This window comes from Cornus florida, unplaced genomic scaffold, assembly GCF_030987335.1.
Source record: "Cornus florida cultivar Cherokee Brave unplaced genomic scaffold, ASM3098733v1 CherokeeBrave_3.0.0_Hap2_Chr04, whole genome shotgun sequence".
Taxonomy (NCBI): domain Eukaryota; kingdom Viridiplantae; phylum Streptophyta; class Magnoliopsida; order Cornales; family Cornaceae; genus Cornus; species Cornus florida.
This window is the reverse complement of record NW_026775574.1, coordinates 90749840-90821928: the sequence shown is the minus strand read 5'-3', so window position 1 is coordinate 90821928 and position 72089 is coordinate 90749840. Positions and strand designations below refer to the sequence as shown.

Sequence of the window (72089 nt, the reverse complement as noted above, 5' to 3'; positions counted from 1 at the left end):
ATTTTATATAAAGAAAAAATAAAATTGTTATTTAATAAAATTAGTTCAAGACGTGGGGGAAAAGAAAATACTAAAGGGATATTTTTAAATTTTATATAAATACCCAGGTTGCACCGCTTTATTTATGCTACATCGAACAGGATTCGCGTAATATAAGTTGGCAGATTGCATTGAATTCACTGCATGAAGAACCCTGAAGAAGATCCGCTAAAATTGTTGGGGTTTCTTATTTTTTTCCTTGTTTAAGCTTCAACGATTCGCCAGATCTTCCCTTTCTAGGTTAACCATTGAAACCCCATAACAACACCATATATATATATATATATATTATATGTGGATTATACTTTCAATCTTCTGATCTATAAGCTATAGAAATTTCTGCAATTGCTAATTGGTGTCTTTTTGCCATTTAAAAGCTGATTTTTTTTTTTTGGGTAACTGATACATGCTTTAGGGTGTGTTTGGATAATATTAATTACGATAAAAAAGAAAAGAAAAGAAAGGATAGTTTAGTGAGAAAAGAAAAGAAAAAAAACAAAGGATAATAATAATTTATATTTATGTTTGGATAGACAGGGGAGAAAAGAAAAGAAATGATAGTTATTTTTGTTTGGATAAGATAGAGGAGAAAAAAGAAAAGAAAGGATAATAGACAAATTACTTTTTTATCCTTTCATAACCACAGGACTTGAATGGAATAATAAATCTTTGTATTGATTTGTGGAGGCTAATTTTAGTATTATCAAAATATCACTAAAATCACTATCATTTCTCTGCCTATCTCTCCTTATTTTCTAAAAATTGAGGAGAAAACAAATGAAAAATAGTGAGAGATAACTATCCCTCCCTATCCCTCCGCTTAACTTACCCAAACACATACTACACTATCTTGTCTTTTCTTTTCTTTTCTCTCCCTGTCCCTCCCAATCAACCCTACCAAACACACCTAGAGATTTTTTTTGACGTAATTTCAATAGAACTAGTCCGCTGCGAGTCAGTGTGTGTGTGTGTGTGTTTTTTTGAGTCAATCTTGAATTTTTTTTTTCAAATAGGCACTTTCTGGTAATTGAATCGGAACTGGGTGTCACTATGTATGACCATGGTAGGGTGAGAAGCGATTCCAGGGGTGACTCAAGAAGTGAAAGCAGGAAGAGACGTAGTGACAGCAAAGAACAGAACCATGGAAGAGTATCACGTGGTCGGCATGAAAAAGAGTATAACGGAGAATATGGAAGAAGACAAAGTAGATCTGAAGGTTCGAGGAGGAGGACACCTGGTATGTGTTTCTTTTTGTCATTTTTGACATATTTGATCTTGTTTTCCAAGATGTTTTTTCTTAAAGATAAATCGTGGAAATATGCTCAGAAATTGTTGTTAGAAATTTTTATAAGAAAAAATCTTTAAAGTCTAGATTGTTTTGGCTGTATTAATCTGATTTGCTGGCTACATCAGTTTTTGGTTTTAAATAACAGTTTGATTGAGTTAAAATGCATTAGCAAAGAAACAACTAAAACATGATGAGGCACTGTTTGATTATATTTTGAAAGGTGCGTTTGGAGTCGAGATAATTTTTCTTTCTTTCTTGAGAACCTTTTCCTTCTTTTCCCATTTATTTATTTGGGGGTTGGGGGTTGGAGGAGGGTGATGTGTTGTAAGCATACAACATTCTTTGTACCAAAATTTTCTAATCTTAATAATTTTAGTTTGTTGTAATTATAAAAAGCAGCACGAATGGTCTGAACAAACATGACCTTACGAAATGCTTTAAATTAATTTTCCCATATTCCGCCCTTCCCTCCCTTTGCAAAATTCAGAATCAACAAGAACTGGTTCTCAGATCATTTTATTTTTAATTTTCTATTGATTTTAGAGCTCACAATTTCTGAAACTTTCTAATATACCCAAACAAGCCCCTTATTTTCACATCTTGTTCACTTAAATCATTGAACTTGTACTTGAAAGAATATGTTTTCATTCATTGTCCATAATTTTTATTGATTGCATATACTAAAATCTGCAAAACTTGCAGGCAGATCTGACTCGGATGATGGGAGATGGGAATGGGAAGATGCACCACGTCGGGATAGCGACTCTAATAATGCCAGCAGACGCCATCAACCTTCACCATCTCCAATGTTTGTTGGCGCCTCTCCTGACGCACGATTGGTATCTCCATGGTTGGGTGACCATACACCAAATTCTGATGGTATGTCAATGAATATGTGATATTTTTTTCAAGTTACATGTTTTTAAAATTGACTGGTTACTGTTTGTTCCTTTGTTTTTTTTAAAATTCTAATTTGTGGACATAATATTCTATACACTGTATATCAGCTCTTGCTGCTTTTCCCTGGGATAGCATCTCTCCTTCTCCAGTTCCGATACGGGCTTCTGGGTCCTCAGTTCTATCTTCAAGTTCTCGATATGGAGGAAGATCTCGTTCTCACAACCTTCATTTTTCTGCAGAAAGTTTGCAACCGTTGGAGGTACTTTATTTCCCACTTCGTTCAAATTATGTTTTCCTTAAAATTTTATGAAAAAATGAAGGTACACATCTTTTTTAGATTTGAGGCCAAGGTTGAACGTGGACTATCATGCTTGTGTTTATGTATCTCTATTTTATTTATTAGCGATCGACCAAGTCAATGTCTTTATTTTCCCTTTTTCTTTTTCATATATAGGATGGAGATGCTGATAAGAGCTATTCATCTAAAGATCACAATCAAGAGATCACTGAAAGTATACGCTTAGAGATGGAATACAATTCCGACCGTGCGTGGTAATTTTATTTAAAAATTGTCATCCAATACTGTTAATATATATATATATATATATATATATATTATAAGTATCCAATTTGTTAATATCAGTGCAAATTGTTCTTAATTGACAGGTTATAACTAATAAAAAAAATATTGACAGGCTATAACTGTTTGCAATTTACATGATGTCAATTATTTATGATGTACCTATTCAAGGGATGACTATGTTTTAAAATTTTCGTAGATAGAAAAGCCTAGATAGTATTAATTCCATAAGTCGTGGTATAATTACGTTGATTGTGCTCAATATGCAGTTTTTGCTCCTCTGTTTTTGGGTAATTTTCCCAAACTCCTTTTTGAGTTTGGTAAATGTTAACCGACATCAATTTTTTAACTCATCTCTCCATACTCCTTTGATTATCAGCTCCTGAGGCATTGTTGTGTTGTTGATCAGTATCCCCCTACTGGTGTATAATTGCATGAGAATATTTCTATCACAGAATTAGGTGCCTTTTCATTATTCTTTAAACAATATGACTGTCATTGTATAGGTATGATAGACAAGAAGGCAATACAATGTTTGATGCGGATAGCTCATCATTTTATCTTGGTGACGGGGCTTCATTCCAAAGGAAAGAGGCAGAATTGGCCAAAAGACTGGTATGTGTAGAAATGTTTATAATATTGTTTTCCTGTGGCAACATATTTACACCATAAGCACCATATGTAACTATTTATTGTGAGGATAATCCTGGTGGGTGCACATGTTGTGTTAATACTTGAGTATTGTGTTTTCTGTTTTGTTAAATTGTCATCATTGTGTCAAACTACACATTTTTCATTATTGATTTGAGTATTAAGGCTGTTTATTAGAGCATCCATGAGTTTTGTTAATGTGTCTATTTAAGTAGAGAAATTCTTGCTATTCCGGTCCTGTTAAGTAATACTTGTACTAATGATGTTTTAATAAAAGTAACCGATGATCTTGAATCTCTATGAACTTCCATGACTGATCATATAGGGAGGCCAAAGTTTGTAAAGGATGTGAAGTTCAGAAAATTCATTCCTTAATGAAAACAATTTTGTTTTGTGGATGATTGAGACTTGAAATGGTTACAAACTGTTCCTGGGACTTTATGGTCATGAACAAATTGACTATTTGACTACCCATAATGTGCAGTGTCTGCTTGTGCTTTGTCCTTGTAACCTACATTGCTGTTTGACCTGGAGAAGTAAACTTGGAAGTTTGGCTGAGCGTCCTAGTATCGAAGTCCTTTCAAAAGGCAATTTTTATAAGAAATTCCATCTAAAGGAATTTAATAGGGAAAAGATGTTTTTAGAGTAATTGTCACCTGACAATATTACCCATTAATAGTATATGGCACACTACAAAAGAAACCCAGTTTCAATACAACCAATATCTTTTTATGTTCTTTGTACCCAACCTGAACCTACTCTATGAAAATGTCACTAAAACTCACTTGTAACCATGAAAAATGAATTAAGTAAACACAAATTGTGCTAATAACATTGGACTTATGATCAATTATGTAAAATTCTTATCCTTTAACTTGTATCTTTACATACATAGTGACAAAAGAGGGGTAACACTACTAGCAGATGGGGGCACAATGGGTTACCCAAACATAAAAAGGGCATTACCTAGTTCTAGTCCCACCATGGCAGGGTTATGGGGAGGGAGGTCTTGAGACAGAGGTATACATAAATGGGTTATGTATGTATGTATACGCGCGTGTGTTCATGTATCAAAATATATTAATCTGAGAAAAAGTAAATTGCAGCTACCCACCCTATTAGTCCAGATACCAAAATAAGAACAACAAATGGACATTTTTTGCTCTCATTGTATGTTCCATGGATCTCTGTTATAGCATTAGGTGTAGACCAGAAAATTGAAAATCCTCATGATTGTTGATGATTTTAACCAACAGCGAGGATAAAACTTTTACAAATATCTATTGAAAATGTTATTTATGATGCTGACTAAGATAATCAAAGCTCTAGCAGATACAGTATGGGAATTGTGACCAGCATGGTAAACAGCGACATCCCTGCAACTGTGTAATCCGAACTTCACCAAGAACTGTATGAACTTCAACAATTTTAATGTTTGAGCCACAGGAGGAGGAGGAGGGGCGTTGGTAGTGGCTGGAGATAGTGTTCAAAGTGGCGGTCTTTGTCTCGATAGATGTGAGATTTCACAATTGCTTATGGAAAGAGAACGTTGGAAGAAAGTGCACAGAGAAATATAAGACTTGTAAGTAAAGAAATAAGGTTAATATGGCAAATGTACAAAAATACACAGGAAAAATTGTAACTTTTGTATTTTTTACTTAAACGAGTCTTGCTCCACCTGAAGCCGTTCAAGCAAATTTTAGCAGCTTTTACTGACTGACTTTAGACTTTGATCCATAGGAGAAGGAGGAGAGTTGGTAGAGGCTGGAGATAGTGTTCAAACCGGTGGAGTCTGTTCAGCAGAGCTAAGGTTCCACCGCTGCTTATAAAGAGAGAACGTCGATGAGAGTGTATAGAGAAATATAAAACCTGTAGATAAGAAAAGAAATAAGGTTAATATGGCAAAAGAAAAAAAATGCACGGACAAAATTGTAACTTGTCTTTGTTTCGTAAATGAGTCTTGCTCCACTTGAAGTTGTTCAAGAAGCAAGTTGCAATTGCTCTTCCTGAACGGATTTTTGAACCATTGGATTTTTCTAGATGGTTTTTTCCAACCAAACACTTGCTATTATTGGGGAAGGACTTCTTGAGCTTAGTTACTAGGTAAAATATTCAAGGATTAAATAATTACTTGCAACCATATTTTTATTATTTTATTTTTTTTCCTAGTTGGTACTCACACACACTTGTCTCTTTTGAGACTTGAACCCCCGACCTCCCTTTGGGAAGTAAGAGGCTGATACCGCTAGGCCATTGGCCTGTTGGTGATTACTTGCAACCATAGCAAAGGGGGATAATTGTTTTTCTTTATTTTTTTTTTCACCAGGGCCGGGGATGTTGTAATCTCAGTCTGCCCAATGTCGAACTCCTTAAAATTGTAATGTTCCCCATGTGCATTAAAGTATGCTCGGCGTTTGATGACCCAGTATTCCTATTAGAGGGTGTTATAAGAGGTGGCCTAAACATAAACGTAACCTTTGGCATTATTTGCGCAAAATGGCTGCTTTAAGATTTGCATCCTCATTCTCATGCTTGGCTGTCCAAACATTTCACTATTGCACCAAGCTATAGGCCTAACTAATGGAACCTTTTATAATATATAATGGTAGATAGCTATTATTAAATTTTTTTATCCCGCTAGAAGTATGTAATGATCCTTATCCCCTAAAAGATATATATAGGAATTAAATTTACACTGCATCCAACAATTTTATACCTCTTCAAACTTAAAACTTTTTACAATATAAGGATTAAATGCATTTTAAAAATATTTACTTCTCATAATAACAGAAGTTAAAATATGATACCGATATTTTGGGTGATTAATGGCATACATTCTATTTTTTTGGAAATATAAAAACTAGATATATTCGGTTGTTTTCTTTCTAAAAGTAACTCTGACCCTAATACATAAAAACTAGGATAACTCAATTCTTTTTTTGGTTAAGCAAAATTAATTCAATATTTTTCTTTTTGACATTAGAAAGTAAAATGAGAAAACAAATTTAAGGATATGACACCTTCATCATATCCTCAAAAGAAAATTAATTCAGTTTTGTAATATAATTTTTTTTTTTTAAAAGAAGAAGACAGTTTTGAGGTTAGCTACTTTGTTCAGGAAGGGGAAAAGGACACAGTACTGCATCCCAAGCCCTGCCCTTGTGGGATAGAAGTGTTTCTTCCTAGATCCACCATTGCCATGGGGCTTAATTGAAATTTTCTACTTTCTGCTAAAATATTAGAGAGTTTTTATATAAGCATTTAATGGAGTTGAAAATACAAACGGACTTTCTTTTTAAATCAGAATGTAGAATACTTACTCTTAGCTAATTTTGAAGGTACAAGTGGCAAATAGTGGTAGATATTGAGCATGTATTACGTTCTAATAAACTAGTTTTCCATCCATTCACCACATTTATTATGTTTATGCAGCAGGTGCTTATCACGTTTTCATCGTGGAACAGAATGTAGACTTGCATCTTGAAATTCATTAAGAAACACCTCCTCTGAAATATTTTTTGGAGTGTGTAAAGCTTTCTCAATCCTTGTAGTTAATTTAGCAAATAGGCCAAGGAAGGGGATTCACTATTTTGTTACATTGCATTTATGATTTATGTTTTATTGAGTGCTGACCTAGTAGCGTTGTATTTGGTTTTGATAAATCAAAACAGTTATGTCATAGCCTCAAACCTGTATAACTCTTAAATTTTGGAAAATAAAGTAGATGTGCTCTATGGACCACTGATTTTTTATCTCATCTAAATGTGAGCAGAATAAAAATGTGAGCAGTTATTCAAAATATCACATGCAATAAAAATTCATAGATTTGTACATATGAGTGCCTGTTTTGTTTTATAAGTACATTGATCTTTATGAGTATCTTAGTATGTTTTGGATTAATATTTTATTATTGTGATTTTTAGATAAAATTACACCGACATTTTTACACGGCAACTCTTCAACTAATTGTGGTTTCTGAACTACAGGTCCGAAGGGATGGAACCAAGATGACACTTGCTCAGAGCAAAAAGTTGTCACAGCTCACAGCCGATAATATTCAGTGGGAGAATCAGCAGCTTATGAGTTCTGGAGCTGTTCAAGGTACTGTGGTGCAGACTGAATTTGATGACGAGGAAGAACGGAAAGTTATTCTTCTTGTTCACAGTAAGTACACTAAAGAGAATCTTTCAAACAATTGACAGAAAATGATGCGATCTATCCCCCCTGCAAAGATTTTTGCGATTTTTTTTTACCTAACGTTTCCACGATGGTTTCTTTCCATAGATTTAAAACCTCCTTTTCTTGATGGGAGGGTTGTTTTCACAATGCAAGCGGAGTCAATAATGCCATTAATAGATCCCACATCGGATATGGCTATAATATCACGCAAAGGATCTGCCCTGGTTCGGGAAATTCATGAAAAGCAAAGTCAGAACAAATCTCGTCAACATTTTTGGGAGCTTGCTGGCTCAAAACTTGGTGATATCCTCGGGGTTGAGAAAACAGCAGAACAGGTACAATACCTTCACCATTTAATAGAATTTATATATTTATTTACTTGGTCTATATTTAATTACAAATGTGTGGATCTGAAGCTTTTCTTTTAAATATTGGTTTTAGATTGATGCAGACACTGCTGTAGTGGGTGAAGATGGCGAAGTTGATTTCAAGGAAGATGCTAAGTTTGCACAGCACGTGAAGAAGGGCGAAGCAGTGAGTGATTTTGCAAAGTCAAAGACATTAGCACAGCAACGGCAGTATTTGCCCATATATTCTGTACGGGATGAGTTGTTGCAGGTCTGACACTTGTTCGTTTGTGTGCTTTCCTTCTTTTTAATATGAAAGCCTACCAATTTGCTTTTTTATAACTTTGCTCGAGTAATTCCATCTAGGACATCCTCTTTGTAATATTGAGGAATTTGTGGATCATATTCAGTTGGTCTAGTCTCATTGTTTGATTACTAAAAAAATTGGTTAGCCTTCACAAGACTGATTATCAAGTTCTGGCTATCTAATTCTATCAATTGTTTAGTAATATATATTTTTTACTTCTTTTATTATGGGAGGTTTTGGGGAAGGGGGTGTTTTAATTTTGAAGATTGGATTGTTGGTATCAAATGGTTTGTCTGATCAGTTCTTTGATCTTGTGGGTGGGAGGCCAAAGACTAGGAGTCTTAAACTAAACCACAAGATGTAGACTATTGAATCATAAATTTTGCTGTCTTTCCTTTGCAGCTGTTTCTGTAGTCTAAAGTCTTTTTTTCTTTTGTCCAAAGCAATATGATTGTGATCCTTGATTATATTCATAGCTTTATATTGTCCTCCTTCGGTGCTTAGTCCTTACTAGATGTGTTGGTTTAAGAAGTGATGGCATCACCGACTGTTCCTTGACTTTTCCTTTTTTGTTCATTGGCTATGCTATTTGGACAGTTCAAACCTTCTCTTTGCTGTTATATTCTAATTCAATTCCAACTTTCCATGGAATAGGTAGTTCGTGAAAATCAGGTGGTGGTGGTAGTTGGAGAAACTGGCTCTGGGAAGACAACACAATTAACTCAGGTTTTGCTATACTTATAATATTTATGACCAAGTAATGAGGTAGTAAGTATGATATGATCTCTAGTCTCATTTTTTGAAATTGTTGGCAGTATTTACATGAAGATGGCTACACGATAAATGGTATTGTGGGCTGCACCCAACCAAGACGTGTGGCAGCTATGAGTGTTGCCAAAAGAGTTAGTGAAGAGATGGAAACTGAGCTCGGTGATAAAGTTGGTTATGCCATTCGTTTTGAGGATGTGACTGGACCGAAAACCGTAATCAAGGTAACTACTAACTAGTGGTTTTGTTGGTTGAAACCTCGTTTTCATCCTTAATTAGCCATGGATTAGCTTGTTCGGCATTTCTAATAAGTTGTTTTGTGGTATATGTTGTCTGTTGATGGTGTCATTGTAATTTATGAAACTAGAGAAGGTTAAATTAAGTTGGAGATACGTAAAAATAGTTTTATTCTATAATTTAATATTAATACAGACTATGACCAAAATATATGGAGTCTAACTTTGTAAATTAAAAGTAGAAGTGAAGGTAGTGAAACTTTATAGTCAAGAGGTGCATAGGCTTTTCAGATTTCTTGGACCTGTCGCCTACGAGTATTGAGACTTTGAGAGTTTATGAAGGATGTTGCCGTAGAATTAGAGTAAGATGGATGAAATGGAAAATCAATTTGGAGCTTTGTTGCCATAGAATTAGAAATTTTCTTTGACTGATACCAAACTATTTGTCCTGGTCCAGTTTTTTTGTAAAGTATTTCCTTTTCGTAATTCCAATAGTGAGAAATTTTTTGTTCAGTTAACTAGGAAAAAAAAAAAATTTGTTTGTTCAGATGCTATTTGACTAATATATGAGACTTCATTTTGTTTATTACTTTTTCCCAATACAGACATTTGTTACAATGAGTATTTACAATTATTTTTTTACAGTACATGACTGATGGTGTGCTACTGCGTGAAACACTGAAAGATTCTGATCTTGACAAGTATCGGTATGACATTTTCATTTTAGTTTTTAAAATTGGAATATTAAGGTTATATATATGTTCTGCCTAAACAGGCATTGTTTACCAATGATGCAGTGTCATTGTGATGGATGAAGCACATGAGAGATCACTAAGCACCGACGTGCTTTTTGGGATACTCAAGAAAGTCGTTGCTAGGCGTCGTGATTTTAAGCTTATTGTGACTTCTGCAACTCTAAATGCTCAGAAATTCTCAGACTTTTTTGGAAGGTAAATGTTATTATTTGAAATTTTGAACTATGCTATTATTCACTGCATCCATGCACTTCACATGAGTAAATATTGATTTTGTTGCAGTGTACCAATTTTTCACATCCCTGGAAGAACATTCCCGGTGCAGATCTTGTATAGTAAAACACCATGTGAAGATTATGTTGAAGCTGCAGTGAAGCAGGCCATGACTATCCACATTACAAGTGCTCCAGGTGACATACTCATCTTCATGACTGGCCAAGATGAGATTGAGGCAACCTGTTATGCCCTTTCAGAGCGCATGGAGCAGCTCGTCTCCTCCACAAAGCAAGCAGTCTCTAAACTTTTGATTCTTCCCATATACTCCCAGCTGCCAGCTGATTTGCAGGCAAAAATATTCCAGAAAGCTGAAGAAGGGGCCCGCAAGTGCATTGTGGCTACCAACATTGCTGAGACATCCTTGACCGTTGATGGAATATACTATGTCATTGACACTGGTTATGGTAAAATGAAGGTGTACAACTCAACAATGGGAATGGATGCTCTCCAGGTTTTCCCCATTAGCCGTGCTGCTGCTGACCAGCGTGCTGGACGTGCTGGTAGAACTGGACCCGGCACTTGTTATAGACTTTATACTGAGAGTGCATACGGGAATGAAATGTTGCAAAGTCCCGTGCCAGAAATCCAGAGGACAAATCTGGGCAATGTGGTTTTGTTGCTGAAGTCTCTCAAAATTGAGAACTTGTTAGATTTTGACTTCATGGACCGTCCTCCACAGGATAACATCCTTAATTCCATGGACCAATTGTGGGTCTTAGGTGCTCTTAACAATGTGGGAAACCTAACTGATGTTGGTTGGAAAATGGTGGAGTTCCCATTGGATCCACCACTTGCTAAGATGCTCTTGGCGGGAGAGCAACTAGGCTGCATAGATGAGGTTTTGACAATTGTATCAATGCTTTCAGTGCCATCAGTATTCTTTAGGCCTAAGGACAGGGCGGAGGAGAGTGATGCTGCAAGGGAAAAGTTCTTTGTACCAGAATCTGACCACCTCACGCTATTAAATGTTTACCAGCAATGGAAATCTAATCAATACCGGGGTGATTGGTGCAATGATCATTTTTTGCATGTAAAAGGGTTACGGAGAGCAAGAGAGGTGAGATCCCAGCTACTCGATATTCTGAAAACACTGAAAATCCCACTCAAATCCTGTGGTCCTGATTGGGATATTGTGAGGCAGGCTATCTGTTCTGCATACTTTCACAATTCAGCAAGGCTTAAAGGTGTAGGGGAGTATGCTAATTGCCGGAATGGGATACCATGCCACTTGCACCCAAGCAGTGCTCTGTATGGTTTAGGTTACACCCCAGATTATGTGATTTATCATGAGTTGATCTTGACGACAAAGGAGTACATGCAGTGCGCAACATCTGTAGAGCCCCAGTGGTTGGCTGAGCTGGGTCCCATGTACTTTAAAGTGAAGGACTCAGATACATCAATGTTGGAGCACAAAAAGAAGCAGAAGCAAGAGAAAACGGCCATGGAAGAGGAGATGGAAAATTTGAGGAAGGTCCAAGCAGAGCTAGAGAAAGAGGACGAGGAGAAGGAGAAGAGGGCTAAGCAGCAGCAACTAGTCTCAATGCCCGGCTTGCGTCAAGACTCTACCACTTACCCCAGACCTAAAAGGTTTGGCTTGTAATTGTAATCTATGTTGTATCAAACAGGTTAGCAAGATATTTTCTTTTTAGTAAATAACAATTCTGTTGATACCTTTACTTCGGAAAGAATTTGTCTATTTTGACAAGAGTGTACAGTATACAGGTTAAAAGATGAGATAATATACAGTGTGACATTTTAGATCTTGTATTTTGTGTCTGCTGCGGGTATTCTAGTTGTTAAAAAATCCATTTTCCTGTTAGGTCCTAGTTAATACATTCCATGAGAATATACTTACTAAAGCCAATGCAGGTTTCTTCTGACTAGTCTGATTTGTGAATTTTATTGTGTATGGTTACTGGAAAAATTCTCCACGTTGATTAGATCATTAGATGGAAGTGTTTAAGTGAAACTTTATAACACGTATTACTAAAGCCAATGCTGGTTTCTTCTGACTATTTCTTTGTTTCTGTCACAATGGTGAAGAACAAAGTTTTGCTCGAGGAGGTCGGGGGTCCTATAGTGTCAAGTCTTCGCTCATGTTAGGTACACCATCTTCAAGAACTGCCCTCCTCTTTTTGGGCGTGTGTTGCAGGAACTTGCAATGAAGTTAAGGACCGTCTTCAAGAAATGTCCTCCTCTTTTAGGGTTTGAGTTAGACCATCTTTAAGGAATTCCCTCCTCTTTCTGGGGTGTATGTTGCAGGAACTTTCTATGAAGTTAAGGGCCATCTTCAAGAAATGCCCTCTTTTTGGTTGCAAGTTAAGGACCTGTCTTCGTGAAATGCCCTTCTCTTTTTGGGGTGAATATTGCAGGAACTTGCAATGAAGTTTTAAGGCAGCAGTCATTGCTTTCTCTGGAGCATTTTTCAGTTTTACCTTGAACAATCCATATGCTCTGATTTTCATTGAAAGTTCTGTGATTTTGGGAATCTATATAATATTGTGGAAACTGATATTTGGCATTCAAAAGATTTGAGTCAATGAAGTAGATGAGAGAGAAAAAGGATAAGATGGAATGAAAAAGTGCGCTCTACTTTGAACCTGCAAGAGTAGTTTTGGGTGTCTGAACATGATGGCGTTTACTTTGAAATTATTTAGTCAAGTTCTCAGGGTTATATAATTACGTGGAAACTATATTATATAGTTATGAAATATGTATGCTAAAAGTTTATGTAAAAAAGTGTCCTCGCTAAACCATTAGGTAGTTTCGTCCATGTCCCAATTGTAGGACCATTTTAAGGAAATATGAAAAGATGTAGATTTTATTTAATTTTTTTTAAATCCAACTAATTTCATCCAGAGGAGGTGTAGCAAATTAGGTCCATTTTTGTATGATTTTCAAGTTTGGCAACATGATTTTTTTGGTTCGAATCCCTCCCCTCCTCTTTGAGATGGAGATGTTATATCATTGAACTAGATGTCCTTTGATAAAAATAAATAATATATATACACATTCGACTATTCTTTTTAATCGGAGCTACAACTTAAAAGTAAGATATTTACAATAACTCACAAGCCACCCTTAAAACTATATGAATTCAATTTAAACTTGATGGACCTAGATCTATGGAGTCTCTTTTCATTGGCAAAATTGGCTATATATATATATATGATTTTTATCGTAAACTCTTAATCGAATCTTGTACTATTTTATATAATCTCGTATTATTCTTTTATTGAAATTTAAACTCCTGCACCTTTTTCAAAGTTGAAGGCAGCACTTTAACTGACAATTATGTTAATTCTCACAATTTTTTTTAAATATATGTGGTGGTAGATAACACCAAGAACAACATATTAAAACACTCAAAAATATAATAATAAATAAAAAAATAAATATTTTATTTTTTATTGTCAAGAAACTTACAAACCCGTGTATCTCTACGTAGAGATAAACTCGAATCCTCACCAAAACAGAAGTTTGATTACCTGGGCCAAAGCTATGTTTCCAATTCTTAGTCTATACAAAACCCAAAACCAGGCCCATAACTTGTGGCTTCCTAGCAACTAGCAAGTCCACATTTTCAAGTGCTAACTAGATTTTATTAATAAAATAGATACATAACCATTATGTGACTGTCCCAAAACCTCAATCTAATATCGCGGATTTAAAATAATTAGAGCAAAGCTTTAGCGATACTGTTTTGTCTCGCAGATATGTGGTTGTGTGAGTATATTTTTTACTAAAGAAAAAAATAAATTTAAAAAAAACTAAAGTTGAACTAGTCTATTACAAAGTTTGTAGATCGTCGAGGACTATAGTGTTAGAGTATACTTCCTAATATTCCAGAGTGAAAGGAGCGAGGGTTTGCTTATTCCTGTGTTTATCAGTGGTGGTATACAACTGGTTTACACGCTAATGAAGATCTTTATACTGGAGCTCTTATTCTATTAATTCTTTCTACCATATCTTTAATGGCAGGTTGGTTACACCCAGTATTTTGCGGTTCAAAAATGTGGAATATTTTTTCGACCATCATTTGTCAGGACTCTTTCTTCAACTTGGATATGGTATATAGTTCATGTCATTATTCCTGCATCTAGAGGAGAGTACGTTCGATAGAATAATTTATCAGATGTATCACCGTATCCTCAAGAGTTAGAACCACGTTTTACAGCTAAGTGGAATCTTTATGTACAAAACTCCTTTTCAAGTAGTCATTTATTTCGTACCTCCCAAGGAGCGAAAGTTGTCATTCTAATCCGTTTCGAGAGATTTCATCCACAAACATAAAATTTATGTCTGATTGATATGGCGCATCGTCATTTAGCGAAAATAATTATAAAGACAAAAATGCTAATATTATGTTTGAAAACACCAAACCAAAACTTTGAATTTAAAATTAAAAGAAGTTCAAGTCTTGTAGGTTAAAAAGGCCATTATTATTGAATGCTCTAGACTCCCACATACACCCTACACAAAGAAAGAAAAAATAAATAAAATAAAACTAGTGTAGAAAGAGCTTGTGAACTAGTGGTCTTGAGTGAAAAAAAAAATAATAATAAAAAAAATAAAAAAACACTAGTGGTCTTAAGTAATAGTGTTGTTGTTTTGGTTGACATGAAAGTTTGAGATGTCACTAACCAACTTAAAAGAGTGACAATAATGCATTTTATTTTGCAAGTGTGGGGCCCATTCGAAACCGTAAAATTCATCTCTGCTAGTACTGTGTCAAATTGTCAATAATTGTTGATGAATACACCACAATTATCTCATTAAAGCAAAGCCTTTCTTTTACATTTTTTTATTTTTATTTTTTTTAATGAGAGTGACATCTAAAAGGATCTTATTTGATAAATTCAAATGACTAATGACGTATGTATTGGATATTGACATTCAAAAAATTGTAATACAAATCAAACCAATTCCTAAAGTTCTCTCAGGTTTGTGTGAGAGAGTCGATATAAATTATTAAATCTTCTATAACATTTATAGAGCATTTTAATATAAAATTCGAGAAAGTATTTAATATTCTGGTGTACTTTTATGTCGTACATTGACAGGTAAAAACTCTTTCATTATTTATTTATTTATTTAGAATAGAGAATTGAAGGGTTTTCATTTTTATAAGTATGCAGGTATTTAATGCTACATTTATATAAAATTTTGATAATATAGAACCATTTTTCTTATTTTTTTCTTAACTTTAAGACTGATAAATTAATACACATTTCAAAACAAAGATAAATTTGAATTTATTTAAGACAGAAATTTATACTTTGCACATTCAAGATAATATTCTACAGTTACAATTGATTATTATTTCACATTCCAGATAATTTATACTCATGTCTTTCACATGTCCATTCTAAAAATATTTGATTTTAACAATGCTTTAGATAAATATCACAAAATCCACTCTTTCATGAAATTCTTTAGTAAAAGTTTATCGTTTTTCAGCAACAATTCTCCAGTTTTGCTTTGTTCTACAAGCCTCTCAAATCTTTCTTTTCAAGTTTTGTAGCTTTTCTAAGATGGTTGCAAGTCAAGTGCAGTAAAATCATCCATGATATAAAAACTTATATATATATATATATATATATGATTTAATAAAGTAGTTCAAAAAACAACAATATTTATAAATAAATTAATAACATAGTTTAAGAAACATTACAACATCTCCATCTTCAAAGAGGTGAGGAGGGTTCAAGTATGGACATGGGTTAAGTGCATGTGAGGAACATATCATTGAGCATTTGCCTTAGTGGTATAATCTTTCCATTTTCAAAGAGAAAGGGGGAGTGATTCGAGTCTCGGTGTGGACTAATGACATTTAAATTTTTGATGAGAGTTAAGATTACAAGTAACGACTTTTTTTTTTGATAACATATGAACCATTTAAACTTGGTTATCTTCACTAATTCAAATTCTCCAATTTAGATAAGTTGACCCACAAAGGTGTATTATTAATAATTATATATATATATATATAAATCAAGGGCTTTGGCAGGACCATTTTAAAATTTTCAAATGCATAGAAAAATTCAAACTCAATCTTCATATGGGCCCATTAAGATAAACCCGCCATTTCAATGTACAGTATTTTGCAAAGTTTGGGACGCCATAGTCCATTCCTAGTTTTGACTTCTCCTACTAAATTAGCCCAACTTAATAACAATAATAACAAAACTTCTCCTACTAAATAAGCCCAACATAATAATAATAATACAAAGAGATTTCAAATCACATTTGCTTTCAAATCACATTACATATTTTGACAAATTCGTTAGTCTGTTGCACGATGACCGACCGTGAGAAATCTTGTTTAGATGTTTATAGGATCACACTGATGTGTGTATACGAACTCTAATTGTTCTTTAGGTTTATATAATTTGGCTGGGAAAGCCCTTTGGGCACCATTATGCTATGTTTGGTTGGAGGGAAGGATTGAGGAGGGAGGGATAAGAGGAGGGGTGGATGAAGCTTTTCATGTTTGGTTGGAGGGAATGAAAGGAAGGGATGAAGGAAAAAGGAATGCAGTGAATAACTACCTACAAATATACATTTTTCAATCCTTTTCAAAAAAAAAAAAAAAAAGTGTATGTTTATCTTTTATTATTTTGTACAGTGAAGGGATATTGGTAATATAAATATATAAATGCTATTTCCCTTCTTTCCAATGAAACAATATATATATTACCTCATGTATCATTCCTACTATCCATTTCATTCAACCACCCAAAAAATAGGGGAGACACCTTTCCTTTCTTAGGATTCCTCATCCATCCCTCTCCCTATCATTTCCTTCCATTTTTTCAACCCTCCAGCCAAACGAAGCATTAGAGTGTGAAACAAAATACTCTCTTTGCAATTAGGGTTTGAGTGTACTAATCATCAAGTACCTCCCACAAACTATATATTCAAAGTCATTCATGAAGGCTAGGGGTGGCAATTTGTGTTTGCGGGTTATAATCGTGTCATGTTGATCTAAGAATATTATACTAAATAGCCCAACCCGAACACGACCCGTTTAATAATTGGAAACTCTCAACACTAACCCGATCTGTTTATTAAACGGGTTACACGTGTAACCCGTATAATAACTTGTTTAATAAAATTAAATATTTTATTATTTAAATTATTAATAATACTTAATCAAACATTAAATATTAGAAAAATATAAATTTCAATCCAACCAAATTATTAAATAATCTTTAGGGTAAAGTACAACTACACCCCCTGAGGCTTGGCAAAAGGACACTAAGAGGAAACTTACTTGTTTTTTAGATAAAGACACTCCTTGAAAGTTTAAAAATAGACAAAGACACTCCTTTACATGAAAAATTGACCAAATTACCCTTTGACCATTTAGGAGACTTTTTTAACTTTACAATTTAATAAATTGGACCAATCTACCCTGATAAATAATTTATGCATAAAAAAAAAATGTAAAAAAACAACTTTATATTGTTCACTTTTTATTTATTTACTTACTTTATAAATGTACCAACTTCTTAAAAATGTAGACGTCTAAAATGGTTTTTTGATTCAATACATATATTTTAAATAAATTATATTTTGTTATTACTTCTTTTCTTTTTCTTTTTTATTTTTAAATTAAGATGCTTAATTCTTTCATATAAAAAAATTAAACGAATCTCTTTTTCTTAAAAATAAAAAATATGGTACCAGTATAACTTTATGCATCTTAAATTATATATAAAATATTATGTATTTCCCAACATAAAAGAAAATAGGTACCAGTATAACTTTATGCATGCCTTTGTTTGTTTGTTTTTTTTTTTTTTTTCCCTTTGTTTTATTATTATTATTATTTTCCTTTTATGTTGGGAAATGCATAATATTTGATATATAATTTAAGATGCATAAAGTTATATTGGTACTATACTTTTTATTTTTAAAGAAAAGAGATTACTTTAATTTTTTTAGATTAAAGAATTAAGCATCTTAATTTAAAAATAACAAAGAAAACGAAAAGAAGTAATAACAAAATATAATTTATTTGAAATATATGTATTGGATCAAAAAATTATTTTAGACGTCTACATTTTTAAGAAGTTGGGACATTTATAAAGTAAATAACAAAAAAAAAACAAAAAAAGTGTGAACAATATAAAGTTTTTTTTACTGCATAAATTGTTCATGAGGGTAAATTGGTCTAATTTATTAAATTGTAAAGTTAAAAAAGTCTCTTAAACGGTCAAATGGTAATTTGGTCAAATTTTCATGTAAAGGGTGTCTTTGTTCATTTTTGAACTTTCAGGGGGTGTTTTTGTCCAAAAAATAGGTAAATTTTCTCTGAGTGTCCTTCTGTCAAACCTTAGGGAGTATGGCTGTACTGTGATACCCCCCTAATTTTGGAACACGGATTGATCAAGTCCGCGCACAAAATCAAGGGATATCAAAACAATTTAAGTATTTAACAAGCACATAATACAAAGATGAATAATAAAGAATAAATAAACCGCTGAAGAAAACTAATAAATAAATATTACTTAATGATTCTCCAACAATTACAATTCGGAAATCCCATAACTCAAGGACCCCTTAAAACATTATCCAATAATCCAATACTATTTAAAAGTACACAAGATGAATAGACGAATGACAGTCTCCCAGCTGCGGATCCTCAACCTCGAGACTGGAACCTCTAATAACCTGAAAAATAAATCGTGGGTTAAACCCTACGAGCAAGTTCACTCTACCAGGCCTCTGAAAACCAATAAGCAGATCATCTCTGATCAAAACCAAACCTAATAAAGTTTTAACTTTAATAAAGCACGATATACATGTCTATATATAATTATATATACTATACTAATCACATCCATTAATAGGTTTATTAAATTTCCATACCTATTAAATAATTATTAAAATAATATTCATACCTAGACCAATCTACCATTTCATTTTATAAAAACTCCTTTGACCTTAATCCCATCCTAGTCAGTTGTCTAATCATTTAAACAACAAATTATAATAAAAGAAATACTCTATTTAATCCCAACCCGATAATGATTTTAATTGTTTAAATCACATATCCAAAATCCAAGTTTTGACAAATCATCCACGTCTTCCCCAATATTATTTTATTAATGTAAAATAATACACTAACCAGTAAGTACTAAACTATTCTCATTTAAGAATATCTAACCCTAATCCAATCCATACATACAACAACCATAGATGATATTTTAATCATCTAACACATAATAACGTAATTATGCTTTGGCAAATCAACCATGCCGTTACAAATATTTTTATTTATATATTGGCAATTCAACCATGCCTCCATAAGTATATTTATTTATACATTGGCAATTCAACCATGCCTCCGTGTATGTATATTTATACATTGGCAATTCAACCATGCCTCCACAGGTATATTTATTCATACATTTAATTAGCAATTCATCCATGCTTTCCATATATGTATTCTATTCATACAAATATTTAGGTAATATATTTAATCATTTGACAATTCATCCATGCCCACACTTTAACCATGAATTAACTTTAAAATTAACAATACGCTAAATCATACATAGCCATCACATGCATATTATACGCATATCATTAATTTAACAACCAGCCTATTAAGATATGCCAAATAAGAATGATAATATTAATCATCTTAAATGATTTATATATATATATACTTACACATATGTTATTTAATGTATATATGTGTTTAACACCTTCTTTAATAATCCTTGATTAGTTAAAATCAATATACATACATACATATATATATATATATTCATCCTTCCATACAACTCATAGACAAATTAAACTATATATACCCATATATAAATAATTATATATATATATATATATATATATATATACACTTCCTTCCATAACAAATTATTAATTTATTATATTTACACAAATTAGTGCAACTAAATATGTCAGAAATAGTTTCCTTTAAATACTCCATATTGGTTTAAATAGTTTTCCGACACTTTCTCACTAAAACATAAATATCTCCTAGTAGGATGGGAATCTGATAATGAAATTGGTACCATTGGAAAGAAGACGAAAAATTCTTGAATTTGAGCTCAAGAATGACCCAATTTCGATTTAAAATGATTAAGTTATGACCATTTTAATTTCTAGTGTCGAATTAGGCCAACATAGTTTCCCACGCGCGCCCACGTGCTTACTATGCACTTGCACGCGCTGGATTCAAGCCTCCTTGTGTGCTGGTATTGGCTAAGCTCTTTCAGCTACCGTGAGCTCACCACACTGAATCCATCACTTCCTTTATGCCGCATCCAATGGTCATAAATGAGTGCGCAAATGAACACGCTCACACTAGATTATTTTCTATTAACTATAATAGATCTAAGGTCCAAATCAGCGAGTGCACCATCTTCTCATGGTCTGCAATACACCAAATAATCCCATAGTTGACCAGACCACTTCTATGGTCCAGATACACATGCGCACCAAAGTTTTATGCGCCGCGATGCACCATATCAATTCACATAAGTTTAATTAATCAAATGGCCCTAATTGGCGTATACACCCTATTATCCTACACCGCGCCGCACTGGATCAGTTACCTAGTATATATATATATATAATTATTTTCCTAACAAATAATAGGAAAATAAATCCTAATAAATTCCTAAAAATATCAGAAAAATTCCAGAAAATTACAGAACAATTCTAGGAAATAAAGAAACCATAATTAACTCTCTTGGGTCACAAATCCACCTATAGATTGATTTTAAAATACACATAACACCTATATATATCAATTAAAATCCAATAATCTAAAAATCAAATATAATAGTTTATACTTTTTAATTATTCCGATCTAACCATAATTTTTAAACAAATAAATTTAATTAAAGCCTTGATACTCAAGGTGAAATCCTTATGAGTTCTAAGAGGAAAGTTAGAGAAAACTCGCCTGAAGGTTTCGAAACGAAACCGACGCTTCAAGCTTTAATTATCTCTTCCAATTCCGACGTCCTCCTTTTCAGATCCGACCTCCTCCTTGTCAGCAACCCTTCTTCTTCCTCTCTCTCTGTCTATTTTATTTTTCTAACGTGTAAAACCTTTAACCCTAAAGCTTTATGTGTATTTTTATACACCTTAAATTCCAAATCCTATTCCAACTAGTATTATGAATTAAAATAATAACCTTTAAATAATTTATATCTATAAACATATATTATATATAAATATATATTCCTTCCATAATTAACTCATTAGTTAATTAAATCATATATACTTATAAATATCAATAAATATATATCTATATATATATCTTTCCATAACAATTATTAATTGATTATATTTATATATAATTATATATATATATATATATATATATATATATAATTGATACAAAAGTGATCATTTAAATAATTAAATAACCACGGACCTTCATTAATTAACCCAATAAGGTTTCATACAAGCCCAAGACCACATCTTTTGGTCCAACTTTACTTAAGCCCAATCCAATTAATTTAAATAAATAAGATAATTAATTAAATACAGAAATTAAAATAACTACTTACATGAAGCACATAAACAAACAAGAATTTACAACTAAGTCATATAATACCAATAAAATCAACACACCAATAATTCAATCAATAATCAACCACACAAACAATCAATCATCATACATAATCACGAAATATAACTTAATTAAAATAAGATAATTAATCTAGCACTCAATAAAATAAAATAAATCATTGAAAAATAAAATAAAATAATTAATCCTAATTAATAAATCTTTTAAAATTATCGGGGTATTACATGTACTTTACCTTAATCTTTAATACACAAAAGAATACATTATAAGATACAAGTTTGGATAGTTTTATTTTGGAATTTAAATAGAAATTTACTTATGACACGTATAATTAAATGAGTATAAACGGGTTAAACCCCTCAACCTAAACACGATTAGGGATGGCAATTTCCTCCAACCCGTTGGGTTTCTGCCCCGCCCCGCTCCTAATGGGACGGATTTGGTAGCTCTATAAATGGGTTTGAGGCGGATATGGTAAAAGAATTGAAAACCTGAAGCGGGTTTGGGGCGGGGGCGGATTTAGTGATGCCCCCGCCCCGATCCCGATTATATATAAATATATATATAAAGTATATATTTAAGTTAAGTGTCCAATAATATATTTTGACTAAATATTCACTAGAATCACTACTTACTAAAATTCCACAATTGTGCACACGATTCAATCTTCAAGAATCAATTAAGGATTCAAGATCTTAGTATTCTATCACAAGTCTATGAATTAATTTAACAGTTTCAACTTTATCGTAATTAAACGGAATATGCGGGGTGGAGTCGGTATTTTGTCTACAGGAATTGGGACGGGGATGGTATACTAATTATAAACCCATCCCGGAGTTGGAGCGGAGTTGGTATGACTAATTTTTTAATGGGGTGGAGTAGGGTTTAGCCAACTCCACCCCAACTCCGCCCTGTTGCCATCCCTAAACACGATTAACTAAATGGGTTAATTGTGTCGACCCGTTTATGATTCAAACCCGTTTAACTTGTGTCGTGTTTAAGTCGTGTTGGCGGCTCGTATCAAACTTTGCCACCCCTAATGGAGACATATGGGTAATTCATAAAGGTAAGTACACCTATAAGAAAAAAGCCGGCCTAAGGAGGAGTGGAGATCAACCTTCTTTGAGTGAAAACATCCAGTTTTAAGGATATTTGTGAGATTTACTCAAACCTTTAGGTATGTTTTCTATGCCTCTTCTTCTTGTATTAAAATTACTTCGAGACCATTCAAAAATAAAATGTCCTCTTTTCATTTTGAAAAATCACCATTTCAAAATTTTGAGAAAATTATAATTCAAAAAAATAAAACAAGAAAAACTTTGGAAATTTTTGTTTCAGGAAAAGAAAGCACTAACAAGACTTAATTTTAATTTGTTTGACTCAATCTTTAAAACAATCTGAACATGTAAATTGAAAAACAATATACCAACCTAAATCTTTTCTGTCATACACTAACAAGTATCAATTAATCTTTTCTTGGCGGTCAATTGTGTATAAACAGCCGTTGCGAAGCTGTCCAGCACTATGTAGGTAAATCGTCACATACAAATTTATTTCGGTCTCTACCTCCTTTTCACAGGAAAGTTCAATGGAAGATGTGTAAGCAAAATTTTTTTATTTGGTTTCCTCTAAGATCTCAAATTGTTTGCAGATGGATCAGCATTCGTATTCAAATTGCTTCTCAAAGAATCACTAGACTACCTCCTTTGAAAAACCTACACTGAGTAGCCGAGAATTTTATAACAAAAAATCATACAATAAAAGAGATCACACTTCACACCTTCGGTGTGCTGCAAAACGAGTATTCTTACATAGTGCAAATTGAATGGCTAAAGTTTATAGTTATAAAACTTACCGTTACCATACAAATCGATACACAATATAGCAATATACATTTATATTTGAATTCTAAGACCTCACTTGTTTCGATAGATCATTGAGTATAATATCACCCATCAAAGAGTAGATATGGAAGGGAGGCTTTTAAATATAACAGCAGAGACTAAAAAGTTTTGAATATTTCCTTACAAACAAACGTGCATTATATTAACCTTATATATAAGCATTTTTATTACTAAATTAAGGTTCAGTTTGGGGTCCCAAAACTCCTTCAAAGTTTTTTCATGACAAGATTGCCCTATTTTCCCTTTTAGTCACATTTATCGAACATTTAATATAAAAAAAGTGAATTGATTGAAGCCTGAAATTTAAGACTAATATTCTAGAAAACAAGTTTATTCAATTTGCAGTTAAAATTGAATTCACGGTTACATTTCACACCCTAGAATAAATTTGAATTTTTGATCAATCTTAAAATTGGCTTGATGTATTTCGAAACCTATACATCCTTTTACTGTAGATGTGCATAACAAAATATGACTCAAATCACAACAATCGTACTCAAATAAAAGTCTGACACTCTAGTATATATACAAATCAATTCATATTTTTACCCCCCAAAAATAATAATAATAATAATAATAAACCACTTGAGCATATATCAGCAACTCAAATAAAACAAAGGCAGAGCAATACTTCTCAATGCGGCGGAACACACACACACACACACACACACAAATATTCACTACTTTAAATAAGCTAGTTTTGTTTTAGTTTGAAAACCACCGCGCACAAAGAAACTCCCAATTCAAATCATCCAAAGAAAAATTGCAACAACAAATGAAATTTTTTAAACTTTGACCAATTTTTGGTCACCCAGCCACACAAACTCTTTGATTTGGATGTTCCTGCTACTCATTTCGAATGCATGGCATATAAGTAACAATCATACAAGGAAAGCGATATGTAGTCCGAAATCCAACTTTCGGACGCATGTAACACAAACTCATCATACAACCTATCATGCACTGAATGAAGACCCTGCAGGAATTTATGATCACAAAACAAGCACTTTGACATACCACCACCACAATGAGTGTATTAATACCAAACAAAATACGAACACACTCCATGAAATCCATTAACACATTTAAAAAGGGAGGATATGTGTCCCACCACCTGAACATAGAAAAATTCAAGACACAAAAACTTGCAAGATCACAACGCAGCCTAGAAATTGTTGTCCCAAAACAACTTATTTTATCCTTCTCTCCCCTTAAAACAGACACAAGCTAATACCATGATCGAGCCAGTATGTAGAATACATAAAACATAGACGAGCCAATCTTGCGCCCAATTTAGTGGGTATTTGCCATATGGACGATCAAGTCGACCACACGTGTGCTGCATTACACACGAAAAAAAGGGGGGAAAATCAGTAAGCGTGATTAATCAACTATCAACCCATAACCATATCATATCCTATCAAACACATCGCACATAATATAAAAACATCCTGCCAGGCACTGAACATGAAATAGAAGTAGATTGTTACCTGTAACCCCACTCATTGTCATACCAAGAAACGAGCTTCACAAAGTGATCATTCAAAGCAATTCCAGCCTTGGCATCAAAGATGCTTGACCTGGAAATTTGAACAAAAAAACCAAATTATATTTGCTTGTCGAAAGCATGATAGATTAATCAAAAGGCAATTTCGGTTAGATTAATCCATTATGTCGAATAATCTAAACAGCAATAGTGAATAAGGACACAGCATAGGATACCACATACACAATACATTCATGTCTAATGTTTGAAAAGGACTGTGACTTCTAAAAACCAATTGAAAAGGAAACAAGATAGGAATGCCCTTATATACACTATGGCGTGTTAATTGTTTTAAGATGACCATGAATTCCAAAATGTATTCAAGGAAAAAAAACAGAAAAAGAAGAGGGAGATTGAAACCCATGCATGACTGATATATTAATCTATACCTGCTGTCGCCTATAAAGTCAGTGGAAACCACGTCATCTTCTGTGTAACCTAAGATTCCCTTCAGCTTTCCCTCAGACTCCTCCCTGATAACCATTCATTAAGGATAAAAAGTAGGTAAACAAAAATAGACCACACATTGTAAGACATGTGAACATCCATCTACCTACTAAGAAATACACCAAAAAGTCTCACAAGCAATCAAGTTTGACAAAAGCAAACTACAACAAATATACAATTCAAAAAAATAAAAATAAAAATAAATGCAATATACTTGATAGCAGCTTTGATTTGTTCATAGGAAGCAGCCTTTTCCAGCCTCACAGTGAGGTCAACGACAGAGACATCAACGGTAGGGACACGGAAGGCCATCCCGGTCAATTTCCCATTAAGTGCAGGCAACACTTTACCAACAGCCTTGCAGGATCACAAATATGTTCAGAAGAAGGAAGAGATAAGAGTTAGAGGCAAGAAGTACAACAAATACAATAGAGAAATTACATTCAAATGCCAATTTTATAACTTAAGAAAATCATCACATCTGATAGCTCTTTAATGCAAAACAAAGATATAAGTAATATAAGCAACTTCATGATCCTTCAATACCTTGGCAGCTCCAGTGCTGCTAGGAATGATGTTGAATGAAGCTGCTCGTCCACCTCTCCAGTCCTTGCTTGATGGTCCATCAACGGTTTTTTGTGTGGCTAAAACACAATATCAGCATATAAATAACACAGTGCAGCCTTAGTGTGAAAGAATAAACAAACCACAAAAAGACCCACCAGTGATGGAGTGAACAGTAGTCATAAGGCCCTCAACAATGCCAAATCTGTCATTGATAACCTGCAGAATTGAGTCAGGAGAATGCAAGATAACATTAAACCCTACCCAATTGGCTAAATTTGAAACTGGAAACCAAAGTTAACTTTCACTGTTTATATGTTTTGCTTCAGAGTTATTGCATTTGAACAAAAGACCGGAATAAATAATATATGAACCTTAGCAAGGGGAGCAAGACAATTGGTAGTGCAACTAGCGTTGGAAACAACATGAAGATCTGGCTTGTACTCCTTTTCATTTACACCCACAACAAACATTGGGGCATCCTTGCTAGGGGCTGAGATAATGACCTTCTTAGCCCCACCCTGACAAATCAATAAAACCAACACAATTCAGATAATTGAACCTCTGCCAGAATTCAACCTCAATCTTCAAGAATTTAAAAGAATCAATAGCATCGAACAAATTGATCAGTTCTAAAATTAAAATAAGCCAGACTACAAAAAATCCCACAAGATTCAACATGAAAAAAATTAAGAATATGGTTTATAAGTACTGAGGATCAGGGAACTTAAATGCACGGGAATGGCAAAACAAGATTGTCCACAACGAGGGTAATGCTACGGCAAGAAGAGGATGACCAAAATTTTGATAGATAACATGTTGTTTGATTGAGACTATAACCTCAAACAGAGGAGGGGGAGAGAGAGAACCAAGTAGTTAAGAAACGTTTTGTTGAGTTAAGAGTACTAATTATTACTTTAAAACAGTAATAAATATGAGGAATGCAAAAGATTTATATTTTATTACATAAAGATATTGCCTTGTAAGAATTTTGCAAATTGCTATTTTGCATTGAAAAGAAAAAATCAACAAAATTTTCATTTTCAAAGACAATTTCAAATGTCCACAATAAATAAATGATATAGATCTTCTATGGCAAAATAAAGTGTATGCGGTAAAGAATAGTAGCAAACTGTCAAGTGAGCTGCAGCCTTGTCCTTATCGGTGAACACTCCTGTAGACTCAACAATATATTCAGCTCCTGTTTCGCCCCAGGGGATCTCTTGTGGGTTCCTAATCAATTAAATCAACCAAAAAACTCTAGTCAGTATCCATTTTATGCACAATTGGCAAACTTCTTACAACATAAACCCTCTCAAACAAACACACACGAGACACAAATGTCCGCACACACACAGACACATGCTTTTTTTTTTCTTTTTCTTTTTTTACATAATAGAAATCAAACAAAGTAAACACAAGAGCACAACAAAACAGGCTAGCTCAAACCAGAAGGTTGCACAGTATTTAACAATGGCTTCTAAACCCCAATTGGGCCATACATCTAGCATGCTTATTTTGTCACTGCATTTGTCTGTATGTGTGCAATTACAAAGGAATTGAAGTTTGTACCTAACACCAAACACAGCAACTGGCTTCTCACCAAAGAGAAGGGTTTTGGAGTCTTTCACCTTGAGTTCATGATGCTTCCACTGACCATGAACACTGTCATACTTAAACATATACGTCTGCAAGAACCATCAACCAACACAGATAAGCCCTGTTAGCATAGTCAAAAAGTTACTTCGAACATATATATGTCTTCAAGATCATCCCACCCAGATAAACCCTATTACCAATAATCAAAACCCCACACAGATCCACTTCATATAATACTTTTTAAAGATCAAACAATAAATCAGAACACTAATTGAATTATCTGATCATCCAAACTAGTTCAAATCAAAACAAGATTGAAGTAGCTCAGAGAGAAAGAATAGCATCGAAAGCCTAATTATCCGATCAAAAGGGCAATTAAGTACCATGTAGTCAGTAGTGATAAATGGATCATTAACGGCGACGAGCTCAACGTCATCTCTCTGCAAAGCAACTCTCGCCACCAATCGGCCAATCCTTCCAAAACCTACACGTGGAGTTCAGAAATTTTATCACTAACCAAAAATTAATAAAACCAAATCTATGATTATATTCATAATTTCACAATTATATATACAATTGGAAAGAGAGTAGATCTGTTACCGTTTATCCCGATCTTGATCTTGCCTGTACATATATTAAAAAAAGAAAAAAAAAAAGACAATTAAATCACAAAACTAAGAAATTATCACAACCATAACATAATTAAGTAATATAGAAGAAGTAAATCTTACCCATAACTATCAGAAAGATAAAGCGAACAGGTACAGAAGAGAGAGAGAGAGTGAACAAAGCGAGGGTTCGAGAGAGAGAGAGAGAGAGATAGAGAGATAGAGTAGGTAGTAGTGAACTGAAAATAAGAAAGAAAGGGTTTTAATATAAGATCGGGACGACTCGTGGTAGCTTATGGTGTTGCATTGATATGTATTGTCCGATTTAATGACTCGGAATAAAAAGTGACAAAGATGAAGTTATTGTAACCGTTTGATTGGCGGGGAATGATGTAATTAATATTCTGGAAGGATGAGCGAGAAACTTAGCTGGGCTGTTAGGTTGCAACGTCAATTTTGAAATGGACAAATGGGCTCAGTCTTCGTAACTTTGAGCCCATACGCAAAAATTTGGGCTACAACAATCTCTGATCCAAGCCTGTAAAAAAAATGTGAGTACTAATTTCTGTTTTTTTTTCTTAACTTAGAAAAATAATAATAATAATAATAATAACTTCATGTTCCACAAGTTGTTTAATTGCAACTTAAATTGGGTTCGAATTAAAAAGGAACAAAGAGAAAGAGAAAAGAAACATGATTTATCTCTTGAAAAAACTAAAAGAAAAGGGAAAAGAAGAAAAGGAGGGGATAAGAAAAGAAAGAAATGAATAAATAAGAAGGGGGAAAAAAAAAAAACAGATGATAAAGACAAAAGGAATGTCCACATTTATGTAAAAATAAGAGCAAATGATAATCACTTATTCTCGTTTAATGTCATTTTTGAAAGGGGTTGAAAAATACTTAAAGAGGTTAAACTATTATTTATTTCCCTTTTTTTTTTTTTTCATTTCTTCTTTATTTTTAAAATTAAACATCATTTAACTTATTAATCCTCTTTGGGTAAAGAAAAATCAACTCACACGTTCAGAACCGACCTAGGATGTAAGGGGAGGGGAACAATAATGAATTGTTTTAGTAATTTTAAGGGAGACAAAATTAATATTTCTTGGATAAATCACTGAAAATGAACAAATTATAAGGGTATATTAGTAAAAAACATATATATCAGAGGTGCAGTTGCCCCTGACTTGCATGTTGCTTCGTCCATGCACACATTAGTTATTTTAGATTCTTGGATGATCTAGTAACTCTGGATACATGTAACGATTCACAAATTACGTGCATCGTTTAAATGCAACGATCCAAAAATTAACTCACCGGTAATTGAATTCAAAACGTTCGAGATTATGGTTCGCACCAAATAAACATCCCTTATCACTGTACAAAAGGGCGAAGCCAAGGGGCAAGGGCGGATGTAGGGCCCACCAAAAAAAAAAAAATGCTAATAGTTTTAGCCCACCCAATTAAGCCCAAATCCACTCCGTTACCATACTAAAATAAAGGCCCAAGCAAAATAAGCCCAGGATTAGCCCTAACCCAAGGCAACAAAGACGGTCGCCTAGAGCTTTAAAATTTATAATAATAATAACTGTAGTGACGTAAGAGAAAGTTGGGTTAATGCCATGAGAAGAGAGAGAAACGGAGCCAAAACGGAGTGAGAAGAGAGACCCGAATCTCAAGAAGGACACATCCTACGGCTAAAAAAGGGGTGCGCGTGAGTGCTCTTGCAAGCGCACGCTCGCAATAGCGCTAGTCAAAGAAATAACAAATCCTACTCGATCATGATTTTAACTTCGCAAAAGCATCATAATGGCATATAAATAATAGTAACATTTTGAACCAATAAAAATTAAACATCCAAGCCTCAATCCGTTTCATAACCTCAGAGTCAATCTTAGTTGTCCACACCAATTAAGAAAATACAACTAGACAGATCTTCAACCGTTTAATACTGTTCCTGAAGAGCACATGGATGGTCATTTTCAACTGTCGGATTCACTTTTATATCTAGGGCAAATCCCCAATCGCCTCCATCTCTATTCTTGTTCTCAACTCTGAACTTGCCTCTCTCTATCTCTCTCTGCAACTGCAAACTACAAAATCTACAAGAATTAAAAGTTCAAAACCCATATATTTCAGTTTATCTATCTGTCTGCAAGAATCAAAATTTCAAAACCTATTACCTATATCAAAACCCATATCGGCATATCATTTCAGATTGTTCCAAAAATCAATATATCTCATTTTTTTCTGTTTATCAGCTTCTTTTACCCTAGTTGCAGGACAATTGGATATTATTTTTAAAACAAAATAAGGAGAGAAGAGTAATTTAGCCAATTTTCCTGACAACTAGGGAAGAAGAAGCTGAGAAAAATGAATAAACAGCTTCTTCTTCCCTAGTTGCAGGACAATTGGATATAATATCTCATTTTTTTTCTTTTCTTAGTTTCTTTTACCCTAGTTGCAGGACAATTGGATATATCTTTTTTCTCTGTGAAAAAAATTAGGGCTCCTATTTTGAATCTTCGATCTGAGGTGAGTCTCTTTTTCTGATTTTTGTGTTTTTTTCTTTTCATAAATTTCTATTATCATAATTATTCTCCTTCTGTAATTGTTTCTTGGGTACTCTATGCACAGCTTATTTATGTATAAATTATGAGGAGAATAATTTCAACGAGGAAAAGGATGAGATTCATCTCTAAATGCACCAAAAAAACACAAGGTACATACATATTTATGTCTCTGTACTTTTATTTTTGTTGGTCAATAGCTATGTTAACTTTGATCAATCTTAAAAGTGGTTTTTTTTTTTTTTTTTTGAGTGATTCGATTAGTCTTGTGTCTTATTTAAAGGTTATTTTTTTTATTTTTTTAGGTGTTTGGGTTAGTCTAGTGTTTTTGCTGAGGCATTCTTATTCAAAGATTTTTTTTTTGGGTGATTGGATTGGTCTAGTGTTTTTGCCAAAGCATTCTTATTTAAAGGTGTTTTCTTTTCTTTTTAGGGTGATTGGATTAGTCTAGTGTTTTTGCCGAAGCATTCTTATTTAAAGGGGTTTTTTTTTTTTTTTGGTGATTGAATTAGTCTAGTGTTTTTGGTGAAGCATTCATATTTAAAGGTTTTTTCTTTTCTTTTCTGGGTGATTGGATTAGTCTAGTGTATTTGCTGAAGCATTTTTATTTAATGTTTTTTTTTTTTGGGTAATTTACACTGACCTACTCTATGGTTTGCCATAATTACAGGCGGCACCTTTCCTTTTTCGAAAATTACGCGGACCTCTACTACTTTTAAAAATATCCTACACGGACCTCCCTTATGTGTGACAGATCGTTAAATATACTAACGGACCTGTCAAAATTACTAAAATACCCTCAACTTTCAATGATAAATGACTTAAACACCCCAATGTATGCGTGTGTGTGCACACACATATATATTAATGAATTTCCAATTTCAGAGGCAACAAAGAACACAGTTAGTCCGATGAACCACAATCCAAGCATGGTTAGTTGATTTCAGTCCAGAAAAGTACTGTAGCAACAAAGAATTTCAGTTCGGCTCTCTGTTTGGTCTGAACGGGAACTGAAAGAGGTTGGACAAAGCTCGTCGTTTGTTCACCGGAGTCGCATGCATGTCTTGCAACTCACTGGATGGTCACTAAAATGGGTCTCATTGTTATGGGTTTTGTTGAAATTGCAGCTTGCCGGATTTCTGTCACATCTCTCTCGCACATAAAACGAAACTCCAAATCTTCTCTTTTGTTGCGCATACCTGTATTTCCGGGTCAGTTCGTTCACTACATGGACTTGGTTCAACCCGCGTTTTTCCTGCCGCCGGAGACCCCAAGAGAGCCGATGGAGTTTCTTTCTCGCTCTTGGAGTGTCTCTGCTCTCCAAGTGTCCAAAACTTTGGCTCCGCATCAGGTGCTAGTGAAGACCTTAAGTGGCGGAGTTAACGGTGCTGGTTGTGGTGGAGGTCCGACTATACCGGAGGATTTGGCCAGAGAGTTGGAGGAGGCGGCGACCGTCTCCGGCAACCCTTTCTCGTTTGCTTCTTCCGAGACTTTGCAGCTTGTCATGGAACGTATAATGTCGCAGTCTGTAAGTATATATCTGAGCATATGCCGACAAATTACACAATTCTCTCTCTCTCTCTCTTTAGAATAATTCATCTATTTTGGCATTTGGCTTTAATTTTGGGTATTTCATGCTATTTTTGCTTCTGGGTTCTTTGAATTATATCATTTTCTTTGATCGGTCTCAATCTGTGTGGAAAATTTATTTTAGAACCATAACTATCATCACTCCCTAATATGTTTTTTTAATTTGTTTTAGTTTTTTGGCGAGTTATTTTTGTGTTTTAGATTAACTGGAAAACTAGTGTTTCTTGAAATTACCAAATCGATTTGAAACATCTATGCAATACAGGTAGCTTTATATTTTCTTGGGAAGCACAAGTAGCATTAAAATACAGAAACAGGGCACTCTTGCTCTGGGTTTATGTTATGTTTGCTTGGTTTCCAATTTTATTTAGCCGCCGCGCACGGTGGGCGCGAGGAAGAGTACTAGTCTTTAGTTATTTTTCCGGCAACAGAAATTACATAGTCGCCGCCATCGTTGTCGCCGAGTGTCACTGCTAGATTAATCCCCGGATGAAGACGATCTGTTGAACCAAACCCAACCCTCTCACCACTTCGACTTCGCGCTCGGCCATGTAGAATCAACCGTCACCGCCGCCCTCGGTCGCGATCTTGATCTCTCAATCCTCAAATCAATACCCAAATTAGGTCATCTATGATGAACGCGTTTCTCGTGCAGGATGTTCATTTCCAGGGCTTGATATATATATATATATCTTTTAAATATAATATTTATTTAATTATATAGACAAGGGTATTTTAGGAATTTTAATAAAAATAGTAGTCAATTTCCGTCGTTGACTGGGGTTGACCGTAACAGAAGGGATGATATTTTAAAAAATAGGAAGGTCCGCGTAATTTATGGAACAGGAAGGATGCCGCTTGTAATTATAGTAAATCATATGAGAAGTCGGAGTAAATTATCTTTTTTTTTGTGTTTTTTTTTGGCAATTTATGCCCATTATTTTGGTTCATCAGAGTAAACACTACAAGGACTCAATCAGTGGGCTGCCTGATGAAATTCTTGTTTCTGTTTTGTCTCATCTGGGAATTAGAGAAACTCGTGTACTCTCAAAAACATGGAAACGTTTGTGGTCATTTAACAGGGTTCTAAACTTTGATGCCTTACAAACAATTTTTGAACTTGAAATGAATGAGGAGCTTTTGGAGATATCCTTCTGCCCCAATTTGATGGATCTTGAGGTCTGTGCTACTAGTCTAGTGTCATTTAAATATTTTGGGCTGCGCCAAAGAATAAATATGCAAATTAAGGATGCATTCCGACCCTTTTGAGGTACTTCGAAGAAGCAGTTGAAGCAAATATAGAGGAGGGTGAAGGTGATCTGAACTGAGATTGAAGTTGCAGAAGTGATAATGAATGATATAATTTCGGATTTGGTAACAGTAATGAAGGATATTGCAATCTCAAATGAAGATGAACCGAGTTTTGCTGCTGATTTGATCCACGAGAGTGGAGAAGAGGGATGCAGAATTGTATTTACGCCCCTAGTCATTGCAGAGTTGAGGAACTCACTTAAGGAGTCTGCTGACACTAGGTATGGAGTGCCGCGTATATATGGTAGGTATATATTGCTCAATCTTCTTTCTTGATTTAATGTTGCGAGGTTAGCTATTAGAAGGTCTCTATGGTAATGTTTATTTTTCTTCTCTCCAGTAACTTGAATGTGAATCGAATTGCCTCTGGAATCATATTTAATTTCTGAGGTTAACATGCATGCATCTGATTTGTAGAGGGCTTGAGGGTCCGAGTGTTTGAGTGAGGTGGGCATGGTTACATTAATGGTAGAAACAAGCTTTAATGATTTCCAACGGACTGTTGTGTGTTATGGATTGATCTCCCTTGTAAACCTAACTTCCTTAACTTGCAATTTTAACCAGACATGGTTTCTGCGTACTACTAAAAGCCAATGCAGGTTTCTTCTGGCTATTTCTTTGTTTCTGTCCCCATTGTAGGACCATTTTAAGGAAATATGAAAAGATGTACAAATTTTTTTTTTTTAAATTCAACTAACTAATATCATCCGAGATGAGATGTAGCAAATTAGGTCCCATGAATTTTCATATGATTTTCAAGTTTGACAACGTGATTTTCTGGTTCAAATCCCTTCCCTCCTCTTTGAGACAGAGATGTTATATCATTGAATTAGATGTCATTTGATAAAAATAAATAATATATATACACATCAGACTATTCTTTTGAATCGGAAGTACAACTTAAAGTCAGATATTTACAAAAACTTGCAAGCCACCATTAAGACTATATGAATTCAATTTAAACTTGATGAACCTAGATCCATGGAATCTCTTTTCATCAGCAAAATTGGCTATATATATATATATATTAATGTTAGATGGGTGCACAATATATTTTTCATGTTTTGTTTTTGTTCGTCAATCGTTCATCAAGTTCTGTAACAATGTCAAAAGTGTAACTATAGAGTTTCAAGTACAAATATTAAAGTTTGAGTTTTGCAATTTTTATTTCTTTTAAAAGCAGAATTGTTCATTTTAGTAAATAAATTAAAAAAGTAAACAGATTCTCACTCAAGCAATGTTTGGAAACGCTGAACGATTAATTAAAATTTTAAACCAAATTTCTTCAAATTTTAATTATAAAAACATTATCTTTCTGGCAAACTCCTAATCAAATCTCGTACTATTCTTGTATAATCTCGTACTATTCTTTATTAAAACTTAAACTCATCCACCCTTTTCAAAACTGAAGGTAGCACTTTAACTATGACAATTATGTTAATTCTCACAATTTTTTTAAATATATCTGGTGGTAGATAACACCAAGAACAACATATTAAAACACTCAAAAATATAATAATAAATAAAAATTTAAATATTTTATTTTTTATTGACAAGAAACTACAAACCCGAGAAAGACTCGAATCCTCACCAAAACATAAGTTTGATTACCTGGGCCAAAACTATGTTTGCTCTTCTTCGAATCTAGACAAAACCCAAAACCAGGCCCATGACTTGTGGCTTCCTAGTAACTAGCAAGTCCACATTTTCAATTTCTCATCCATTTCTTCTGTTCAGTGTATTCATAATCTGCACAAGAAAAAAACACAAAACCGTGGCAAATTGAAACTATGGTAAAATCATTTTTGAGATTTTGCACAAGCTTCACACATTTTCTATTGTTCAAATTGGATTTTTCATTAAAAATTCTACCGACGTAAGTTGATGTGTGGAAGAATTTACCGAAATGGGCTAAGTGCGTGTGAGGAACATACCATTAAAAAGGGAGGGATATGTGTCCCCACCAAACCTGCTAATCACAACGCGGCCTAGAAATTGTTGTCCCAAAACAACTTATTTTATCCTTCTCTCCCCTTAAAACAAACACAAGCTAATACCATGATCAAGCCAGTATGTAAAATACATAAAACATAGTCGAGCCAATCTTGCGCCCAATTTAGTGGGTATTTGCCATATGGACGATCAAGTCGACCACACGTGTGCTGCAATACACACAAAAAAAAAAAGAGGGGGAAAATCAATAAGCATAATTAATCAACTATCAACCCATAACCATATCATATCCTATCAAACACATAGCACATAATATAAAAACATCCAGCTATGAATCGAACGTGAAATAGAAGTAGATTGTTACCTGTAACCCCACTCGTTGTCATACCAAGAAACGAGCTTCACAAAGTGATCATTCAAAGCAATTCCAGCCTTTGCATCAAAGATGCTTGACCTGGAAATTTGAACAGAAAAACCAAATTATACTGCTTGTCAAAGGTCATTTCGGTTAGATTAATCCATTATGTCGAATAATCTAAACAGCAATTGTCAATAAGGACACAACATAGGATACCACACACACAATACATTCATGTCTAATGTTTGAAAAGGACCCAGACTTGTAAAAAGCAATTGAAAAGGAAAAAAGATAGGAATGCCCTTGTATGCACTATGGCCTTGTTAATTGTTTTAAGAGGACCATGAATTCCAAAAACTATTCAAGGGGGAAAAAAGAGGGAGATTGAAACCCATCCATGACTTTATATCAATCTATACCTGCTGTCGCCTATAAAGTCAGTGGAAACCACGTCATCTTCTGTGTAACCTAAGATTCCCTTCAGCTTTCCCTCAGACTCCTCCCTGATAACCATTCATTAAGGATAAAAAGTTGGTAAACAAAAATAGACCACACATTGTAAGAGGACATGTAAACATCTACCTACTAAGAAAAATACCAAAAAGTATCACAAGCAATCAAGTTTGACAAAAGCAAACTACAACGAATATACAATTCCAAAAAATAAAAATAAATGCAATATACTTGATAGCAGCTTTGATTTGTTCATAGGAAGCAGCCTTTTCCAGCCTCACAGTGAGGTCAACAACAGAGACATCAACGGTAGGGACACGGAAGGCCATCCCAGTCAATTTCCCATTCAGCGCAGGCAACACTTTACCAACAGCCTTGCAGGATCACAAATATGTTCAGAAGAAGGAAGAGATAAGAGTTGGAAGAAAGAAGTACAGCAAATACAATAGAGAAATTACATTCAAATGCCAATTTTATAAGTTAAGAAAATCATCACATCCGATAGCTCTTTAATGCAAAACAAAGATATAAGTAATATAAGCAACTTCATAATCCTTCAATACCTTGGCAGCTCCAGTGCTGCTAGGAATGATGTTGAATGAAGCTGCTCGTCCACCTCTCCAGTCCTTGCTTGATGGTCCATCAACGGTTTTTTGTGTGGCTGAAACACAATATCAGCATATAACTAACACAGTGCAGCCTTAGTGTGAAAGAATAAACAAACCACAAAAAGACCCACCGGTGATGGAGTGAACGGTAGTCATAAGGCCCTCTACAATGCCAAATCTGTCATTGATAACCTGGATAATTGAGTCAGGATAATGTAAGATAACATTAAACCCTACACAATTTGCTAAATTTGAAACTGGGAACCACAGTTAGCTTTCACTGCTTATATGTTTTGCTACAGAGTTATTGCATTTGAATCAAAAGACCGGAATAAATAATATATGAACCTTAGCAAGGGGAGCAAGACAATTGGTAGTGCAACTAGCGTTGGAAACAACATGAAGATCTGGCTTGTACTCCTTTTCATTTACACCCACAACAAACATTGGGGCATCCTTGCTAGGGGCTGAGATAATGACCTTTTTAGCACCACCCTGACAAATCAATAAAACCAACACAATTCAGATAATTGAACCGCTGGCAGAATTCAACCTCAATCTTCAAGAATTCAAAAGAACCAATAGCATCGAACAAATTGATCAGTTCTAAAATTAAAATTAAAATTAAAATTAAAATAAGCCAGACTACAGAAAATCCCACCAGATTCAATATGAAAAAAATTAAGAACATGGTTTCCAAGTACTTAAGATCACGGAACTTAAATGCATGGGAATGGTAAAACAAGATTGTTCACAATGAGGGTAATGCTACGGCAAGAAGAGGATGACCAAAATTATGATAGGTAACTTGTTGTTTGATTGAGACTATGACCTCAAACAGGGGAGGGGGAGAGGGGGATAGAGAGAATAAGTAGTTAAGAAACGTTTTGTTGAGTTAAGAGTACTAATTATTACTTTAAAAACAGTAATAAATGCGAGGAATGCAAAAAATAAATGAATGATATAGATCTTCTATATCAAAATAAAGTATATGCGGTAAAGAATAGTAGCAAACTGTCAAGTGAGCTGCAGCCTTGTCCTTATCGGTGAACACTCCTGTAGACTCAACAATATATTCAGCTCCTGTTTCGCCCCAGGGGATCTCTTGTGGGTTCCTAATAAATTCAAATCAACAAAAAAAACTTTTAGTCAGCATCCATTTTATGCACAATTGGCAAACTTCTTACAACATAAACCCTCTCAAACAAACACACACAAGACAAGTGTCCGCATATATCCGTTTGTACATATATTCTACACACACAGACACATGCTTTTTTTTTTTTTCTTTTTTTTCTTTTTTTTCTTTTTTTTTTACAGAATAAAAATCAAACAAAGTAAACACAAGATCACAACAAAACGGGCTAGCTCAAACCAGAAGGATGCAGGGTCTTTAACAATGACTTTTAAATCCCAATTGGGCCATACATCTAACATGCCTATTTTGTCACTGCATTCGTCTATATGTGTGCTGAAGTGTGTACCTAACACCAAACACAGCAACTGGCTTCTCACCAAAGAGAAGGGTTTTGGAGTCTTTCACCTTGAGTTCGTGATGCTTCCATTGACCATGAACACTATCATACTTAAACATATATGTCTGCAAGAACCATCAACCAACACAGATTAGCCCTGTTAGCATAGTCAAAAAGCTACTTCGAACATATATATGTCTTCAAGATCATTCCACCCAGATAAACCCCATTACCAATAATCAAAACCCTACACAGATCCACTCCATATAATACTTTTTAAAGATCAAATAAAAAATCAGAACACTAATTGAATTATCTGATCAACCAAACTAATTATGCGATTGAAGTAGCTCAGAGAAAGAACAGCATCAATAGCCTAATTATGCGATCAAAAGAGCAATTAAGTACCATGTAATCAGTGGTGATAAATGGATCATTAACGGCGACAAGCTCAACATCATCTCTCTGCAAAGCAACTCTCGCCACCAATCGGCCAATCCTTCCAAAACCTACACGTAGAGTTCAGAAATTTTATCACTAACCCAAAATTAATAAAACCATTATATTCATAATTTCACAATTATATATACAATTTGCAAGAGAGTAGATCTGTTACCGTTTATCCCGATCTTGATCTTGCCTGTACACATAAAAAAAAAAAAAAAAGAAGAAGAAGAAAATTAAATCACAAAACTAAGAAATTATCACAACCATAACATAATTAAGCAATATAGAAGAAGTAAATCTTACCCATGACTATCAGAAAGAGAAAGCGAACAGGTACAGAAGAGAGAGAGAAAGTGAACAAAGCGAGGGTTTGAGAGAGAGAGTAGGTAATAGTGAACTGAAAGTAAGAAGTTGGGTTTTAATATAAGATCGGGACGACTAGTTGTTTAGGGATTGAGTAAGGAATGTGCGAATGTTTTCCTGCGAGTGTATGGTAGTTTATGGTGTTGCATGGATATGTATTGTCTGAATTAATGACTCGGAATAAAAAGTGACAAAAGATGAAGTTATTGTAACCGTTTGATTGGCGGGGAATGATGTAATTAATATTCTGGAAGGAAGAGTGATAAACTTTAGCCTGGCGGTTAGGTTGCAACGTCAATTTTGAAATGGACAAATGACCTCGGTCTGCTTAACTTTGAGCCCATACCCAAAAAGTTGGGCTACAACAATCTCCGTTCCAACTTCCAAGCCTATAAAAAAAATGTGAGTACTAATTTCTTTTTTTCACTTTAACTTAGAATAATTATAATAATAATTTAATGTTCCACAAGTTGTTTAATTGCAACTTAAATTGGGTTCGAATTAAAAAGAAACAAAATAGAAAGCGAAAAGAAACATGATTTATCTCTTGAAAAAACTAAAAGAAAAAGGGAAAGTAAAAAAGAAAAAAAAGGAGGAGATAAGAAAAGAATGGAAAAGAAAGAAATGAATAAAAAGAAGGGAAAAAAAAAAAAAAAAACAGATGATAAGGACAAAAGGAATGTCCACATTTATGTAAAAATAAGGGCAACTGATAATCACTTATTATCATTTAATGTCATTTTGGGAAGGTGTTGAAAAATACTTAAAGAGGTTAAACTATTATTTATTTTCCCCTCGCAACAATCCAAAAGTTAACTCACCAATAATTGAATTCAAAATGTTCGAGATTATGGTTCTCATCAAAAAAATCCCTTATCAATGTACCCTGGCGAAGTCAATTAAGGCCCAGATTTTAGCCCAGCAAAAATTAAAAAATGTTAATAGTATTAGCCTACTCTAATTTAACCTATTCAATTAAGCCAAAGTCAACTCAGCCATCATACTAAAATAAAGGTGCAAGTGAAATATGCCCAGACTGGCCCTGACCCAAGGCGACAGAGGCAGTCGCCTAGGGCCTCAAAATTTATAGGCCCATGGATGATGGGCCACCAGAAAAAAAAAAAAAAAAAACATTTTTAGGTCAAATCATTTCAGCCTCCCCAATCTCCTCCATCTCTATTCTCGTTCTCAACTCTGAACTAGCCACCGGCCCCCCCTCTCTGTCTCTCTCTGCAACTGCAAGAATCAAAAGTTCAAAACCCATATCGGCATATCATTTCAGATTGTTCAAAAAATCAAAATCCACATCTTTCAGTTTCCATCGCCCGCTGTTCCAGTTCGGGTTCGCCGTTCGCAAGCTTCAGCCGCTGTCTCTCAACTCTCAAGCTTGCCCCCCTCTCTATCTGCAACCGCTAACTTGTATGTATGGGTTTTGTTTTACTATTTTTTCCGAATCAACCAATCAAGGTCTGTAATTATTGTTTTGCAAACTAAATCCTATTTGGTGAAATTTTTTATGATCTTTTTTATGTAATTTTTTGTTTTTTTACAATATAGAGTAACAAAATTTGCATTGCATTTTGAGGTAAATAATTTACTCTTTTTTTTTTTAGCAAAACAAATATATATATATATATATATATATATATATATATATATGACTTCTATTTCTGTGGGAAATTTGAATCTGGACATGAAAAGAGAAAACAAAAAAAAAATTCTGAATTGGATTAGAAATATTCAGAGATTTAATCTAAAACAATTTTTATCAACATGCCAAGCTTTTTGAAGATGGAAATCTTTTCATAACTAAAAAAAAATCATAACAAGAACTTTGACAAGCAAAAGTTCTTAATATAGGGTAAAGCTCTAAAGTTACTTCTTGAAAATTAAAATTCTTACAAAAAGAATGCTTTTGAGTGAATTCCATAGTGTTGGAAGGGGCTTGCCGTGAACTACCTCACACTCTGCTTCCACTAGTAGATTCTCAAATAGGATTAGTAAATTGGTCAAAAGAAGAGAGAGGTACTGAGTGGTGAATTGTTCAAAAATAAATTGGTATTTTTTTTCTTATTAATTACCCAAATAGGATTTTCTATGCCTTAATCAGTCAATTGTCTAAAGAAACATTGTTAATTAACTAAAATTGAATTAAACAACAGTTGATTTTGGTTGATATATTTTGATTTAGCCAACCCCATCGAGAAATCCTGCACTTGCCCCCTGGCCTTGCTCCAACTTACTATACATATATTCATAATTTTGTTATCTACTTATATTTATATGGTAATTTTGAATAACCCCCCAAAAATTTTCAAATTCCTTCAATTTCCTTTAAAAAAATAAAATAAAAGTATACACGGATCCCCCTTCTTCAATTACTCCATATTTTATTTTTCCTTCTCTAATTCTTATTCTTTTTATTTTCCTTCTACTTATTTAAATCAATTCATAAATCGCTCCAAAGAAGATAGTTGTGATTGTATTTAATGAATATTTTGGTTCTTATATTTGTCAATTATTTAATTTTTTACCCTATTTATTTAGTATATTATTTTACAATTTTTTTTTTTTTTTTTTTTTTCTTGTTTGCCTTTTAATTTAGAAAAGTTACACTCTGTATTTGTTATACTGTTGATTTTTTTTTCTTTTCAATCAAGTGCCCTGTACCCCCTTAAAATAAAATCCCGACTCCGCCCCTGACTGTACCACAGTACCATCCATGCAGGCTTACAAGTCACTCTTCCTTCTCACTTAAATAGCCCAAGTGCATGGCCACATTTATGTCTTTTACTGTTTGGCCTCGATCAGCTGCATGTGCCAAACAGATCTCATATGAATTTAAAGCATAATAGGTGTTTTCTAAACTTATCTATTCATATGCGTACATATCTATATCTATATATATATATATATATATGTAGACACACACAACTTTGGCACGACTATGAGGTGGCATAATGGCAGACTTGGCAGTTCTTAACTTCTTATATAATGGCAATGCAACAAATATCAGGTACCACTGCTATAAATGATTGAAAAATTTAAGTTTTAACATTTTTCAAAACATTCATTCAGTGAGTGATGGTTGGTGTGAGCGCTAGTTTAGAATAGTTTGTCCGAAGGTATTAAGCAAACCATGCTTTGCATTAAAAGAATTTTAAATATTCATAGAAACATATGGGATTTATAAAGATTATTAAAAGAATGTGTGTGTTTTTATGATGAATTTGATGTTTGCAATAATAATAATAAATAATAACAATTATAGTGAATAGAAGTCGTAGTCCGAATTTGGATTACTGTGATGTTTACAAGTGCTATAAATTTAAGATTTAACTTAATTTGTTTGAGACTATGCTAAATAAATAAATAAAATAGTACGTTATGTATTAGTGGCACTCTCTCAATATTCACAATTGTTTATATATTTATGTGGCATGTTTTTATCTGTTGTTCTTCATGTTTCAAGGTCAAAAAATTGTTCGCAGTGTTGGTACCTTGGGCCTTGGCCACTAGAAAAGCACATGTTGAAGTTGCAGAAAGGTTTTTTTTTTTTTTTGGTATTTCTTATTATGATTTTGGGTTAATTACAACGACACCTCTGAGGTTTGCCATAATGACACTTATATACAAGTTAGACCTTTTTTTGACAATGACACCCCCTGACAAAATTTGGAACCAAACAGACCCTTAAAAGGTTTGAAAAGACAAAATTGCCCATCAATATTTAACTAATTTTAATTGTAAACTATTAGAATTTTAGAATGACACTTTTGCCCTTTTACCAATCTCTTCTAGCCCATCGATCCCCACCCTTTCTCTCTTTTCACCTGCCGCCATCATCTCCTCAATCACAGCCCCTTAACCACAGCCATCGCCACTTATCCCCAACCACATCCTGCCGCTACCATCTCCTCAACCACAACGCCGCCATCATCTTTCTCCTTATACTGCCACCACTTCTCCTCAATCACAACCGCCAGCACCACTTCTCCTCAACCACTGCCGCCGCCACCGTCTCTCTCCACCCATCTGTGATTGCACAGAACCACATCTCTTATCACCACCACCACGCTTAATCTATGCAAAAATGTGCAAAAACAAACAGAGGAGCAACCCACAGATCAATTCAGATCCATTTGCATCATGAGACTGTGGTCGAAGGTTACAGCGGAGGTGGTGGTGGTATCACCGGAATTAACTAAATCACATCCATTTGATTCCTTTGCGCGATCTAAAATCTCACTTGAATCTACTCCGGGAAGCAAAAGGCTTAGAGAAGTCAGAGGATTGTTGGCCGGCGACGTTTCGACCAGTGGCGGCAGAACACACTTTGTTCAGGCCACAGATCAGTATATGTGAGTTGATATATATATATGTATATATAGATGGTCTGTAACTTCTATATATATATATATATATATATATATATATATATATATATATATTATATTGGCAGAGACACAGATTGCGCAAAGTGAGTCTATATATATATATATATATATATATATATATATAGCAGGTTATGAATATATTGATCATATTTGTATATAGAGAGATGTGAGAGAGGTTATTTTGGATATTTCAAATTTATTAGAATGGGTGATTTAGTAATTTCGCTATTCAAAAGTGTCATTTCACTAGTCAAAGGGTACTTAGGCCATTTTACCACGTCTGCCCCCTCAATGGGTGTCTTTGTCAAAGGTAGCAAAGCTGAGGGGGTGTCATTGTTTTTGGAATAATTGATTACTGTATCTGAGTGTTGATTTGTTTATTCTTGTCATTGTCAATTTTGTCCTATGGAATAGTATGAATTTCAACTAAATCTAAGAGCAATCGGATTATTGAGAATTTTTCACTCAATTTCTAGTATCTATTTAGAAATTTTGTAATCAGTGATTAACTAAATGCTATTTATTATTAAATTTCAATAAGTTATAGGTATCCAGTAAATTATATTATTGAATTTTAATGTAATTCTAATCAAATCCGATCAGGAATGGCTCGAACCTCACTACCGACATAGCGGAAGAAACAACTGCAGAGCAGGAAGAGGAAAAGGATGGTTTCAAAATCTCTCAAGATGCTTAGAGACATTATTGAGGCTAAGGCTAATCTTCGAACTATATTGCTTGAAAAAAATTCTCAGAATTGAGAGATTTGATAAGAAGCTTGATAAGAAGTGCAAGGGGATGAATGGTGAAATTCAAAGCACTAAGAAGAAAATCAAGGTATACAGGAGGGAATTGTTTGCCATGAAGGTTATTTGTGTGTCTTCTCTGCCAGAGATGAGCTATGCCAAAGAGTTGCTCTGCAGTGTCTCTTCGTGTGGCAAAATTATGCTTTCCCCAATGCTGGATATCAAGACAAGAAAGTCACTATAGGATTCGGCTCTATTCAAAATCACGCCTTCCGAGGGTGAGCTTTAGAATTGCTTTGCATTCATGCCTTTATATTAGTTATATCTGTATGTTTGTCTAAGAACCTATCCAATGTTAGATTATCCTATTCGTGTTTTAAATAATAGTTTTTAATTAGTGTCAGCTTATGGTGTTGCTTTGATTTTAGCTATGAACTATAGTGATTCTAAATGATTGATGCTCTTAGTAGGTTTGTTTGAATCCATAGGTCCAGGATATTAGTGTAGCCCTTCTAAACTTAGAATACTCCAGATCTGCAATACTTAGAATCTCTGTAAACTTAAATCGTGGTTTTCATCCATGAAAGTATTTACTAGCACACTGGTGTTGTGGTAAAATGTTGGGTGTACTCACCGTCTGAAATTTGGTAGTTTTGTTAATATGTAGGTTCATTGTTATTCCATGTTTCAGTACCTCATGTAATGGATGTTTATATAATTATTTCACGGTGGCTGCAAAAGAGACCGAATTTAACTGTTGGACTGTGTTTGAGCATCCATGAACTAGTTAGATTGCAAATTCAATGCACACTCCTGCCACTGCGGGTTCCAACTTTACATCGGAATGTGGAGAGACAGTTTCTTTGTTTTGAACCCGTGACCTCCATGGTCATAATGGAGTAACCTTATCATTACGTCAAGGTTCGCCCTTTGGTAGTGTAAAATTCATCTCATTAGGAGTAACACACACTCACTGTCTTATAATTAGGAGAATGGAATAGTGCTTTGCAATCATGACACTGCTTTAATTAACTAGTTATTTTCTGGAACTGCAAGTAGCTCAACAAGTTGGGAGGAGTCACTCCAAATGCTCAAGCAGACGATAGTCTCTATGGATAGTATGACTGCCTTGTGTATTGAAAAAGGTCTCTTAAAGAAAGAGTTAAATGAAAAAGAGAGCGAGTTGGAGAAAATGAGAAGTGATATCAAAGCTGAAATGAAATTGAGATCTCCAATGAAAAGGAGCTGAAGTTTGCTGCCAAATTGATCCGCAAGAAGGGATTACCAGGATTCAAAGTTGTATTATCCCTACTGTCAATGAAGACTTGAGGGTTGTACTTAGTCTGCTTGCTCCAACCTGTGGAGTGCAACATGTATATGGTATGTAGTATACTGTATAAGAGTGATTTATTTGGATTCCAAAGGTTTCATATTAAAGATTGCTTTCATTTCTTGGAGTTTTTGCTCAAAACAATTTGTTCATTCTTATTTTTTTGTAGATCACTGATTGGAATTTGGAGGAGGCAGTCTATGTCCCTAAAGGCTAGAACAAGAGGGTATGAATCAATATATGGCTCTTCAATTTTATTTTATTTTATTATTATTATTATTTTTATATTCATCAAATGACTATTCTTCCTTTTTAGTGCACTTGTGGCCATGCTATCAAAGGCTAATCTTGTGGAGTATATGGATTTTGTTACTGTTATTATTTCACATCTACAGTGGAAGAAATGGTAATACTTATGCATGATACATATATATGCTACGCTTCACAGATTGGAGCAAGCAGACTAAGTACGACCCTTAAGTCTTCATTGACTAGTGGGGACAACTTTGCATCCTGGTACTCCCTTCTTGCGGATCAATTTGGCAGCAAACTTCAGCTCCTTTTCGTTGGAGATCTCAATTTCATCTACATATAGTAATTCTGTAATCATGCCATCTCTTTCCACTTTTTCAGCTGTGATATCACTTCTTGTTTTCTCCAACTCGCTCTCTTTTTCATTTAACTCTTTCTTCAAGCGACCTTTTTCAATATGCAAGGCAGCCATCCTATCCACATAGACTATCGCCTGCTTGAGCATTTGGAGTGACTCCTCCGAACTTGTTGAGCTACTTGCAGTTTCCTCAAAAGGCATGATTTCGAATCGAGCCGAATCCTCCAGTGACTTTCAGTGAGCATTGGGGAAAGTATAATTTTGCCAGACAAAGAGACACTGCAGAGCAACTCTCTGGCATAGCTCATCTCTGGCAGAGAAGACACAAATAATCTTCATAGCAGACAATTCCCTCCTATATACCTTGATTTTCTTCTTAGTGCTTTTAATTTCACCGTTCATCCGCTTGCACTTCTTATCAAGCTTCTTCAGTTGTGTTTTCTGAGAATTTTTTTCAAGTAATAGAGTTCGAAGATTAGCCTTAGCCTCAATAATGTCTCTAAGCATCTTGAGAGATTTTGAAACCATCCTTTTTCCGCTTCTGTGACCGTTTCTTCCTGCTCTGCAGTTGTTTCTTCCACCATGTCGGTGGTGAGGTTTGAGCCATTTCGGGATCTCCCGAGGGACTGGATCTGGAGAATTCGAAACCCTAGAAACCTTTCTTGGACCAATCTTCTCTTCATGTCGAGGGAACATGTAATAATTTCTCCCATCCACTTACTCAAAATTAAATCTTGTGAACATACTTTCCCAACACAAAAGTTTGGATCTTTGTTCGTTCTGTGAAGAAAACTAGTACTCCTATTTTGAATCTTCAATCTGAGGTGAGTCTCTTTTTCTGATTTTTGTTTTTTTTTTTCATAAATTTCTATTATCATAATTATGCTCCTTCTTTAATCTGTAATTGTTTTTTGGGTACTCTATGCAGAGCTTATTTATATATAAATTATGAGGAGAATAGTTTCAACGAGGAAAAGGATGAGATTCATCTCTAAATGCACAAAAAAACACAAGGTACATACATACTTATGTCTTTGTATTTTTATTTTTGTTGCCTCTGGTATTTGTTGGTTAAAGTAGCTATTATGTTAACTTTGATCAGTCTTAAAGGTGGTTTTTTTTTTTTTTTTTTTTTTTTTTTCTTGGGTGATTCAATTAGTCTAGTGTTTTTGCTGAAGCATTCATATTTAAAGGTTTTTTCTTTTCTTTCTGGGTGATTGGATTAGTCTAGTGTATATGCTGAAGCATTCTTATTTAAAGCCGTATTTTATTTTTTTCCTGGGTGATTCGATTAGTCTATTGTTTTTGCTGAAGTATTCTTGTTTAAAGCTGTTTTTTATTTTATTTTAATTTTTTTTCTGGGTGATTCAATTAGTCTAGTGTTTTTGCTGAAGTATTCTTATTTAAAGGGTTTTTTTTTTTTTTTTTTTATCTTTTCTTTTCTTTTCTGGGTGATTGGATTAGTATAGTGTTTCAGCTGAAGCAGCATTCTTATTTAATGTAGTTGTTTTTTTTTTTTTGGTGGTAATTTATGCCCATTCTTTTGGTTCATCAGAGTAAAAACTACAAGGAGGATTGGATCAGTGGGCTGCCTGATGAAATTCTTGTTTCTGTTGTGTCTCTTCTGGGAATTAGAGAAGCGGCACGCTGTGTACTCTCAAAAAGATGGAAACATTTGTGGTCATTTAACAGGGTTCTAAACTTTGATGCTTTACAAACAATTTTTGTTCTTGAATTAAATCCAGAGGAGCTGCTGGAAGTAGAAAGATCTAAGTACATAAGGGGTGAACAAAGTTGTGGAGTCGCATCGTGGTTTAACCATAGACGAGTTTAGAGTTTCTTTTTGTTTGAATATCTCTTCTAATTGTGTCATTGATGGATGGATTGAGTTTGCAATAGCAAAAGTGTGTTCAAAGGCTTGAGTTGGACTTCCAACCATGTATCCTGTTCGAAGAGGCTGCTGGTATACCATATACTTTTCCAAACCGGACTTATATTCACATCAAAAGTCCCGTAGGTTTATCGAGCATTAGGTCCCTAAGATCCCTCTGTTTTAAGCGTGTGAACATTTGTGGAGAAATTCTTGAATACTTCCTTTCCAATTATCCTATTCTCGAATCTTTACTAGTAGAAAGCTCGGAACATTTAGTGAATTTAATAGTTATTGGTTATTCACTTCGGCTGAAGTTTTTGGAGATATCCTTCTGCCCCAGTTTGATGGATCTTGAGGTCTGTGCTACTAGACTCTTCTCTTTTCCTGTTTTCAAGCTACTTTTCGCAGATTGAGAATCTTTCGTTGGGCATGGATTGTCTCTTTGGAACAAGGTTAGTTTATATTTCTTTGAGCAACTACTTTTTGTACAAAATTATACCAATGGTTAGGAGACTGGATAGAGTCCATCCTCCCAACATCCCTCGTAACCCCAACACTAGGTAGTGATCTTTTTTATTGTTATTATTATTATTATTATTATTATTATTTTAATAAGTTTTACTTTTCAGGGTAATAGAGGATTCAAACAACTTCTTGAATTTACCAAGCTCAAGCACTTGACATTGCAAGTTATAGCAGATGAATCTAAAAGCGTTCTCAGCTGGACTACCTTGATAAATGCATCACCTTTGCTGCGTAAATTTAAATCGAAGGTAGTTTTATAGATTTGTATAATGACACAGAATAATTATCTCTCGTGTCTTCCTCTCACAGCAACAACCATGGATAGAAGTTACTTGCATTGGATAATGGTCTTCTTTATATAAAGATGTCTAATTTTTAAACAGATAAAATTGTAATTTATATAGGGAGATATATGAGTTAGTTTGTGATTTGGTGAATGTATGCACTTCTGGAATAAATTGGGTTTCTAGGAGAGAATAAATAGAAGAGGTTATAGGGAGAATAAATAGAAGAGGTAATGTGTTTTTGTTTGTGTGTGTGTCTCTCTCTAGGTGTATATACACAACAGAACTCAGCAGATCATCTAAGTGAGAGCTAGTTAGGAAGAATTTACATTGAGGGTAATGTAGGGGAAGACCAAACATAACATGTATAGAGTTAGTAACGAAGATATGATAAAATGTAGTTGACTGAGGTTATGACCGTGAATAGAGCGTAATTGAAAATTTGGGATTCATGTAGCCGACTCCAAGTAATTGGGAAAAAGACGTTGTTGAGTTAATTTGAGTATAGTACATCCATTATATATCAGTATATATAAATTTGATTGTTTGTCTACTTTATGTACTAATAATTGCATACGTGGAGGATGAATCTTTTTAAATATATCGTAAAAAATTTACATATATGCAATATTTTTGATAATTACCTCTTATATTTTTTAGTTACAATTATATTCTTGTCCAATACTAGAAAGTGTCAATTCCATGTTTTGAGATATGTTGATCCCGTTTCAAAATTTCTTGGGGCTGGCTTTTTTTAAGATGTGTTGGTGTCAACACGAGACTTTTTTTAGTCTAAAATAATGAAATTTAATTTTGAATTACAGACACATAAAAGAAAAAAGAAAGAGATACTTTCTTTTAGTGTCCCCTACCACAATACGAGTTCTCAATGAGTTGGCCCGGCTGTCCATGTAGGTAATGAGATTACTTAAAGTGTTTGATAATTTTTTTAAAGCAATTTAGCCTTGCTCAGATTTAGGAACAACGTCCTTGTATCATCTCTGGTTGTGATTACAACTTGATGAAGCAAATATGTAGGTTACTATAGTTGTTTTTTAAATACGGATTGGGTTTAGGTGTTTGATTTTCTTATTCTTTATATTAAAAATATCACATTACATTGATACATAGAAGTAAAGGGAACTTTTTATTTTTTATACATTTGTTTCTAACATGCTGATAAATTATGAAGATAGTTCTAGTACGATGATTCTCCTGCCAGCAGAAAGGAAAAAAGAAGGCATTTTTTTTTTTTTTTGGATGTCATAGCAGTTCCATTTATACTTCATTGATCTGCCCAAGTTTTAGTCGTTGAGTATCAAACTGCGTTGGGACTGATTTTGATTTGGCTGGTATATTTTCTCGAGTTTCAAATGCCTTATTGTTGTGCAGTACCCTTTCTTTAACGGATTTGAAAGTACTGTTACAAGTCTGTGTTCTAAACTTAATATGTATATCTCTGTTCTAAGCCGTTATTTTACGCCTTTTGGTAGTGTTTAAAAGTTTCACACATTCAAGTATGTTTTGCCGCTTTCCTGTTTCACAGTTATACTATTCGGGGCCTTGTGGGTCTCTAGGAAGAAAACTGCCTAAAAGTTCGCAACCATCCCCATCATTGCTTTAAGGAGGTGGAATTGGCTGGGTTTGTTGGCCGTCTTGTTGATCTTGAGCTTACCCAATATTTGATTAAGAATGCGGTCATGTTGGAGAAGATTATTATCGATCGTCACTGTACATATATATTGGGCAGACCAATACCACCTTGGATGCTTAAGGAAACAAAGGAGAAAGGATATGCAAATGAGCAGGTTATGCAACTCCAAAAAAGTCTACCTGTAAGAGTCGAAATGGATCTTATTTAATCTTTCTCAAGCTCAATGTTTAGTTTGCTTGTACTTTTAAGATAATTTAATTTCTTTATTTACAAGTTGTTCTTACTTGTTAGAGAGTCTCGTGACTGTAACTATTACGAATACATCTAGTTCTTATCCTCCTCCTATGTGACCCCTGATAATTTACAATGGTGGGCAAGGACAGGTACATGCCGTACATTCTTAAGAGTTTGCACTAGGATCCAAATTTAGCTCGGTGTAACTTTTGAATGAAACTAGAATTTGGAGGTTTTAAATATCAATAGAGTGTTGTTTATTGGAGCTTTTGAAACGATATTATTGTGAAACTAACAATAGGTGTGTTTTAAAAAATATTATTACCAAATAAATTTAAAAATAATTTGATTGTAAAAATTAATTTATGTCCTAACATACTTTTTATTGCCAACAATTTTTTGACATTGATAAAAGTACCTTTTTTTTTTCTTTTTTCTTTTTTTTTTTTTTTATTTCAATAGCATTTCCGAAGGGGTTTTTGTTTCTAAAATATATGTTTCCTTTTTAAAATTAAATTTCCTAATTATAGATATTTATGTAATTTTATTTCATTTCTTAACCGCATTTAATCTTCCGTTAGCCAACAAAAGATAAGTTGCAACCCCTTAAGCGGGGTAGTTACCATCTTCTTTATACTCACACTCACCTGGCTTCCACATTTCTCGTGCTGCATTCTTTATCTTAACATATAAATAGACTCTTTTGTATAGTTCATTACGATTTCTCTTATTCTCTCATCTTATTTCTAACAGAAAAAATACTTAAAAGGGGTTAAAGTATCATTTCTTTTCCCTCCTTTTTTTATTTATTATTTCATTCTTCCTCATCTTAAAAATTAAACATGATTTTAAGTTATACCCCAAGGTATTATCTCAATCATCTTAGAGGTGAAGATTTCAAATATTATTGATCTACTTTAGGAAATATTTTGAGTAATTGTTGGTTGCATGTGGAAAGGGACTAAGTATGCCGGTGGTGAATTATATAGCCGATGATGAATTATAAAATGAATAATGATACAGTAACGATAAGTTGGGCCGAATTATTAGGCTTACTTATATTTGATTGGTTATTAATGCATTAAATAAAAAAATAGAGTCTCACTTTTTATATTTGGCTTGAATTAAAAAATCATCAGACTTAAGAAACCCAGCAGTATGTTAAGAAACCTTTTGTGTAAAATATACACTGTCACATATGATTTGTAAATTTTTTTTAATCTTCAACAGTCTGTTAAAATATGCTTACACAGTCACGTAAGCATATTTTCTCTCTCCTCCCCCTTTCCTACTCGCGGTTCTCGTTCTTTTCTCTCATTCTTTTAAGCCTCTTTGTTTCCAACTTTTCTAGAGCGTAATAGAAAAGAATCTGCAACTGGCGGCAAGGTAAGAACTGCTCGACTATCTTTTATTTTATTTTTTATATTTTTTAATAAACATAGTTTGATTCATCACTTTGGTTTTATTTTTTTTTCGTAATTGAGGAGGATTGAGATGTGAGGTAAAACCTTTGATTATGTAATTTCTACGTACTTGAATCTTATTTTATTATTTATTATTAAGTTAGAATTCTGGTGGCAGTGGGAAATGTTTGCTATTGGCGGGATGGGAAAGTGAAATATAGGGGGAATTTATTATTATTTTTCTAATGGAAGAGGATTGGGACGTGAAGTTTAATCGCAAAAAGTAAAGTGAATCAAGCGTGTTTGTTATGTAGGCCTTGAATATGACACGTGGTTGGTTATTATTGGGATATATTTTTTAATAGAAAAGGTATAAAATAATTGTCTGAGCTAAAAATAGGTAGTACAAATTTTTTGTGTAAATCTATTATGACACATCAGATTTACACAAAAATATATATACATAAGGATTGTTGGAGATACTCTTAGGGCACGTTTATTAACGATTTCACTTTCTTATTTTTTCTCCAAAAGTAAAATTATACTTTTCATTCCTAGAGTCGAAATAGAAAGTAAAATGATATTTAATAAGAAAAATTTATTTTTAATCTTTTAAAAGGGAAAAACAGAAAGTAAGTTTAATAATTTTGATTTTAATTTTGTTTTTTCTGCTATCTTTCTCTCTCTACTTCTTCTTCTTTTTCTTTTCTTTTTTCTTTTTTCTTTTTTTTTTTTTATCGGGGTTTGATTATGATGAATGCAGATTTTAGCATAATGATAAATCAGAACATCAGAAAAATTGGTGTGAACCAACCAATTGGCAGATTCATTACTCTGGTTGATTCATCCGCTTCTATTATGCCTCTTTTGTTTGCAATCAAAGACACAATGGTTTCGAACCCTGTAACTCTTTCCTATGAAGCTCTACCATTGTTTAGGGTTTTAGGATTCTGTCACACACCCTTTTCACATTTTGCTAACCAGACCAAAATCCCCACAAATCCACTATAGATAAGTGGTTTCAAGAGTTTTCTTCAACCAATCAAGACTAAATCCAAGGAAATATGTGAACAAAGGGAAGATAAAAGAGAATACAATTAGTATATATATAGAAATGAGAATTATTTATTAACACACAAATCTTAATTTGAGATTGTATTTTGAATTTGGAGCAGTGCTACACATTTTGAATCTTAATTTGAGATTGTATCTTGAATTTTATATGAATATCCCTTATTTTAATGCATATTATACTTTATTCATTTATACATTTGTGTTTCCCATTTTAACAAACTAAATAAATTGACAATTAAAGGAAAAAGCAAGAATGAACAATAATTACACTGGTTTCTTTCTCAATTTATAATTTGCTTTTATCAACTAATATTTATTATTATTATTATTATATATATATTTTTATTCACTCTCTCGACTTTTGAATATTTTATTTATCGGAACTTATGTAGAAGTATATCTTTGTTGAGTATTTTTAAAATTTAACCATAATCAGAAAATATCAAATCAAAATATATTTTTAAAAAACTTAAAGTGAACAATGTAAATTAAGGTCCTTATTTACGAGAAATAGATTACTCGTTCGTAGTAAAAAAATTGTAACTTTAGTTTATATTCGAAGATTTAATAAAAAATGGTCTCCCAAATTAATTTAATTCAAATTATTGTTGTTTTAGAGTTTGGATTCTATAATGATAAATTTTTCTATTTTTTCTCTACTTCCTATATTAAAAACTTATCCGTAGCACATGAAAGAAAATACTGGCATAGAAAACAAGGAGAAAATATTTATTTCCGCACCTCCATCTCCATCTCCATCTCCACCCCGGACAGCAATTGAACTCCTTTCGTCTACATTCTGGGTCTTAAGTGGCCTTGCATCTTAAAATAAACAAAACAATCAAATAGGCAGTCACATAATTTGATATAAAATCATAAATATAAATTCGTGAAGTATAATATTTTTTTTAATCAAGTTTATTTATTACTAATAATGCACGTTTGTGCTTTGATGTGATATAATATGGATATGTACTTTAATTATTTATTTTATATTTAAAAAATATAAAAAATGTTAATAAATTAACCACAAAAAAGAAAACTTCAAATTTTTATTATAATATAAGATTATTTAAAAAAAAAACATATATAATGTGGCACACATCTCGATACTTCAAAAAAATAGGAGTGATATTTACTCCAATTAAGTCACGTACTTTACATTAAATGTAAAGGATGACACAATGTAGTACGCTTGTACTATCCAGCTGGCATTGTCGTCGGCAAAGTGCAAACAAAAAATTAAAGGACAATAAGTGATAAATGTAAAGGATGGCACAAGTGCACTTGTACTTTAATTATTCATCACATAGACACTCATGCGGATGCCGGTGAGTCCAAGTAGCACAGGTTAAGACATATCATGTTAAGAAAATTATGCTTACGTTGAAATCAATGTGTGGTAAGGCGAGAGGTAAATTAAAATGAACACATTTTGAAGACAATAGGAGAACCTTTTAGAGATAAATGAAAATGAAAACTTAACCTTTTATTAACTAATTGGAAAAAGAAGAAAAATTTGCAGGTTAGTAATTGGGACCAAGTAACCAACATAGATCTAAGCATGTATTGTATTATTGAATGACATGGTACCCAAGAAAATATCTGCTCTACCTCACACCTTAGGGTTTCTAATCTTGCTCCAAGACTCATTAGGATTTCTCTACAATGGAGACCCAACCCCTCACTATAAAATAGTTCTTCCCCACCCACTGCATTATTCAAATCTAGAGTAAGCAAGGGCGGATGTAGGGTAGGCCTGAGCCCAAGCCAATTTTTATTTTTTATTTTTTTTTACTATACTAATTTTAGCCCAGCCAAAAATAAAAAAGTCATTAATAGAATTAGCCTACCCAATTAAGTCCAAGTTAACTCAGCCACCGTACTAAAATAAAGGCCCAAACCAAATAAGCCCAAAGCCGGCCCTGACTTGAGGCTACAAAAGGGCCTCACAATTTATGGGTCCATGATGGGTCACCAAAAAACAAAATAATTTTAGGGCAATATATATATATATATTTTTTTACCTTCTTTACTTTCTTTACTATTTTTTTTTCCCTTTCTTTTTGTTTTTTTTTACTGGAGGTCCTCTCAAAGAAAATAATTTATTCCATACTAATAATTTTATTTTTGACTTTTATTTATTTATTTTTTTTTTACAATCGTATTCAACAATTCTATCAAAAGAGGTAACTTTATTTTTTTGGTAATTTTTAATGGGTCCTGTCAAAAGAAATAATTTATTTGATAAAAATAACCTCTCTTTTTTGGGTCTTATCAAAAAAGATAATTTATTCAATATGGATAATTTATTCAAAAATTATCTTCCTTTGTACTTATTATTATAATTATTATTTTTTGGGATCTTGACAATGGAGATAATTTTTCACTAAATATAATTTTTTGGTGTTTTTTTTTTCATGTCAAAAAAGATAATTTTTTTAATTGTTACTTTTATTTTTTTGATCCAGTCAAAAGAGACAATTTAATCAACATAAAAAAATAATAATAATAAAAATAAAAAATTGGTTCATTAAAACAATATTTTATTTTATTTTATTTGTGTTAACAAAATATACTTAAAATAATAAAGATTAGAGATACAGTGAGATAATATGAAAGGGCAATTGGTAATTTAAAAAGTAATAATTATTTACTTATAAAGTGAAGGTTAAAATTGCCATTTCATTTAAGATTGTAATGCAGATGTATAAAACTGGAGTGAAGTTCGCTTACCTATAATAATACTAATATATATAAAAGTTATTTTCATTGAATAAATTATTTTTCTTTTGACAGGACCCATAAAAGATTACCAAAAAATAAAAATTGAAAAAAAGGCAATTTTGTTGAATAAATTTCTCTTTAGTTTGTACAAAAAATAAAAATAAAAGAAGAGTAAAAGTCACTATGGAATAAATTATCCCTTTTGGACTGCCAAAAATAAAATTATTAGTATAGAATAAATTATTTTCTTTGAATGTACATCCCGAAAAAACAAAAAGAAAGAAAAAAAAAATATTAAAGAAAGTAAAGAAGGTAAAAAAAAAAAAATTAAAGTTGTATAAACGGTAGTTATGACATTATAAATTAAGGAATTGTAATTAAGTCACATACTTTACATTGTGTAAAGGATGGCACAATGTAGTGCCTTGTACTGCTGGCAAAGTACAAACAAAAAATTAAAGGAAAATAAGTGATACCCTCCCCCAACTTCGTACTATCGGGTGTACAGAAATATTTATACTCTACATCTACTGATTATTTTCACCACTTTCTTTAGTGTAAATTAAACAATTCAAAGAATAAATTATGTTGGTGTGTTAATTATCATGTCAAAATAATGAAATCAACCAATATATATATTTATATGCACACACACACACATATATATTCTTTTCTTATTTATTCACTTTTAGATTAAAAAAAAAGAAGTAAAAACATAATTTCCATATAGTCTATGGTAAGAATTTTTGGACCTATATAAAAAGTGAAATTTTATGAATAATGCAAAGTTTTACATCAAATGACATAAAAAATGACTCTTATATTATTTAAAACGCTTTTTCAGTTATAGTATGAATTTTTAAATAAACGTTACTAAAAATTAGAAGACATAATATACTTAAGATGTGTGATTTGATCAAATTTTAATTTTATAAATTGGGGTAGATTTAGCCGGGCGAGTAGTGGTATAGTGGTGGCATGGTTGGCGTCCATTGTATGGAATATATGCGTGTGTCGGACGCTTTCGAACAAAGGAGACTTGTTTTTTGAACTGCAAGTGACAACTGGACAGTACAGTGAACAGCTGTAGCCGTCAACGTGTCGAACAACCATCGGTAAGGATCTGCTTCTCGGCCTTTTCCAAAAAATATATTTCTAGGGCAAATCAGTTCAGCCTCCCTAATCGCCTCCATCTCTTTCTCGTTCTCAACTCTGAACACCCCCCCCCCCCCCTCTCTGCAACTGCCAACTACAAAATCTACAAGAATCAGAAGTTCAAAACCCATATATTTCAGTTTATCTATCTGTCTGCAAGAAAAAACCTATTACCTATATCAAAACCCATATCGGCGTGTCATTTCAGATTGTTCAAAAAATCAAAACCCATATCTTTCAGTTTCCATCGCCTACTGTTCCAGTTCGGGTTCGCCGTTCGCAAGCTTCAGCCGCTGTCTCTCAAGTCTCGAGCACTGCTAACTTGTATGTATGGGTTTTGTTTTAAATTTTTTTTTCTAAATCAACTAATCAAGGTCTGTGATTCTTGTTTTGCAAACTAAATCCTATTTGGCGAAATTTTTTATGATCTTTTTAAAATATATATATAGAAATTAAAAAAAATATTTGTTTTGCTGAAATAAAATGTAGATTACGGTGATTACCTCAAAATGCAATGCAAATTTTGTTACTTTATATTGCAAAATATATATATATATATTGTCAATTATGTCTGCAAGAAAATTTGAATCTGGGCATGAAAAAAGAAAAAAAGAAAAAAATAATCTGAATTGGATTAGAAATCTGCAGAGATTGAATCTGAAACAATTTTTATCAGCATGCCAAGCTTTTTGAATATGGAAATCTTTTCAGAACTTAAAAAAAAAAATCATAACAAGAAATTTGACAAACAAAAGTACTTAATATAGGGTAAAGCTCTAAAATTACTTCTTGAAAATTAAAATACTTGCAAAAAGCATGCCTTTGAGTGAATTCCATAGTGTTGGAAGGGGCTTGCCATGATCTACCTCACGCTCTGCTTCCACTAGTAGATTCTCAAATAGGATTAGTAAATTGGTCAAAAGAAGGGATATGGTACTGAGTGGTGAATTGTTCAGAAATTAATTGGTATTTTTTTTTATTAATTACCTAAATAGGATTTTCTATGCCTTAATCAGTCGATTGTCTAAAGAAACATTGTTAGTTAACTAAAATGGAATTAAACAACAGTTGATTTTGGTTGATATATTTTGATTTAGCCCACAACATTGAGAAATCTTGGATGTTTTGTTTCACATAGAAATACGATTTGTTTAATCCACTAAGGATATATTCAATCTTTCTGCCATATTTTTATTTTCAAATTTTGGTTTTTGATTTTCTTTTGTTATTAGAATGCAGAATATCATGATATTGATTTGTTAATTTTAAAGATTATTCCTAAATTGGTGCATTGTACTTTGTTATTGGATTAATTTAACATAAGAGCCGAGTATAATATGTGTGCTAATCACAAGAAGTGTCCAACATTTTGACTGAAAGCATAATTGGGTTGTGTTGATACATGATACAGGTAGTACTTAGATGGCGGTGTTTTAATTGTTATGGGTGAGATTGTGAAACCTCTTCCTCACAACTTGAGTTTTTTCTTATTTTTAGGGTTAGCATCGGGCTTTAACATTTAGTAAGAACAAGGTTCAACAAACATGCCTCCTCAGTCATCAGGTAACAAACTCTTACTTTTTCTAAAATTTTAATTGGCATTTTTAGCTATTGGTTACGTTTATTTATTCCTGTTTTACATACTGATTTTTGGTTTTTGTTTTTGTTTCAACATACATATATATAATATTGTTATGATGTGATGCACGAACAATTTGTTAATGGAAATTAAAGACTTGGAAGTTTAGTTTTTAATTTCAGAATATATGTTTTACAATTTTGTTAACGCTTTTAGAACTTTTCCTCTTTTGTTTTAATAATATAGGTTTCTTTTCTGAAAGAAGTAAGTTGATGGGAATGGGTGGAGTGGGCAAAAAGAAAATAGGTATGTTTTTTTTTCCTAGCTAATTGAATTATATAAATCCCTTTACCATTGTAGCAATGATGTTGGTTTTAAAATGACCAATTATGATAGGAAGTCTCTTTTCAATTTATCTTAATCAAATGTATATTTATGCAAGAGGATTATGTGATTCTAGATGACGATTCTAGATGAGGATGTTAATGTTAACGTTATGAGGATGTTGATGTCAACGTTGACTCTAGTGATGGACGACTGATGATGTTGATAATATGTTGATGCACCCAAATTAAGTCAAAACACTTAGAATTGAAGGAAATTTGGAGTTGAAGACATACTATTGAACATACTGTCTAATTCTTTTAGTTACAAGAATCTTTGGTTACTTCACACACGATTTTTCAGTTACTGCAATTTTGAAACAATGGTGTGCAATATGATTCATCTACTTGGGCTTTCTTCTTTTTCATCTCTCTAAACTCTAATTTTATCTTTGGAAAAAGAAAAAGAAGACTGTGCAATTTTAATTTAACTTTATTAGTTTGAGCATTGACATAGTTTCTGAAATGTTGAAATTGAAACAGCAAAGAAGGGAGAGTCCACCAATAAGAATTACCAAACTTAATAAGTTCGCTGAGAGTCTTGACTAATATTGGCATGGGAGACTTCTATATATGGATTTGTAGATAGAAAAATATATGGTTGGGGGCACAAAGTGTACGACAACTGTGAACCAATGATAGGGTTGTGAGCTTTTGGCTTGTTTCATGCATCGGATCTAAGAAGTGTACAAAAATGAAATGGAAAGCTCTGATGCATTCAAAGTTACAAGCAGAGACAATAATTAATGTTATATATTTATAACTTACTCTACTAATCTAATATGATAGTACGTATATCATACATTTATACACATATATATGTGTTTGTAACTTTATAGTTAGACTTGGATATATTTTGATTTAGCCCACCCCATTGAGAAAATCCTGGATCCGCCCTTGGGCGGTGGCCATGGTGGGAGGAGGCAGCGTGGAGCGATTGGATATTCTAATTTTTGAGTTTTTTTTTTTTGATACATAATGCTACAGTAGTGAAAGTATTTCTTGCAAACAGTGTAGAAAATAGAGAAAGTAACAAATTCTCACTTTCTCTTTCCTTCATTAAATCTGAAAGTACTTTCTAAAAGGTGAAAAGTAAAATTATATTAGTAAACATAATTTTCACTTTTACTTTACAATTTTAGAAATTGACAATAAAAATCAGAAAATAAAAGCGTTAGTAAGCATGCCCTTAACAACTCCACTTAACTTTTCGTTGTAAGTATATTACACTTATAAAATACTCTAAATGGACCCGGGCCAAAAAAAAAAAAAAGGTTATAAACCCTTTTCCATTGCTTTCTTCTTATGTTTTTTTCCTTCTAAAATTTAGGCAAACGTGCACATTTTCTCTCGGAGATCGGCGAAGCGAAGAAAGATTTCTAGGGTTATGAACGCCTCGTCATCCACGCACACGGCTTTTCAGGTTGAATCATTTCTAGGGTTAAAGTTTTTTCAACGTTTTGAAATTGAATTGTTGTAAGCATTTCTAGGCTGTAAGTTTTTCAAAATTCTTAGTTTCTTTGTCTTCGATCTAGGTTTAGTTTTCTCAATGCTAAGTCATTGAATTTAATTTTCGTTCAATTATTTTTTTATTCATTCTTGGAAGAGTTTTTAATGATTTAATCCGTATTCAACCATTGATATTGTCAATTTTGCATTCAATTTTAAGAAGATCTTTTGTTGCATTGACTTATTTGAAGCATTTCCAGGGTTTTAGTTTTCCAACATTTTTAGTTTCTTGGTCTTTGAATATTTAGATCTAGGTTTAGCTTTTTCAATGTTTTGTCTCTAGATTTAATTTTCGTTGCTACTGATATGGGCAGTTGCTTGTTTATTCATACTTGGAAAGAGTTTTTTTTAACCTATTTCAACTTCAACAAGTTCTTTTGTTGTTGGGACTATTGATTACTTTATTGGAGTTGTGATTTGTTTATTGTTTATTATTATTATTTTTTTTCTGTATTCTTGTAGTGTCAATTTTGTCCATGCAGAGGTGTGATTACTTAATTATTCTATTTTTGAATGTTTGTCCATTATTTTTGGATGTCCTCCAATTCATTGTCAATTTTTTTTGTCCTATTCATGTCTAATTCGACTAGATTTAAAGTTATAAGTACCTTGTCAAATCAATTCAGGAATGGCCAGAACTGGAAACACAAAACAGCGGAAGTCACGAGTGTAGAGGCACAAGAAAAGATCTAAGAAGCGGTCGCAGATGGATCCAGAATCCCTCAAGATGCTGAGGGAACTTATGGCGTATCCGGCTGCTATTAAAACTCTCAAAGATGACAAAAACACTCTGGAGATACAATTTAATAAGGTTCGAATTTTTTCCTTTATCTGCCTACGATTCTTTCGAACTTTGCCAAGGAGTTGCTCCATAGCTTATCTTCCAATTGCAAACTTATGCTTTCTCCAACTTTGGATGAGCAGACAGGAAAGTCACTAGATAAATTGGCTAAGCCCAATCTCATACCTCTACATGGTGAGTACATGGTGAGGCTTTAGAGCTGCTTTGCAATCATGCGTGATTTTAGTTAAGTAATTAACTAGTTATAATATGCATGTATGTGTGTGTGTATATATATATATATATATTCAGGAACGGCAACTATATCGACAACGTCAAGGCAAACGATGACCTCCGAGGATCGGATGGGTGTACTTCGTAGTGAAAAGAGTGTTGGAGGAGCAGTTGAAGGAAAAAGATAGCGAGGTGAACAACAAGAGAACACAGATTGAAGTTGCAGAAATGATAATGAATGATATAATTGCGGATTTGGTAACGGTAATGAAGGACATTTCAATCTCTAATAATAGATGAGCTGAGTTTTGCTGCTGATTTGATCCGCAAGAGAGGAGAAAATGGATGCAGAATCGTATTGTGAGGGTCTCACTCAGGGAGTGTGCTGACAAAAAAATATGGAGTGCCACGTATATATGGTAGGTATATATTACCCAATCTTCTTCTTTGATTTAATGTTCTCAGGTTAGCTATTAGGTCGTCTCTGATATTATCAAATGGTTATTTTTCTTCTAAAAGTAACTTGAATGTGAATTGAATTAAACCTCTGGAATCTTATTTAATTTCTGAGGTTATCTTGCTTGCATCTAATTTGTAGAGGGCTTGAGTGTCGGAATGTTTCGTTCTAATAGAAATCTTTAGGAAGATGCATGTGCATGGTTAAGAAACAAGTTTTAATGATTTCTGATAGAGTATATTTTAACCATTTTTGTAGGGTCTCTGGTGATGATTGTATGTTATGTATTTGACCTTCCTGACTTGGAATTAGAGGTTGATTTGGAATTTTCAACTAATCTTCCTTGTAAACCTAAAACTTTCTTGGATCACTCCCCTGCATATTCACTTGTAACCTTCCTGACTTGGAATTAGAGGTTGATTTGGAATTTTCAACTAATCTTCCTTGTAAACCTAAAACTTTCTTGGATCACTCCCCTGCATATTCACTTGTAATATTACTCCTAGAAATTTCTTTCTTTTCATTGGTGGCGTTACCCTAAACAGAATGTATTTAATGATGTTCTCCTTTCTTGTTACATGTTTATTTCAATGGTCATGCTAAATAATAGTGTTTGGAAGAAGGAAAGATATTACTTTCAACCATTTTGGCAAATCTCAGAATTAGCTGCAAAGTAACAGTGTTAATCGTCCAGCTATGTCTCAAAATTATTTTGTTTTGTTTAGATATTGAGCAAATATATATAAAGGTCTGATGCTGTACATGTGGCATATTTGAGAAACATAAGGTTCATCTACAGTTTATCTTTCTGTTCAATAGGTTTTATGAAGATATTTAGAAAGAATTTTGGTTTGCAGAATTTTGAAGTTACTCTAGTTATTTTGTTTTTCATGGTGTTCAAGGATTTTGCTAGGGGTGGCAAAGTTCGACACGACCCGCCGACACGACACGTACACGACACGAACTAAATGGGTAATGAGTTTACTATAAACGGGTTCGAGTCGTAAACGGGTTAACACGATTAACCCGTTAAGTTAAAAGTGTCGTGTTCGGGTTTTAGAGTTCAACCCGTTTAACTCGTTTTGTCCCGTTTAATTAAATGTGTCACCCGTGAACCCGTATAACCTGTTTTGACCTGATAAGGGACATTTAGGTCATTTCATACTATACATAAGAAACCCTACATATCACATTATCACTATACGCCCTAGTCATTAGAAGATATCTGCCTCTGCGTTTTCTCTCTCTTCTCTCCTGACTCTTCAGTCTCTCTCTAGTCTTTGTCACTCCTCTTTCCTCTTCAGAGTTCAGACATCGTGAACTCACCCGGATGATCGGATCTCTATCTTCAGTCTAGTCTCCAGTCCTCCGTCTTGTACAACTCAGTGAACTCACCCGGACCTATCTTCTTGTTGCACGCATCTGATTCTTCTACAACTTAGTGAACTCACCCGGATCTATCTTCTTGTTTAGGTAAAATACTAAAATTATTTATGGTTTATGGTTTATCTAAATATTGTTTTGGTCCTCCTCTCTCTATATAGTTTATCTAAAATTATTTATGGTTTTCGTTTGGATTTTGTTTATGGGATGAGATCGATTTAATTTTCTTGATTGCTGATTTACTGAATTTGTTGTTTTTGTGGATAGCCTGAGTGTATAGTTGATTTTTTTTGGCTTTTGTGCAGTTGTTTTCAGAATTATCTTATGATATATAATTATATATGCTCAACTCGATTGTTTTGGGACAATTTAATTGTTTGGAAACATGTGACATTGACATTAAAACTGCTTGTAATTTCATTGATCACAAAGAAATTATGTGGAGTGATATGGAATTTCTATATGTGCAATGACAACGTATATGCTTTACTACATGTACTTGATGTATTGCTGTAACATGGAGCCTCTTTGATCCTAGATAAGCTTATAATATGAATTGAGGAACTCTGTTTTCTATTTTTTTTTTAAAATTTATTTTAGGGAAAATTCCTAATAAGTCCTACTTTTTAGCTCTATTGACCAACAAGTTCTACAAATTTTTTAGAAAGACAAAAAAGTCCTATTTCAACAAACATTTCCAAATAAGTTCAGATTCTGTATTTTATAATTTTATTTCCATTATTACCCTTTCTCTTCAAAGGGTTCTTCAGCTGCATTGTTGAAAAGCTCTCGAGTCCTGTCTTTCTTGACTCTTATACTCTCTCGCTCCTAATTAAAATTTGACTGAAAGTGTCTATACATTATATATATATACACACACATTTGAATATAGAGATGGATAGAATTACATATTTGATGGATTTATTTTCAAATTTAAACTTCATTATAGATAGAATTTCAAATCCACACTCCTCTCCTTCTCTGCCATGCTCAAACCCTAAATCTCAACCACCCCTCTCCTCCTAATGCCCAAAAACCTTCAATTTAGTGTGTGTGCACATATATATACATATTTGTAGAGAGAGAAAGAGAGAATTAAAGGATGGGTTTAATTTTAGATTTGTGCAAATGCGTGATACTGTAGAGAGAGTGTATATAATACAAATATTTGTAGAGAGAGAGAGAAATAATTAAAGGCTAGATTTAATTTTCAGAATTAAAGGATGGGTTTAATTTTCACACATATATATATATGCCACTAAACAATTTTCAGATCTAGCTAGCTGAATCATTGAAGATGAATCTGCATTGTGTGATGGTGGTGTTGGTGAGAATATCTTAGACGCGGGAACTTGCTGAAAGCGGGAAAGTGAATTTGACAGAAAAAAGAGAGATTAACCAGAAGAGTAGGATTCTCATGATGAAGGAGATGAGGTTAGAGAGAGAGAGAGAGAATGTGTGTGAGAGTCGGGAGATGAGAGGTTAGAGCAAATACTGTGTGTGGAATGGGTTTAGCTACTGTTGTGGGTCTGATATTATGGAGAGAGTGCACGGTAGCATTTGGAAAGGGTAATAATGGAAAAATAATGGTAATATACAGAATTTGAACTTAGTTGGAAATATTTTTTAAAATAGGACTTCTTTGTCTTTTTGAAAAATTTGCAGAACTTGTTGGTCTTTGGAGCTAAAAAGTAGGACTTATCAGGAATTTTCCCTTTATTTTATGTCTCTTCTGTGCAGCTACTTGCTGGTCTTCCTTGTTTCGTTGGCTAGAAAACTAACTAATGTTCTTTCTTTAATAAAATTTCATTTACCCGAAAAATATTTGGGTCTCCAATAGTGTGCCCAGATCATTCAGCTCAGAATTGAATGCACAAACATTCATCAAAAAATGACATATTTCATTTAGCTGAGAATGTACCTAATGTTAGAAAGAGAAATTTGGGAACTGTTTGATGAGATTAACAAGTGCGCCAAAGTGTTCCATTAATCAATTTGTGGTATAATAAACCCCTTTCCCAACCGTTTTACTATTGATCATTAATCAATTTTTAGTTTTATGTTTTGTTTTTGTTTCATCTGTTGTTGTAATTGTATGCATCCATGAAAAAAACTGAAACTGTGGAGGCTTTGGTATGCACGAGGGACTGGCTTTTTGGTTTGAAAGGTTAACGACTGTTAATAAATTTCAAATTATATTCTTATTGCAGATAAATTTTTTGTGTATGATTTTTTTATAGATACAATGATGCTTCAAATGGATGACTTGATTGATGATGTGATGAAACTAAATACCAACAATGACGATACTGTTGAAGGCCCGCCAATGTTCCACCGGTGTTGGCATGACCGAAAATTAAAATCCAAGACTTGTTGCCTCAAGATTCAGTTTAAGACATTTCTATTAAACAATTTTATTTGGTTCTGTAATAATTAATAACTTTATTAGCTTATGACTTATCTTTTATTTTTAATCTCTTTTGGACTAGAGTAATGTCTTTTGTTTGAACTTATGACTTATCTCAGTTTCAGACGTTTCTATTAATGGCTTTTGTTTTTATTTGTTTTTACTTTGCTATTATTTTAATCTTTGGTTACATTAATCAGGTTAAGTTGTTAAACAGGTTAAACGGGTAAATGTGTTAAATATGTCTTTAAACAGGTCGTGTTTGGTGTGTCTAACACGACCTGTTTATTAAACAGGTTACACATGTTGTGTTATATCACTCGTTTAATAAACATGTCGTGTTTGGGTTGATATGTTTAGTGTTGTACCCTTAGGTTGACACGATACGATTATGACACGCGAATCCGAATTGTCATTCCTAGATTTTGCACCTAAAAGATTTCAATAAATCCACCAAAGAAAATGTAACATAGGCTGATTGGCAAAGAATTGGAATCGGAGGAAATTTAGTCCAATTTAGTTCAATTCTGTAAAATAAATTAAATTTCATTTATTTCCAATTCCAAAGTTCAATTATGTAAAATAAATTAAATTTCATTTATTTCCAATTCCAACGGCCGATTCAATGCTCTTAAAGATAGCTTTAGTGTTTCTTTGTTATCATTAAAATATCCTTGAAATTCAACTCTTTTTGCTTTGTAATTGGTGGTGAATTGAGGCATGGCCAATGCAGTGTTCCCTAAATCTTGCTTGAAATATCCTTGCTTTTTATCTTGCTTGTAGCATATGCTTTTAAGTGTATTTATTACAGTATATATATATATATATATATATATATATATATATATATATATATATATATATATTTGTTTTTATTGTAACAAACAATGAATCTATTATTAGTGGAACTGGTTTAAGCTCCCCTAAAAAATTATATGCTTATGGTTCTTATTAGTTTGTAGATATCTGATTGGAGGAGGCAAACTCTGTCCCTAAAGATTGGATCATGGAAAGGTATGGATCCATCAATATATCTTTCTTTCATTTTTTATTTTTATTTTTTTATATTCATCACACGACTATTCTTCCTTTTCTATAATATCTCATTTTTCTCTGTTCTCGGCTGCTTCTGCTTCTTCCCTAGTTGCAGGACAATTGGATATAATATCTTATTTTTCTCTGTTTGTCAGCCTCTTTTACCCTAGTTGCATGACAATTGGATATATCTGTTTTCTGTGTTTCTCAGTTTGAACAAAATGAAATGGTGGATGACATGTTTTTTCATTTTATCAGTTTGAACAAAAAATTTCTGTTAAAATGCACTTGTGGCTATGTTATCTTAGGTTAATTGGTGGGATCACTATAGTTGTCATATTTGTCTATCCATGAATCTTGTGGGATTATTATTATTATTTTTTTGTTTTTGTTTTTTGAAAGGTAATTGTGGAGTGAAAGGTGGCTACGATTGTCATGTTTGGACTTCTTTATTTATTTTTTTATTTTTTAAACATTGGTAAGAAACTCACGCACTCAACCTTAAAATTTAAGCGGATTTAATGAGAATCCTCCATTAGATGTCCATGACAAAATTTGCTTGTATTACTCAAAGGAATCAACTGAATCATTTCAGTCTTTATTCCATTTCCTTCTCAATAATCCAATTATCCTACCATATTTTAATTTGCTTTCCATCAACTTTGCCTACATAAGAAAGTATTTTCTCTTGAATAGAAGGTAAAACTTTCTCTTAATCTCCAGAGGCCGGCAATGCTTATTCCGGTGATATGAAGCTCGTCGACAAGGCCTTGCTTTTCTAGATCGATATTTACATTAACTGACCTATTTATGTCCAATGAGTTTGGACATGTGTTCTTTACAAAAGCTGCTTATGGCTCAGCCCAACATATGACAAATAGGAGTATATAAATGTTATGTGGCCTTGGCCTAGAGCCCAATTCCGGTGATATGTGAAGTTGGTATCTTTTTTTGTTTGGCAATATGAAAAAAACAAAACACTACACACAAAGGCGTAGGACATAAAACAAACAGAGCCACCATAAGATATGGGCACAAAGATCCTACATCCACACAATCATTTTACGGCCCAACCAAAGATAAGGCCCATACTCAACTGGTAAAGATTAATTGCAGGCCAAAAATATGGGCTTAAAACTGAACCGAACGGAACATCGGTCCAATTTAACATACCCACCTTTGATTGGGCTGAGCAACAGCCACACAGGCCCATTCTGTCCTTCACCCTCCAGCATCCACTAGAAATTTCACCTAGGTCCTTATTATCTTTCCCATCGTGGTCGACACGCAAAGAAATCCTAGCCACCATGAGGTCAGAAGACATGACAGATGGCTCACAGCACATCATTACACTTCCCCAGTCATGATTGAACCCAAACGCCGTTGCTCATCCCAAAACAAGAAGAACACACATGGAAGTTGGCATGCTTCTACTACTAGGACTTGAACTGGTTTTTCACTATGTATGCTTGTATGTATGCCTCATTTGTACATATTATATGTGAGGATGTGAGCAATGACATAATTGCTCTTATCAAACTAATATAAAGGTTAATATTAATAGCATTCTGATAATAAGTTGAAATTAATAAATATTACCAAAGAGAATTATCTAATTTAATGATATAATCTCTTTTATGTCTTCGAAAAAGAAGGGAGAAATTCCAAATGGATAAAAAGCTCGGTAATTAATCACAAACAAAATACCCACTCATTAATAACATTTCCGAATTTTCTTTAAACTCAACTTTGTGATTCAAGTTCGTTCTATTCGTTTGGGATTCAAGAAGTCTTCCTTATTTTTGTTTTAATTACATTAATCAATCTTCTAGAAAACAGCAAAAAGTGCAATAAAGAAAAACGAATGTTGACATAAATTGTCTACAAGACTGGTATATTCTGGACACTTGGATGTTGAATACTTATATAAAATAATCTAGAATTTTGTTCTAAATTTTAAGAAATTTAACTATTGGATAAACACTTGTATAAATCCTTGCAATCCATTGCAAGACAATTGGGTATGTAAGTGTTAAAAGGCCATTTGTTCCTCATGATGAAGGGAGCAGTGTTGGGTCATTGGAATTTTGTTCAACTAATTTTTTAGAATATATTCATTTCCTCAATGAATTTAATGAAGTATTTATTGCACCAACTTTGAAGATAAAAAAAGGTGTGGATGATATGTTTTTTTCATTTTATCAGTTTGAACAAAAGATTTTGTTAAAATGTTTGTTTTTTTGGAAGGTAATTGTGGGGTAGTCTATGATTGCTATGTTTGGACTTTTTTTACCTTATTAAGAGAGTCAAGTTGTAACTATATGTTCTTCAATCTTAAAATTAAGCGGATTTAATGAGAATCCTCCATTAGATGTCCATGACCAAATTTGCTTCTGGGTATCACTCAAAGGAATCAACTGAATTATTTCTCAGTCCTTATCCTCGGATTAGATATTTATTCCATTTCCTTCTCCATAATCCAATTATCCTACCATATTTTAATTTGCTTTCCATCAACTTTTGCCTACATAAGAAAGTATTTTCTCTTGAATAGAAGGTAAAGCTTTCTCTTTACTTGCAACCTCTACTTCTGTTTGGCAAGTAATGCAGTGTTAAAAGCTTCCATGTGCCTGAATCCCAGCTCACCTTTGCCTTTAACCTTTGTCAGCTGCTACCACCCAATCCAATAAAAGATTGGCTATGATTTTCAAAGGAACAGGTGCCCATTTAACATCAAATTTAATGTTGGGGTAGAGAAAATGTCTCGAGCCAATGTTCGAGTACCAGGCGCTACGGCGCTGAAGTAACCCATGCCATACTCCCAGGAAAAGCTCGAACGACCTTCAACAAAGGGTACCTGTACCCGAAACCGACACAGGTGGGTAGGTAGAGAATACCTAGGGGCATATTAATATGAATATAGAATTTTCAATCAATATTGAATATTTATAGAGCATAACGATGAATATAGCGATATAGAATTTCGATTTATTTATCACAATTAGAATTCTAAATTCTATATTATTAGATAGTAAAATTTGAATTTTCGTTTTTCAATTCAAATGTCATTTGACATTTGTGTTATATGTAGAATAATGATTTAAGTACTGAATTTAATTCAATTTATATAGTGGAGTGGTGTGGGACCCATCACCTTTATCACATTACTTACGATTTCTAAATCGATATTCTATTATTTAAAAATAACTTCACATAAATTAATGTTGTAATTGAATTATTATTAAGATTGACATTGGTAATACCATGCTGTCTCTAATTTAAATGGTAATGTCTCATTCTCAAATAGGGATATTGAGAGTTCAATGGCGGCCATTAGGGGGATTATTGCAAGTATGAGCAGGGACTAATGTGTGTTTGGTTTAATTTTTTATTAAAAAAGAAAATAAACAACATTGGTTTGAGTCGTTTGACAACTTGAGAGTTGAGACCAACCAAGTGTGCGTATTGTTTCTCGGCCACTTGTATATTATAGTAATACAAAAGCAACTTTCAAATTATAGTAAATATTACTTCAAAAGAACCACCGTGTGGAAGGAAGATCAACTTTCAAATTTTAGAGCAACTTTTAAATGGGCCCAAGCATGGGCAACTTTTAAATGGGCCCTTCAGCCAGTCTCAAAAAAAAAGAAAAATCCAAAGATCAAAGGTTGGGGAGATCTATTGGGCCCAAAGAAAACATTTGAACGGGCCTTCAGATCCATAATTTAGGGTTAAAAAAAAAAAAACACATCAATCATTACCTTTTGTACTAACATCTACAGACATATAATTACGTACATCATCGACTACAGAATTAATATATGGTCGGACTCTCAAAATTCGATTAATCACTAGCTAGCTGACACGTAATCGATTGTTTGGCAACTATTCATTGGCCAGTGTAATAACTTTTTTTTCACCCATCCATACAAAATAAAAAGGCAAAAGTGCAAAAAAAAATTTCCTGAACTATCCATTTTTTTGTAAATTCCCCCCCTGAAGAATCAAAGTGTGCAAATAGCCCCCTAAGAGTCACCGGATCAATTTTTCCGGCGTGTGTAAAGTCATGCGCCTGTCGAAATGATGGGAATGCCGAAACTACCCTTCTTTGTTGTCAAATGACCAAAAAACCCTTGCTCCTTCAATGTCGTACCAAAGAGGCGAATTAGAGCCTCTGGAGTTAGTGATTATGAAAATTGAAGCAGTGAGAGAAAAGCAAAACGTGGAGAGCCAGAACACGAGAATCAGCGTGTTGAATCACCGGAGCTTTTGCACGGAGACGGTAGATTGGAAGTGAGGAGGCATCTGGATTCGGGGGTGATGCGAGGGAGTGTCGTTGCCGCCCAAGGGCGAATCCAGGAATTGTCAAGAGGGGAGCTAAGCAAAAAAAAAATTTTAACAGGATGATTGAATCTTAGAGGGATCGAAAGATGAAAAAGTTCAAAATTTTAAAGGAAATACGATTAGAATTTAGAGGGAGAGGGGCTAGGTCATATAGAAGATTAGGAGGAGCTTTCTGATTCATGCTCTAACTCTTAATCAGGTTTTAGTGATTGTTTAGGGTTTATTTGTCTTGGGCCTATTTGGTTGAGCTTTGTTTTAAAATTGTAAC

General features: G+C 33.4%; 3 protein-coding genes and 2 long non-coding RNA genes across 16 annotated transcripts; 3 read left to right on the top strand and 2 right to left on the bottom strand.

Moving 5' to 3' along the window:
• Positions 1 to 909: 909 nt before the first annotated feature.
• Positions 910 to 12089, top strand: LOC132303883 (pre-mRNA-splicing factor ATP-dependent RNA helicase DEAH7-like). Its single transcript, XM_059801328.1, has 13 exons — positions 910 to 1276; positions 2030 to 2206; positions 2335 to 2486; positions 2682 to 2779; positions 3314 to 3422; positions 7445 to 7622; positions 7743 to 7972; positions 8079 to 8255; positions 8946 to 9017; positions 9107 to 9283; positions 9941 to 10002; positions 10093 to 10245; positions 10333 to 12089. The coding sequence occupies exons 1-13, from the start codon at positions 1090 to 1092 to the stop codon at positions 11924 to 11926; spliced, it is 3366 nt and encodes a 1121-aa protein (XP_059657311.1). The 5' UTR covers positions 910 to 1089; the 3' UTR covers positions 11927 to 12089.
• A 12723-nt stretch (positions 12090 to 24812) lies between these two features.
• Positions 24813 to 28850, bottom strand: LOC132303882 (glyceraldehyde-3-phosphate dehydrogenase, cytosolic-like). The gene is made up of 12 exons (XM_059801327.1): positions 28693 to 28850; positions 28562 to 28585; positions 28345 to 28445; positions 27935 to 28050; positions 27496 to 27595; positions 26737 to 26883; positions 26521 to 26581; positions 26345 to 26442; positions 26013 to 26155; positions 25741 to 25824; positions 25296 to 25385; positions 24813 to 25144 (listed from the first exon to the last, which is right to left on the bottom strand). Exons 1-12 carry the CDS (start codon positions 28694 to 28696, stop codon positions 25099 to 25101), a joined length of 1014 nt encoding a protein of 337 aa, XP_059657310.1. The 5' UTR covers positions 28697 to 28850; the 3' UTR covers positions 24813 to 25098.
• A 6703-nt stretch (positions 28851 to 35553) lies between these two features.
• LOC132303879 (glyceraldehyde-3-phosphate dehydrogenase, cytosolic-like) lies at positions 35554 to 39784 on the bottom strand. Of its 2 annotated transcripts, XM_059801326.1 has the most exons (13): positions 39638 to 39784; positions 39504 to 39527; positions 39296 to 39396; positions 38897 to 39012; positions 38428 to 38527; positions 37761 to 37907; positions 37544 to 37604; positions 37368 to 37465; positions 37036 to 37178; positions 36771 to 36854; positions 36358 to 36447; positions 35975 to 36202; positions 35554 to 35789 (listed from the first exon to the last, which is right to left on the bottom strand). In XM_059801326.1, the coding sequence occupies exons 1-12, from the start codon at positions 39639 to 39641 to the stop codon at positions 36157 to 36159; spliced, it is 1014 nt and encodes a 337-aa protein (XP_059657309.1). In that variant the 5' UTR covers positions 39642 to 39784; the 3' UTR covers positions 35554 to 35789; positions 35975 to 36156. The 2 variants fall into 2 exon arrangements, with proteins under 2 accessions (XP_059657309.1, XP_059657308.1); XM_059801325.1 differs by lacking the exon at positions 39638 to 39784 and having other exon boundaries at positions 39504 to 39537.
• Positions 39785 to 40679: 895 nt separating this feature from the next.
• LOC132303880 (uncharacterized) lies at positions 40680 to 51406 on the top strand. 6 transcript variants are annotated; one of them, XR_009481418.1, is made up of 9 exons: positions 40680 to 41116; positions 44698 to 45118; positions 45900 to 46220; positions 46340 to 46396; positions 46487 to 47604; positions 47709 to 47794; positions 48336 to 49105; positions 49283 to 49426; positions 51009 to 51406. It is a non-coding gene; the product is annotated as an uncharacterized LOC132303880 (long non-coding RNA). The 6 variants fall into 6 exon arrangements; XR_009481421.1 differs by having other exon boundaries at positions 40685 to 41116; positions 47349 to 47604; XR_009481417.1 differs by having other exon boundaries at positions 46340 to 47604.
• Positions 51407 to 57640: 6234 nt separating this feature from the next.
• LOC132303878 (uncharacterized) lies at positions 57641 to 66605 on the top strand. 6 transcript variants are annotated; one of them, XR_009481412.1, is made up of 8 exons: positions 57641 to 58033; positions 59207 to 59272; positions 59535 to 59594; positions 61002 to 61094; positions 61807 to 62156; positions 62274 to 62614; positions 62911 to 66202; positions 66276 to 66605. It is a non-coding gene; the product is annotated as an uncharacterized LOC132303878 (long non-coding RNA). The 6 variants fall into 6 exon arrangements; XR_009481414.1 differs by lacking the exon at positions 62911 to 66202 and having other exon boundaries at positions 57731 to 58033; positions 62274 to 62618; XR_009481411.1 differs by lacking the exon at positions 62911 to 66202 and having other exon boundaries at positions 57735 to 58037.
• Positions 66606 to 72089: the final 5484 nt, after the last annotated feature.

Bases quoted from the DNA above. Each gene is read 5' to 3' on its own strand.
- LOC132303883 (XM_059801328.1), top strand. From the start codon at position 1,090: ATGTATGACCATGGTAGGGTGAGAAGCGATTCCAGGGGTGACTCAAGA. The intron at 2,487-2,681 runs GTACTTTATTTC...TTTCATATATAG, and splicing joins AAAGTTTGCAACCGTTGGAG to GATGGAGATGCTGATAAGAG. The intron at 7,623-7,742 runs GTAAGTACACTA...TTCTTTCCATAG, and splicing joins AGTTATTCTTCTTGTTCACA to ATTTAAAACCTCCTTTTCTT.
- LOC132303879 (XM_059801325.1), bottom strand. From the start codon at position 39,537: ATGTGTACAGGCAAGATCAAGATCGGGATAAACG. The intron at 39,013-39,295 runs GTACTTAATTGC...TGGTTCTTGCAG, and splicing joins TTATCACCACTGATTACATG to ACATATATGTTTAAGTATGA. The intron at 36,855-37,035 runs GTATATTGCATT...AATGGTTATCAG, and splicing joins CAAATCAAAGCTGCTATCAA to GGAGGAGTCTGAGGGAAAGC.
- LOC132303882 (XM_059801327.1), bottom strand. The intron at 28,051-28,344 runs GTACTTAATTGC...TGGTTCTTGCAG, and splicing joins TTATCACTACTGACTACATG to ACGTATATGTTTAAGTATGA. The intron at 26,884-27,495 runs GTTTGCTACTAT...TTGATTTGTCAG, and splicing joins AGGCTGCAGCTCACTTGACA to GGTGGGGCTAAGAAGGTCAT.